The sequence below is a fragment of the Mustelus asterias genome, chromosome 5 (genome assembly GCF_964213995.1).
Source record: "Mustelus asterias chromosome 5, sMusAst1.hap1.1, whole genome shotgun sequence".
Taxonomy (NCBI): Eukaryota; Metazoa; Chordata; class Chondrichthyes; order Carcharhiniformes; family Triakidae; genus Mustelus; species Mustelus asterias.
The window spans coordinates 18,182,549-18,254,637 of NC_135805.1; the positions used below are offsets into that span (position 1 = coordinate 18,182,549).

Here is a 72,089-nt window from a genome sequence, read left to right on the forward strand (position 1 = left end):
CAGGCTTACATTAAGACTGCAATGAAGTTACTGTGAAAATCCCCTAGTCGCCACACTCCGGCGCCTGTTCGGGTACACTGAGGGAGAATTTAGCACGGCCAATGCATCTAACCAGCACGTCTTTCAGACTGTGGGAAGAAACCGGAGCACCCGGAGGAAACCCACGCAGATACAGGGGGGGGAAAGGTGCAAACTCCACACAGACAGTGACCCAAGCCGGGAATCGAACCCTGGCACTGAGGGTGCTAATCACTGTGCCCGCGTGCCAACCCAGTGGGGGCCCTGGTGAGTGCAAGCTCGCTGTAAAAGAGTGGCAATGTCGCAAGATGAACGATCTTCTGCACACAGACAGTGACCCGAGGCTGGAATCGAACCCAGGTCCCTGGCGCTGTGAGGCAGCAGTGCTAACCATTGTGTCGCCCCCTTTAGGCTCTTGTCTGGCACTATGTTCAGTGATGAGTTTTGGTTTGGAAAATGTGCTGCTGCGTTATAGGACATAAAAAAACACAACATAGTCTGCCAGTGCATATTAATCCCACGTACTTCTCTTAATCCATCGCCTCAAACTGCTCCCCACCAGTGGCAGACATGTAATCACCAGTACTGAACCTTCACTTCATACAGTTCAACATACTTCTCCAGGCACAACATGCATTTGACTGATCAAAGTCTATTTCCACAGCTGTCGTCAATTGAATATGAAGACGTGACTGACAAATATGATGGTCTATACCATTTCAAACAATATTATGTCTCGTTCTTTGTTTCGGTTATTGCAAGGTCGGGCACTGGGTTTTTTTAAAAATAGCAGTCATGACCGTCCTCTTAAGTTTTCAGTCTCACTTTTAGTTTGAGAACAGTACAGGATAACAATTAATTTAAGCTGTGCTCTGCTAACCCCTTCCTTTTAAAGCATTCTGTGTTTATGGAGAGGGAGCTGGGGAAGGGGGTGGGGGTGTCTGCTGGTGGTGGGTGAGTGACGGAGAAAGTGAGGCAAGAACACAACTGCTAACTGGAGAGCTAAGTGCAAGTTGCAAAGGCCAACGAGTCTCTTTGTATGAATCACTTGTGGAGATTTGGTTTAATTAAGTACTTCAGACTCACAGTGCAGTTGGCTGCAGCAAGGAAACCACAAGCCAATTGTCTGTCTCTGTCAGGGGCTATTGTTGGCTTCTCAAAAGTTGCTGCCTGGGATATGAAAGGCTTCCTTTGGCTTAAAGGCCTTGAGGTCATTCCTCATCTTTACTTTGCTGCAATGAGATAGATTTTCATGAGTGCCTAAGGTTCAAAAAAATCTCATCCAAATGCTCAGAGTGAAAGGTCTTGAATGGAAGAAGGGCTGAAAGATTTGAATGCGATTTGTGTCAAAAGTAGTTAAATGTATCAGAGTTAAATATTGCCTCACCATCTCTTTTTAATTCGTGGGACCTGGGCATCACTGGCTGGCCAGCATTTATTGCCCATCCCTAGTCACCCTCAAACTGAGTGGCTTGCTGGGCCATTTCAGAGGGCAGTTGAGAGTCAACCACATTGCTGTGGCTCTGGAGTCACATGTAGGCCAGACCGGGTAAGGACAGCAGATTGTCTTCCCTGAAGGACATTAGTGAACCAGATGAGCTTTTCCAACAATCGGCAATGGTTTCATGGTCATCGGTAGATTTTTAATTCCAGATTTTTTTTATTGAATTCAAATTCCACCATCTGCCGTGGCGGGATTCGAACTCGGGTCCCCAGAACATTAGCTGAGTTTCTGGATTAACAGCAGATTGCGATAATATTACCTATCTACTGCTCCAATTTGCCCCTGTGAAAATGCTTTTCTCATAAGAAGCAATATATAAACAGGAAGAGAATATGAAAACAGAAAGATCATGACAGGACTGTTAAGTGGGTTGTCGATGTCGCTTGGTGGGACTAGGTGATAATTGTCTGAGCTGGATTTGTCTTGTGTTTGAGTTACCATGCCAACTTTTGGAAGATGGCACTATACTCGCCGCTGGTCAGTTGAATCTTTCCACCCAGCACCAAGCACACTGACCAGAAGCAGAAATGGCAAAACCAGCAGCTGTTCACAAACACTGCAAGGAGTGTGAGATCAGTATGCCATACCTGACCGCCCCCACCATAGAATCATAGAATGATTGTGGGGCAGAAGGAGGCCATTTGAGCTCTTGCCAACTCCCCACAAAAGACCAAAGACCATAAGACATAGGAGCAGAAGTATGCTCCTAGCTAGGGTAAACACGTTTCCCCCCGACACTAAGGGGTAATTTAGCATAGCCCATCAAACTTGCTCTCCAGCACGGTGGCACAGTGGTTAACACTGCTGCCTCACGGCCCCAGGGACATAGGTTCGATTCCCAGCTTGGATTACTGTATATGGAGTCTGCACATTCTCCCCGTCTCTGCATGGGTTTCCTCCGGGTGCTCTGGTTTCCTCCCACAGTCCAAAGATGTGCGGGGTTGATTAGAGTCATAGATTGGTATGCTAAATTGCCCCTTGAATGTCAAGGAGATTAACAGGGTAAATACACGGGGTTACGGGGATAGGTCCTGGGTGAGATTGCAGTCGGCGCAGGCTCGATGGGCCAAATGGGTTCCTTCTGCATTGTAGGGATTCGATGAGACGGAGAAATGTAAAATATTCTCCCCAGACAGGTGACATCAATTTGAAGATAGCATTAGAAAATGCTGCAATACATTCCGAATTAGAGTAGCACTTTTCTTCTAGTCTACACATTAGCTTGTCTTGGCTTAGACATCCCGTCTAAGTCAAAAGGCTGGAAAGTTCAATCCCCACTCAAGGGTTTGAACACATGATCGAAGATGATATTTTCACGAAGTGCTGTAGTGTTGCAAAGTAGATCTCATGACAATGTTCAAAGGTGTTTGTCCTGGTACCTTGCCCAATACTTATTGCTCAACCACCCTCACTAAAACAGATTAACTAATCTGTTGCAGTAATACCTCATTGGCTACAAAGCATTTTGGCACTCAGCTGAGGTTATGAATGCCATTAGATAAGTTTTGAGTTTTTCCACTTGTGGTGCATTATACTTTTTGAATAGAATATCTGCTTTTAAAATCATAGTGACAAGACACAGCGGTAAAAGCATTCAGGAAAAACTAAATAGTGCCTGACTCAAGAAGGGCGGTACGGTGGTTAGCATTGCTGCCTCACAGCGCCAGGGACCAGGGTTCAATTCTGGCCTCGGGTCACTGTCTGTGTGGAGTTTGCACTTTCTCCCCGTGTCTGCGTGGGTTTCCTCCGGGTGCTCCAGTTTCCTCCCACACTCCAAAGATGTGCGGGTTAGGTGGATTGGCTATGCTAAATTACCCTTTAGTGTCGGGGGAAATGTGTTTACCCTAGCTAGGGTAAACACGTGGGGTTACAGGGATAGGGTTTGGGTTGGATTGTTGTCGGTTCAGACTCAATGGGCCGAATTTTGCACGGCAGGAATTCGATGATTCTATGACTAAACCAAAGATCCAGTCATCATAGATAGCCGTCATTCCAGGTTCTCCCTCTTCCCCTTGAACCTGCACCAAATTGTAAAAATCTGGAGAAAGTCTGAGGTTCCCAGTGCAGAATGCTATCCGAGTAGGACCAGGCCTTCCAGCTTGACAAGTTGTATCTTACACTCCATCTACCCACCTTTGGTTCTGTGATCTGCTATATAGCCTGGCTTCACAAAAATCATTCTGGCTCAATCTCAAACCCGTCAATTAACCTCCTGGTGGGAAAGGGAAAGAGCTCTGAAGCTCCACAATTATTCACTTTGGTTGTAAGAAAAGTAGAACCTTTTTTTAAAAGAACAAAGAAAAGTATAGCACAGGAACAGGCCCTTCAGCCCGCAAAGACTGTTGATCATGATGCCCTAACTAAACTAAAAAAACCTTCTGTCCTTACCCAGTCTGTATCCCTCTATCCCCTCCCTATTCATGCACCCATTCAGATACCTAGAATTATAGAATCTCGGCCCATTGCGTCTGTACCAACCAAAATTCCACCCAGGCTCTATTCCCGTAACCCCACACATTTACCCTGCTAATTCCCCTGACACTACGGTCAATTTGGCATGGCTAATCAACCTAACCCGCACATCTTTGGACTGTGGGAGGAAACCGGAGCACCTGGAGGAAACCCATGCAGACACGGGGAGAAAGTGCAAACTCCATACAGTGACCCAAGACCGGAATTGAACCTGGGTCCCTGGCGCTGTGAGGCAGCAGTGTTAACCACTGTGCCACCATGCCACCCATTGGGGCTCACCAGATTACCACCCTGAGCACACTCTGGAATGTGCACCCACCAAGGTGCATGTGTCTGTGATGGTGGAGGGTTTAGGACCCATCTGGTGGAGGTCCCTCATCCCCCTTTCAGTTTCGGTCTCCAAAATTAAGGCCATAAAGTAGGTGGAAAAGGAAATGTTCACTAAATAGGCCCCCGGGCTGAGGGTATTGACTCATTATGGGCCACTGAGCAAATTGGGCCTACATTCACTGGAGTTTAGGAGGAGTGGTGGTCTCATTGAAACTAACAAGATTCTGAAAGAATAGACACAGAGGCTGTTTCCAATGGTCGGCATATTTGAATCATAGGAGGCACAGCCTCAGGATAAAGGGAAAAAATCATTTAGGACAGGTGAGGATAAATTACTTTGCTCAAAGGGTTGTGAATCTTTGGAATCCTCACCCCAGTGGGTTGGGAATGCTCCATTGTTGAATACCTTACCAGCTGAGTCGCAGAGATTTTGGCTCCTCAGGGAATTATGGAGAGTGGGCAGGAAAGTGGAATTGAAGCCCAACATCGGCCATGATCGTACTGAAATGTGGAGTACGCTTGCTGAGCCATATGGGCTACAGGCACTGCTATTTCTCATGTTCGTAAAACAGCAGGAATAGATCATAAGATCCTTCAAACAAGCTCTTCATTCAGTAAGATGTGTGATATCCTACCCTTCAATTCTACTTTCATAGAATTCCTACAGTGGCAGAAGGAGGCCATTCGGCCCATCGAGTCTGCACTGACAACAATCGCACCCAGGCGCTATCCCCATAACCCCATGCATTTACGCTGCTCGTCCCCCAACACTAAGGCCGGAATTTTACTGCCTCAGAGAACAGAAATCTCCGTTGGCCTCGGGCAGGATTTCATGACCTTGCCCGAGCAAGGCCTTAAAATCCTGCTCGTAGCGGCAATTTAGCATGGCCAATCCACCTAACCCACACATCTTTGCTACTGTGGGAGGAAACTCGAGCACATCCACATGGACACGGGGAGAACATGCAAACTCCACACAGTCACCCAAAGCCAGAATCGAACCCGGGTCCCTGGCATTGAGAGTCTGCAGTGCTGACCACTGGGCCACCGTGCCATCGCTATTCCTTTCCCACCCTATCCCCATATTCCTTGATCCTATCATGTAAAGAACTGCTTTCTGATATCACTCTATGATTGATCCAGCTCTGACGTTATGGATTGAAGAGACAGTAAGAGGTCAAAGAAGAATAAATTGTGTTGCAAAGTCTCGGCAAGTCAGACAACATCTGTGGAGAGCTATACAGTTAACATAGAACATAGACATAGAACATAGAACAGTACAGCACAGAACAGGCCCTTCGGCCCACGATGTTGTGCCGACCTTCATCTGAAACCAAGATCAAGCTATCCCACTCCCTACCATCCTGGTGTGCTCCATGTGCCTATCCAATAACCGCTTAAATGTTCCTAAAGTGTCTGACTCCACTATCACTGCAGGCAGTCCATTCCACACCCCAACCACTCTCTGTGTGAAGAACCTACCTCTGATATCCTTCCTATATCTCCCACCATGAACCCTATAGTTATGCCCCCTTGTAATAGCTCCATCCACCCGAGGAAATAGTCTTCAGAACCCTACCTTTGACCCTGTAATCCACATTTAAATTAGTCCGACCAAAATGAATCACCTCACATTTATCAGGGTTAAACTCCATTTGCCATTTTTCAGCCCAGCTTTGCATCCTATCTATGTCTCTTTGCAGCCTACAACAGCCCTCCACCTCATCCACTACTCCACCAATCTTGGTGTCATCAGCAAATTTACTGATCCACCCTTCAGCCCCCTCCTCTAAGTCATTAATAAAAATCACAAAGAGCAGAGGACCAAGCACCGATCCCTGTGGCACTCCGCTAGCAACCTGCCTCCAGTCCGAAAATTTTCCATCCACCACCACCCTCTGTCTTCGATCAGATAGCCAGTTACCTATCCAATCGGCCAACTTTCCCTCTATCCCACACCTCCTTACTTTCATCATAAGCCGACCATGGGGGACTTTATCAAACGCCTTACTAAAATCCATGTATATGACATCAACCGCCCTACCTTCATCAACACACCTAGTTACCTCCTCAAAAAATTCTATCAAATTTGTGAGGCACGATTTGCCCTTCACGAATCCGTGCTGAACCCTACCTTTGTGGGGGTAGGGCCTGGGTGGGATTGTGGTCGGTGCAGTCTCGATGGGCCGAATGGCCTCCTTCTGCACTGTAGGGTTTCTATGATTCTATGATTCTATGACTATCCCGGATTAATCCGCATCTTTCTAAATGGTCGTAAATCCCATCCCTAAGGACCTTTTCCATCAATTTACCAACCACCGAAGTCAGACTAACCGGTCTATAATTACCAGGGTCATTTCTATTCCCTTTCTTAAACAGAGGAACAACATTTGCCACTCTCCAGTCCTCTGGCACCATCCCCGTGGACAGCGAGGACCCAAAGATCAAAGCCAAAGGCTCTGCAATCTCATCCCTCGCCTCCCAAAGAATCCTAGGATACATTTCATCAGGCCCAGGGGACTTATCGACCTTCAGTTTATTCAAAACTGCCAAGACATCCTCCCTCCGAACATCTATTTCCTCCAGCCTATTAGCCTGTAACACCTTCTCTTCCTGAAAAACATGGCCCCTCTCCTTGGTGAACACTGAAGAATAGTATTCATTCATCACCTCGCCTATCTCTACTGATTCCATACACAAGTTCCCACCACTGTCCTTGACCGGCCCTAACCTCACCCTGGTCATTCTTTTATTCCTCACATAAGAGTAAAAAGCCTTGGGGTTTTCCTTGATCCGACCCGCCAAGGACTTCTCATGTCCCCTCCTAGCTCTCCTCAGCCCCTTTTTCAGCTCATTCCTTGCTAACTTGTAACCCTCAATCGAGCCATCTGAACCTTGTTTCCTCATCCCTACATAAGCTTCCCTCTTCCTTTTCACAAGACATTCCACCTCTTTTGTGAACCACGGTTCCCTCACTCGGCCATTTCCTCCCTGCCTGACAGGGACATACCTATCAAGGACACCCAGTATTTGTTCCTTGAAAAAGTTCCACTTTTCATCAGTGCCTTTCCCTGACAGTTTCTGTTCCCATCTTATGCCCCCTAATTCTTGCCTAATCGCATCATAATTACCTCTCCCCCAATTGTAAGCCTTGCCCTGCCGTCCGGCCCTATCCCTCTCCATTGCAATAACAAAAGACACAGAATTGTGGTCACTATCTCCAAAGTTCTCTCCCACAACCAAATCTAACACTTGGCCCGGTTCATTTCCCAGTACCAAATCCAATGTGGCCTCACCCCTTGTTGGCCTATCCACATATTGTGTCAGGAAACCCTCCTGCACACACTGCACAAAAAGTGCCCCATCCAAACTATTTGACCTACAAAGGTTCCAATTAATATTTGGAAAGTTAAAGTCCCCCATGACAACTACCCTGTGACCCCCACACGTATCCACATCTTCAGGTCAATGGCCTTTCTTCAGAATGCATTTCTTTTTTGTTTTTATTTCAGGTGTCCAGCATCTGCAGTATTTTGCTTTTGTGTTAGGTAAATGAAGTAGTAGGGGCGGTATGGTGGCACAGTGGTTAGCACTGCTGCCTCAACGTCAGGGACCTGGGTTCAATCCCAGCCTCAGGTGACTGTGTGGAGTTTGCATGTTCTCCTCCGGTTGCTCCGGTTTCCTCCCACACTCCGAAGTGCAGGTTAAGTTGATTGGCCATACTAAATTGCCCCATTGTGTCAGGGGGACTAGCAAGGTAAATGCGTAGGGTTATGGGGATAGTGCCTGGATTGTTGTCAGTGCAGGCTCGATGGGCCGAATGACCTCTTTCTGCACTGCAGTGATACTATGAAATGATCTTGTAGAAACTGAAGCGGGTAAAACATGACAGTGTTGCTGAAAAAGAGACGTTTTGTCAAAACTTTTCATCTTGCACTCATCTGGACAATTGAAAGAATACCAATGTAAAGGTGCATGCTCCATGGCCATGCCTCTACCAGAGTCCACTTATCAACCAATCAGCACTCTCTTCTCGCACAGTACAAATCTGTTATTTCCCCTGACAATGATGTTCTTACGATTGTCCTGATGAGTGAGAGATGAAAAACTTCTACAAAATGCCTCGTTATTTCAGCAATACTCATTTCTGTACTATGAAACAATTATTTACATTCCACAATATTAAAGACCTGGGAGAGCTTTAGAGGTTTCTTTGTTTTAAACAAGGCCGCTAAGACATTTGGTATTGTACATATAAAAAAATTTATTTACATTCCGAAATGAACATAGAAATAAATTAGGTCCACAATTTACAGAGAAGCATAAAGGACGGCACTTAATACAAGACATTTCCAGGAATAAATACAACAATCAGGCTTCTGGAGTTCAACAGTTTTTCAATACATGGAGTGACACAGTGAAAGGAACAGCTTTTATCTCTTCCTTTACCTATAAAAAGTTTTAACCTTTGACACTAACCCGCCTTGAGGAAGTGTGTACAATGCAAATTTACCTTCTTGAGCATATCAGCGGGGAAAAGAGAGATAAACCCAATGCTAACTCTTCAATCTCGACAGTTCATAGACTAATACCAATTAGGCAATCCTGCCTCTCGCTGCTCCCATTATTTTGTTTTTCTCCCAAATTCTGCTTCAAATAAAAGTAAGAAGTCTCACTGCACCAGGTTAAAGTCCAACAGGTGCTACCAAATACACCTGTTGGATTTTAACCTGGTGCTGTGAGACTTCTTACTGTGCCCACCCTAATCCAACACCGGCATCTCCACATCAAATAAAAGGGAGGGGCATTTCCAAGCTCATTACCAGGCGATCAATGCTTGGCAGTGAACTTATAGCAATAACATGCCGGCTGCATGGAGTTTCTGCTCTCAATAGTTTACGGCAACCATTGAGCTTTATCGTGAGGTGACACAGCCCCTACTCTGTAATGGACTTCCAGCATTCGACATGGGGTCAGGTTCTGGCTGCCTTTAAGCAGGGAGGTCTAAACATTCTACATGTTTCTAGCAGACGCGAGGGCGGGGAATGTCTTCTTGAAGGAAAGGAGAGGTTTGGCCAGGGTTAGCCGAGCTGTTCGTTGCCTTTGTTTCTCTGTAAGGAATTTCCATAACAAGCGCATCCCCACCTAACCCACCAGATAAAATGGGGCCAGTGCGCCTTACGTGCGAACATGGTTGTTAAACCATACTGTGCAAGAGAGAGAGACACACAAATGAGATATCCTTCAGTGGAGTCATCTGTAACTTAAATTAATAGAACAACCAAGTGGGGTGTGTGTTCTATGGAATATCCAAAATGATCTCCACTTGTTAAAAATTGAGACTGATGAAGACAACAAATAAAAACTTTTTAAAACTTCTATAATCTTCAATATCATCCAGCTCCTTCAAGTCATAATGAAGCTTTAAAAATACATCAATGCCTGACCATATCATTCCCTGGACAATAGTGCAGTATTTCCTCAAAGGAAATAGCAGCCTATTAAGAATGGGAACCTTCAATGGTTATCGACCTTCGGTAAAACAAGGTAAATCTGGAGAGGTGACCTTGACTCCTCGAGCACAACCCCCACCTCAGTCAGGGCAAGGTTCCTCACCGGGAACCTTGCCTTGCAGATTTTATGGTCTTAGTACCTTCAAGCCACTGTGCCACTTATGAGAAATATTCCCACCAATCCAAAAACAGAAGAGAGTAGCCTGCGATCAGTGGGACACAGATGTCACAATCGTCTTTTTCTCCCCTCAGGCTATCTTAGCCCACAAGAGGAAAAGCACAACTAAACTCAAGCTCCAGCAGTTAGTTCCATTCCTTTAACCGATATATTCTTTGGAGTAGAAAAAAAACAACCCCAGTAACAAATGAGTATCAGCGATAATGTGCCTGTAGTGATCATGTCTTTGCGACACGCTTGGGGCCGAAGTAAATGTACCATAGCCAGGTGCTTAGCCTGAATTCATTGCCCATTTTTCGACTCACAGCTACCCACCTGTCACTGAATTGCGTACCAGGTTGGTAATACATGTAAACAATTAAGTGCCAAAAAAATAAATTGCAGTTTCCACTGGTAAAGTTTGTCGCATCTGATCAAATGACCCTGCAACAGGATGGAGAACAAGAAAGGTGCAATGGCTCATTCGCACCACTATTTATAAGTTAAAATATGTGGAGGGGATAGAAGAGGGGGTTGGGATGGGGGGGTTACAAAAGAGAAAGAAGGATCTCGATCTCGCGACTTCATCGTAAGCTACTTCCTGTGCTTATCACCAGGTTTTGTCTGCAATCTCATCACTTCAGATCGAAAAGCGTATGGAAAACACTGCTTGGCTTAGCCGGCCGTTTCCAGCTGCTTTTCTTTTGGATTCCGTATCGGATAACCAAGCCTGATAAACTTTTGTCTCTGGAGTATTTAACGTTTTAAAGTTAAAGTTTTTTGAAAAGTCACAAAGGCAGAAATATATACAAAAATATATACAAGAGTCACTCATAAGGTGCAGGTCATAATCAAGGATCGGTGGCTGCATTGTGGTGACCAGGACAGGGATTTGGCATCATGCAGCAGCCTGGAAATTTGTGCACTAACTGCACAATACATGATTTTGCATGAATAAGTCCCAGAGGCAATGTAAGTGGCATTTTCTCAGCAATAAATCACATCGCTGAAACAAGTCACTTGTACTTGCCGTAAGCCACAAGTTCCCCCACCCCCACTCTCTCAAGCAGCAAAAAAAAAGAGAAATCGAGCTCTCTGAATTTTCCATTTGTACATCGTTGAATCTGGGTCAGAAGGAAAGCTTCTGTGCCAGTGCGGCCTTGAAAAGACTTGGAACTAAAAGCGACTGTCTTGTTTAACGTCTACAGTTCCTGGCTCAAAAATAAAAGCTTAAAAAGGGGTTTTTTTTTCAAGAAGGAAAGCTTCAAAAAGAAGCAAAAAAAGTCACAGTATATAAATGAGCTCTTTCAATCTCTGGAAATGTTTTCGTTTTTGTCACAGTTTCCATCCCAGTCAACATTTGTGCTGGAAATGTTGCTCTCCAGCTCTCCTATTTAGAAGAGGAATGCTTCTTTTCCAGCTAAGGCCTCTTGTCTTTGTTTTGAAGTGGGAAAAAATAAAGGATTGTGCTTGTGTCTTGGAGGTGTTTTGACTGTACAGCCAAGTGTCATTAGCAGCTCCTCCAAACCAACAGGGGAGTGTCTGTTCACCTGTCCACTTTTTGCTCAGGTCCTAGCGCCGAATGAACAAAGCGGGACCAGGAAGTTTGGAGAGGAGAGTCCCGGGCGCCTTTGGTTATATCACCACTTCAACATTGTGTACCTTGTTGTTGTGCACTTTATTGTATCCGTTCATCAGCTGCTCATAGTCAGGTGGACTTCCCAGCATGCACGTCTGGAAGCCTGGATGGACGGCGTCCGGTGTCAGCACCAGGACGTCGGACTCTTCCTCGTCCACCATGTTCTCATCCAGCGACAGCTCCATCTTCTCATCGTCGCTGAGCAGGTTTTGCTCGTCTATGAATCGGATGTTGACGTTCTCAAAGAACAGCGGTGGGCGGGCGCGCGTATCCCACACCGAACAATCTTCTCGGGCGGTTTTGTCCAGTTGGTTCTCTTGCATAGTGCAGTCTGCCGGAGAGTTCAGATCTTTTCCTTCATTCAGCGGTACGGTAATCTCGGTGTCTTCAATGGCAGGTAGATTGGGTGGCTCGTAACAGAACCTTCTCAAGCCTATTCTTCTCAGCTGAACGGCCCCAGGTTTACCGTTCCCCTCCTCCTTCGGTGTGGGCTTGGCAGGGACCTGAACACCCAATAGTTTGCTGCTGTTGTTCTTCAAAGTCTTTGAGCCAATCTGCTTGATGAGATCATTGTAGCTCTCTTGCTTCTTCGAAAGGAAGCGAAAGATGTTTACCTCGGTGGAGTCTGACATTTTGGAGTCCGACATTTTAGAGTCGAGAGGCTTGGCGTTCGACACATTTACCACAGATTCCTTCATTCGCTTCCGCCGTTTCTTGATGGCTTTGTGCGCCTGGACAAACATGCTAACCTTCCAGTTGAAGAAAAGGGAAAGCCATGCCAGACCCAAGTAGATCCACAGCTCCACAAAGTATCGGTAAAGGATATGGTAGTTTGCGTTTGGGTCCACACCTATGGAAAAAGTGTACAATTAAAAATTGTTGTAGCTACGCAACTGAAAATCAAAGAAAGGTCATGTCAAATGGACATAAAGTGAAGAAGATTCACCCAAATCTATGGTATCAATTGTGACGAATTCATTTCATTTGTACACAGATTGGGGGAGGTGATGGCCTAGTGGTATTATCACTGGACTATTAATCCAAAAACTTAGCTAATGTTCTGGCAGCCAGGTTTGAATCCCGCCACGGCAGATGGTGGAATTTGAATTCAATACAAAAAAAAAATCTGGAATTAAGAATCTACTGATGACCATGAAACCATTGTCGATTGTCGGAAAAACCCACCTGGTTCACCAATGTCCTTTAGGGAAATAAATTTGCTGTCATTACCTGGTCTGGCCTACATGTGACTCCAGAGACACAGCAATGTGGGTGACTCTCAACTGCCCTCCAAGGGCAACTAGAGAAATAAACGCTGGCTAGTCAGCAAGGCCCATGTCCCATGAATGACTAAAAATGTTAAATGATTTTATTCTTGCTGTTTTTGTTTGATTTCTTGGTCTGGTTAGGCCACATGCCCCTTGGCATTAAGTCAGTTGGAACATCCTGACTCAAACGCTCTACAACTGCTGACTGGTGGGGTAGATAAGAGCAGTCCAGTAATGGTTCTTCCCTTTAATTCTCCCCTCTGGAGAGAAACCTCAGAAAGAAGGAAGTGAAAGGGGAATGAGGAAGAGGAGTGAAATTTTACAAAAGTCTAACCACTATTTCGTGCATATCAGAAAGATCATAGGCTGAGGTCCAACTTTTTTTAAAATTCAATATAAGCTGGTTGCCCTTGGAGGGCAGTTGAGAGTCAACCACATTGCTTTGGCTTTGGAGTCACATGTAGGCCAGACCATCTTCAGCCCCAGCAATTCTGCTTCCCCGTTTTACCAAAACCAAAGGAACGTGTGATATTTAAAGAGCTAAGTGCGACAGGATCTTTACCTTGCCATGGCCAGAGTCTTGGTGGCACAGTGGTTAGCACTGCTGCCTCACAGCGCCAGGGACCGGGGTTCAATTCCAACCACAGGTCACTGTCTGTGTGGAGTTTGCACATTCTCCCTGTGTCTGTGTGGGTTTCCTCCGGGTGCTCCAGTTTCCTCCCACAGTCTGAAGATGTGTGGGTTAGGTGGATTGGCCACGCTAAATTCTCCCATAGTGTCAGGGGGATTAGTAGGGTAAATACATCGGGTTACAGGGATAGGGCCTGGTGGGATTGTTGTTGGACGGACCGAATGGCCTTTATCCTGCACTGTCGGAATTCTATGATGACACTGCTCGTAGCAAATGATCCATTCATTCTTGCCTTGGCCCATTTGTAGGGTTCTTTTCTCAGTGTGCTAAAAGCAGGAAATATTTGCAGGCACTTGTTCTGTTTCACATGGAACAAAAGTGACTACCACTCTGGAGCATGCCCACTGGAAGAGTTCCAGCTTAAGCAATCGATGTTGCAGATTAATATAAGCTTGTGTACTACATTGGTTGTGTTACAACAGCGGGTAGTGGGGAGCCGAGTCCTACTGGGTTCTTGCTCCATGATTTGTGACAGAAGACACTGTTGTAAAGAGCCATGCAGAGCAGACATTTTCAAACAAAAGTGTCTTCGTGCTCAAGTCTCACCATCATTTCAAACTTCAAATTTATTTGATCTGAAAGCTAGTTCTATGCCCGTAACCCAATAAGAGGCAACTTAATCAGAAAACGACTCTTACCTGCCACAAAATCCCCAAATCCGATGGTGGAGATTGTGATGAAAGAGTAATACAAGCCTTCAATGTACGACCATCCTTCAGTCACCATGAAGACAAAGGGTGGTATTACCAGGTGCACCAGCACACCCCAAACAATGAAAATAACCGTGCAGGTTATCTGGGCCTTCCGCTGTTCAATGAAAGGATGAAACAGAGCGTTAGGACAAGGACAGAATGGTGCGACTTCCCACAACAGCAATACTTCAACAAGGTCACATTGCTTATAAGTGGGCCGGAATTCCCCGGCCGTTCACACCCCGCCGCGGCTGCAAGAGAAGGCGGAGAATTTGGCGCTCAGCCAAATCTCCGTTCACTACAGTGAGACTCCTGCGACCTAAACAGCCAGGGAATCCCGCTCCAGGTTTTCCATCATTTAAACTCCAATTTTGATTCATGGCTTTGTGCCAAGAAAGTCAATTTTACCCTATCCTCTCTTTTTACAAATGCGGTTTAACTATGATAGATGGGTTTGCTATTTGGATCAGTTGATAACACACTTGACTTTGAGTCAGGCTGCTGTAAATTCAAGGCCAACTCCGGTGGCACAGTGGTTAGCACTGCTGCCTCACAGCACCAGGGACCCAGGTTTCATTCTGGCCTCGGGTGACTGTGTGGAGTTCGCACATTCTCCCCATGTCCGCGTGGGTTTCCTCCGGGTGCTCCGGTTTCCTCCCATAGGTCCAAAGGTGTGCGGGTTAGATGGATTGGCCATGCTATATTGTCCCTTAGTGTCAGGGGAACTAGCTAGGGTAAATGTGCAGGGTTATGGGGATAGGGCTTGGGTGGGATTGTGGTCGGTGCAGACTCGATGAGTCGAATGGCCTCCTTCTGCACTGTAGGATTCTATGATTCTCACGGCGCCAGAGACCTGGGTTCAATTCCCGGGCTTGGGCCACTGTCTTTGCAGAGTCTGCATGTCCTCTCTGTGTCTGTGTGGGTTTCCTCCAGTTTCCTCCCACAGCCCACGCTAAATTCTCCCTCAGTGTATCCAAATAGGCGCCGGAGTGTGGTGACCAGAGGATTTTCACAGTAGCTTCATTGCATACTTGTGACACGAATTTAAAAAAAATAAACTTATAAACTTAAAAGACTTGATCGTACAATCTGGCCACAGTATTTTGTGCAGTTCTGAAGGTGTACGACACTGTCAGAGGTGCCATCTTTCAGGTGAGGTCTCAAACCGAGACCCTGTCTGTGTTCTCAGGTAGGTGTAAAATACTGTATAGCATCCTTTGCAGAAGGGCAGGGAAGTTCCGCCCGGGATCTCGGCCAATATCTATCCGTCAACTATCACCAAAACTGATGATCTGGCCTTATCGCTGTTTGTGGGATCTGGCTCCACAAAATAATTGGTGGCTGTGTTCCCCACATAACAACGCACCATCCTCAAAAAATAATTAATTGACTGTAAAAGTGGTTTGTGGCGTCCTCGAGCCATTACAAGCATTAAATCAGTGCAAGTATTCCTTTCCAGTCAGATTCTGTCCAAACAAACAGACAGTTGACTAAGGTCAATAGATAAGGATCAGGAGGGAGAAACCCAGCAGATGTTTTTTGTGGCATGATCTTAATTTTGTGGGCTGTGGCTCAGGCACAATACTTTTCTTCCAGCAGTGTTCTTTCAGCAATAAATCGTTTACCAATCTTACACGGATTCTTCCCTCTACTCCTGTTGGAAGTTACTTGGAATTTCAAATGCCAGGAACGAAGAGGAAATAATAGCAGACGCTCCTTACCGGACTCACGCCTTTCCTGGTCAGGGCTTCACCCAGTTTCTTGGCCCGTCCTCCGAAAAACTTCCCCAGAGCACTGATCCAGGAGAGACAGAGCGGAGTGCCAAACAGCCCATAGAAGATGCAGAAGAGGCGTCCCTGCGAAGTCTTGGGAGCAATGTTTCCATACCCTGTCATCACCAGAGGTGAGGGGAGCAGAAGAGAGGGAGAGAGAGAGAGTGGGTGGGGGGGAAAAAACAGAGAGAACACGATAAATGATCCAATCCGATAGTGGGATCGCCTCGTGATATTCAGATCTGCTGCTGGTGAGAGGTGACTTACCGATTGTGGTGATAACCGTTGCAGCAAAGATAACCGCATTGGGCCAGTTCCAGTTGTTGAAGGTCTTATTACCGGTGATGGTCACGCCTTGTCCAGCAGCTTGTTCGACAGTCTGCAAACACAGAAAGCAGGGAAATTTATTAAGTCAGCTTCAAGTTAGAGCCCTCACAGACTCCTCCCTTCCACCCTCACCGTCACAATGCAACGAATTGTTGCAGCATGAAGATACACCCCTGGTTCTCCCCACCCCTGAAGTGTTTCATTCAACATGCCTGGGAATCATATGTTTTTGTACCATCATAAAAGTTCATTTAAAAACAGAACATTCTTGAGGGGGGGATAAATGTGCTACATAGTGTGTATCCGAGAATGTGAGGAGGCGCTGGGTTCAACCCATGGATTTGGCTTTTTTTTCTATTCATTCATGAGACATGGGCGTCGCTGGCTGACCAGCACTTATTGTGCATCTCTAATTGCCCGCAAGCAGTCAACCACATTGCTGTGGCTCTGGAGTTACAGGTAGGCCAGACCAGATAAGGATGGCAGATTTCCTTCCCTAAAGGACACTAGTGAACCAGATGGGTTTTTCCCGACAATGGTTTCATGGTCACGAGTAGATTTTTTTATTGAATTCAAATTCCACTAGCTGCTGTGGCGGGATTCGAACCCAGGTCCCCAGAACATTAGCTGAGTTTCTGGATTAATGGTCAAGCGATAATACCACTAGGCCATTGAGAAGGTCCGTTGACCTCAGGCAGGATTTTATGGTCTCGAGACGAGTGAGGCCATAAAATCCCGCCCTGTGTCTATAGTCAGTGGCTGAGTACTTATGGATGGCGAATGTTTCTCCTGTCCCAGTGGTGCTCAATAATCAAATGACATGCCGCTGCCATCACTTCACAACATGCCTTTACCATGTAGCACCATTCATCTCAAGATACTTCACAGCTAAAACGTTGCATCAAAAAATGCCACCACATACATAGAATCCCATCGAATCCCTACAGTACAGAAGGAGGCCATTAGGTCCATCGAGTCTGTACCTACCATAATCCCACCCAGGCCCTATTCCCATAACCCTCATTTACCCTGCTAATCCCCATGACACTAGGGTCAATTTATCATGGCCGATCAACCTAACCCGCACATCTTTGGACTGTGGGAGGAAACCAGAGCACCCGGCGCAAACCCACGCGGACACGGGGAGAATGTGCAAACTCCACACAGACAGTGACCCAAGGCTGGAATCGAACCCGGGTCCCCAGCGCTGAGAGACAGCAGTGCTAACCACTGTGCCACCGTGTCACCCTCAGTACAGTGAAAGAATGAGAGAGAGAGAATGACAAAGCAGGACAGAGAGGCAGAGGCACACACACAAAGCACACAACACAGGGAGAAGCTGCAGGGATCAACACAGAATCAGCAGGGACGCAAGGCATGTTTGTTTTCTTTTGAATTGGAACGGTGGCCAAGGGTTAATAATAGAAATCATTACCGTCAGAATTTGCGGCAATGCAGATGGCAACAGCAATTTCAAAAGAGCAAGAAGGGCCCGCAGACCTGGTGAGTCTGCAAGAGAGCGATTTAATTATAGGTGCACAGTTATAGCGCGCACAGTTCAGAAAACAGGAAGCTGCCTCTTCAGTCTGCTCAATGCTGCACTTTGGAAGAGAATGGGCAACATTAATTTGGCAGAGGGATTTGATACTAATTCAGCAGGTGATCATTACACACTCAGCACAACAAAGCAGTCACTTGGCACTTTGCGTGAATGTTTATGGTTGAAGACCAGCCTGGTGGCGCCGTCAGAGTTTTGACTGAACTCCTGTTATTGCAGTTTCCAAAAACCATCAATTTATTTTTGTGCTAAAGAACAACATATTCAAAAGTGGTGTTCCTCTACCCGCCACAACAATGGACACCCCCCACTCACCAATCTTCCCCCTCCCCCACCCCACAATTCCCTCCCCCCCCCCCCCCCCCCCCCCCCCCCCACCACCACCAACCAGTGAGAAAAGCTCACTCGACTCCTTTGTTTCCGAATGATTGCAGAAGCAGAGTGAACGTGAATGTTGGGTCGCTGGAGAGCATCGCCACCACATCAAACTCTGCCCACAAGGTTTGCAGGAAGTGGTTCTGCCTGCTGCCCTCCAATCCAACGGTTTTGAAAACATCACAAATATTCCTCCAGTCCCTGAGCTCGGTACACAGCAGTGGAGTGTTCTGTGCTGCAGCGTCATTCCAGGGACCAAGTGGAGAGTTGGCAATTTTATCCCTCCCCCCACACCCCCCTCCCCATCCACCTCCATATCCCCATCCCCTTCAACATTAGGTGAATCGGTCATGATAAATTCTCTCCCTCAGTGTACCCGAACAGGCGTCAGGGGGTGGCGGCTAGGGGCTTTTTACAGTAATTTCATTGCAATGTTAATGTAAGCCTACTTGTGACTTTAAAATAACCTCCACGCAGACACCTAACCAAGAGTCAAGCCAAAGGCCTTCTCAAAACAAGATGGTGTGCATCTTGCTGTGTTTTGCTACATCTCTACTGGAAACACAGATAACCCAGTTTGTGAACAAACAGATAGCAGCAGCTGGAGACCTACCCCAATAACACTTTACCATGTGCTCCGGCTTATCTTAACAGCCAGGCATCGTGCTGTAATCTCCTTTAAATTCAGCAAGGCACACATGAGCCTGCAAAATAAATACTACATTTCCACCCTGGCTTGTTTGGCAGAACATTTAGAAGTTTCTATAATGTGAGGCAACTTTGCAAAGACCTGTTCATTTTGTAGTGTGAAAAGTTATTGACCCATTGACTTTAGACAAAGAGTTTGAATGTGTGTTTGTCGACAATGGTTGGTACATGCCCCAGGCCTATGTCCAGCCGACCAGGGTTGTTTTACGAAAAATTTATTTTAATTAAACATTATAATGTTATTGAAATAAAAGCACAAAGAATTTGTGTTGGAATAAATCAAATCAAGAAGACAGAGATGGCAGTGCTGGCTATAAACAGGGACTAAAAAGGTAAGGAGGTCAGGAGCAGTTTTCCCATACAACTGTGACCTAAAGGAAGATTGGACATGTGGACTTATAGAAGCCCAAAAAAAGTACTGCACGGGCCTGATCTTGGACAAATGATGCATGGACATGCAAAAAAGACAGGTTGCACCAATAACTAAATTTAAACGGGAACATTGGTCCTTTAAGTTTTCTTATAGTTCACATTTTAAAGACTTTCGCTGGAACATTAGTCTTTTCAGAAGCTGGTGAAATATCTTATTTGAGAGGAATAGACAAAATTAGATTATACTGTTTCTCCATTTGAGACAGAATGAGACTTTGTGGAATCGCTACATGGAAAGACAAGTCATAACAAGGCAACTAAAAACGACCCAAGATACTTCACTGGAAAGCTAAAGAAAACACTCTTGCTTTCAGGTATATTTTCAGGTCACAAGATGTAGCTAAGCAAAGTGGTTGAGGCAACATTTTTAAATTCAACAGAAGAGCAAGTCAAAGGACTGAAGGCTGCCAAGAGCATGCGTTGAAAGTATTCTGTTAAACAGGGTGCAATGGGATTGCGATTAAGAGTGATTTACACAGGACAATTGGTTTCTGCCTGACTGCCGCGAGCAATGGGAGAATAGGTTGTCATTTTAGACGGACCAGCTCAAAATAGGCAAAAGGTCACTTCCAAACAAACCGACCTTGTGACTAGAGTTATGCAGTGCTCAGTGACAAAATTCCATCGTAACTGCAGTTTGAAAACATTTCTTCCAGTTCCCGTGATTTTGCGATGGACACACGTGACACTTGCATTGCTGTTAATTAAGTTAGTTTTAAAACATAAAAATGTCTAAAAAGGTCCCTCCTTTCCACTTTGACTGTGAACATGCTTATCTGCACCAAAAGCAGCTCCAGCAGTGATAAGGATGCACCATTTTGACAGGGGAACGACCATCACAAGAAATGACTGCAGTTGAGAGGAAATTTCATAAGAGTACACCGCTCACATCGAAACGGCAACTGCTCAAGGAAGGAAGCACATCTCATTTTGCAATTAAAGGACAAAGCTTTTCCAATTTATTTGGAGCATTTAGAAACACACTGTTTAAAAAAAAAGTCATGCGGATGTTAAAAAAAAAAACAGTATTGATAGGAATTAACTCCAACACGGTTCAACACATTTACAAAAAGAAGACAGTGACTGGGTGCCTCCACCAAGCCTTTTACAGTCAGAGAGGTTTACAGCATGGAAACAGTCCCTTCCACCCAACTTGTCCATGCCGCCCTTTTGTTTTAACCACTAAGCTAGTCCCAATTGCCCACGTTTGGCCCATATCCCTCTATACCCATGTAACTGTCTGAGTGCTTTTTAAAAGGCAAAATTGTACCCGCCTCTACTACTACCTCCGGCAGCTTATTCCAGACACTCACCACCCTCTGTGTGAAACAATTGCCCCTCTGGGCACTTTTGTATCTCTCCCCTCTCACCTTAAACCTATGCCCTCTAGTTTTAATCTCCTCTACCTTTGGGAAAAGATGTTGACTATATAGTTGATCTATGCCCCTCATTATATTATTGATCTCTATAAGATCACCCCTGAGCCCCCTACACTCCAGGGAAAAAAGTCCCAGCCTATCCAGCCTCTCCTTATAACTCAAACCATCAAGTCCCGGTAGCATCCTAGTAAATCTTTTCTGCACTCTTTCTAGTTTAATATCCTTTCTATAATAGGGTGACCAGAACTGTACACAGTATTCCAAGTGTAGGCTTACTAATGTCTTGTACAATTTCAACAAGAATTACTTTGAAGTGCAATAGTCACTAGTGGAATGTAGAGAGCTCCCTAAAACAACAATGTGAGAATGACCCCATTAACTTGTGATGTTAACCGAGGGATACTTTTGGTCAAGACACCAAAATGTATAACCTCGGAGAATGCCTCTACTCTTCGTGCCATGGGCATCTTTTACATTCCCTTGAGAGTGTGGACAGGGCCACAGTTTAAACATATCATCTGAAAGTGCAGCACTCTCAGTACAGTGATGGATCATCGGCCTTGAGTTTTGCACTCAGGACTTGAACCCAGAACTCTGTCACTCAGTGGTTAGAGTGTTACCAACTGAGCCACACCTGACACTCAAAGGCAGGTGTGCAGAAGAGTCAGCTTAACTCAGCACCGGGACTGAACGGGAGGAAGAGTTTCCCAGTGTCACTGGGCATAAGCGTTCTTCCCACTCAATCCCCAATAACTTGGGAAAATTAAACCGCCAGTGCGATAGTGAATAGAAGGAAGCTTGCCAATGTTCTGCACCAATAATCAGTCTAGCACTTATCTCGTTAAAACTCAAGCTGTTCCCCTGCACACACCTGGAGGTCCCGAAACCTTGGCTTTTGGTTAACGTTTAGCCAAAGTCTCGGGACCTGAACTGTGTCCCTGCAAAGAAGAGAGAGGACAAGGGCAAGGACTCTTTGGCAAGACAGAAAACCAAGGCCCTGTCTCAGGCAAACATGAAAGATCCCATGGCAATATTGGGGGGTGGGGGGGGAAGAGAGTGTAGTTCACCTTGCTGCCCCGACCAGTTTATTCTTTCACTAAATAATAGTGCAGGTGACTACATTTCAAAAACGCCTCATTGGCTTTGAACTGCTTCAGAATACAGGTTTTGAAAGGCACTATTTCATCCAGGAAGAATGAAAGAAAACTAATACACTTACATGCTCAAGACATTAAATCCATGGCCTTTTAAACCACCTTTTTTATTCATTCATGGGACATGGACTTCGCTGGCTTGCATTTATTTCCCATCCCTCGTTGCCCTTGAACTGAGTGGCTTGCTGGGCCAGTTCAGAGGGCAGTTGAGAGTCAACCACATTGCTGTGGACCTGGAGTCACATGTAGGCCAGACTGGGTAAGGACGGCAGATTTCCATCCCTAAAGGACCATCCCTTTGTGAACCAGATGAGTGTTTCCGACAATCGACAACGGTTTCATGGTCATCAGTAGATTCCAGATATTTTTATATTGAATTCAAATTCCACCATCTGCCATGACAGGATTCGAACCCAGGTAAAATCATAGAATCCTACAGTGCAGAAGGAGGCCATTCGGCCCATCGAGTCTGCAGCGACCACAATCCCACCCAGGCCTTATCCCCATAACTCAACATATTTAACCCACTAATCCCTCTAACTTACGCATCCCAGGACACTAAAGGACAATTTAGCATGGCCAATCCACCTAACCCACACATCTTTGGATTGTGGGAGGAAACCGGAGCACTCGGAGGAAACCCACACAGTCACGGGGAGAATGTGCAAACTCCACACAGACAGAGACCCAAGCAAGGAATCGAACCTGGGTCCCTGGCGCTGTGAGGCAACAGTGCTAACCACTGTGCCACAGTGCCACCCAAATCCCCAGAGCATTAGCTGAGTTTCTGGATAAATAGTCCAGCGATAATACTACTCAGTCACTGCCTGCTCTTTTGAGCCCAAGTTGACACAAACAGAAGAAAGTATATCTAAGTGAGGCAAAAGATCAGCCAAGATAGTACTGAATGGCGGAGCAGGCTCAGAAGGCTGAATGGCCTGCTCCTGCTCCTTATGTTCTGATTCTTGGGATTTCAGAAAAAAGTGTAAATGGTAGCACTGTGACATTTCCATAGTCCCTCTGAACATACTCAGGAGCACAGTTACAGGTTCAACTAACAGGTCGTGCAAACTGCACTGCTCTGACTTGTATATCGTCAGGCTGGCAGATGTGATGGTGATAGTGAATGTCACAGATCACAGCACAGTTAAAGTCTATCTGCTTTAAAGAAACTTATCCCGAAACATAACGATACGGAGGTCCTAAATAACAACGCTGTTTACCAAGGGCTGCGTTCAAGGTGGGTAAGAGTAATACAAATCTGCTAACTGCCATGGGATCACAATCAAAAGGTTACAGGGGGGGAGCTTTCTTTTAAAACAATCGCAAGCAACAAGTACAATTTTTAAAATCTATCTCAGCCTCTAAAGGGGATTGTGAAGGCAGTGGAACTTTCCATGAAAGTCACAGGCTCCCTCCCAGTCTGGATAGACAGCTAACAAAAACACACACACTAAAGCAAATGTATCTGGCAACACAGAAACTCGATAATCACTTACAAAAAATGGCTGCAAGACTGGGGTCGCAGAGAACACACAGTCTTTGTATGGATAAAGAAGCAAAACTGAATTTCTGCCCCATGACTCAGCAATCACAATCACTTATCAGCATCTGCAGCAAATAAAATGCCTTTTTAATGCAGTAAGACACCAGTGTTAATAAACACAGACATCCAAATTGCTCAACCGTTGGAGAAGTCCTACATTGTTAATTGTACTTGTAAAAAATCAATACACAATCATGCACGTACACAAATATACGGACAGGTACACATACATAGAGGCACGCATGCGCACGCGCACGCGCACACACACACACACACACACACACAGAGGTACACATGGGCACACAGGCACGCATGTACACACACACACAGGCACGCATGTACACACACACAGGCACGCATGTACACACACACACAGGCACGCATGTACACACACACACAGGCACGCATGTACACACACACACAGGCACGCATGTACACACACACACAGGCACGCACGTACACACACACACAGGCACGCACGTACACACACACACAGGCACGCACGTACACACACACAGGCACGCACGTACACACACACACAGGCACGCACGTACACACACACACAGGCACGCACGTACACACACACACAGGCACGCACGTACACACACACACAGGCACGCATGTACACACACACACAGGCACGCATGTACACACACACACAGGCACGCATGTACACACACACACAGGCACACATGTACACACACACACAGGCACGCATGTACACACACACACAGGCACGCATGTACACACACACACAGGCACGCATGTACACACACACACAGGCACGCATGTACACACACACACAGGCACGCACGTACACACACACACAGGCACGCATGTACACACACACACATTTTTCATATTGCCTTACTAGCCTCAAATGTTTTTTTCTTTTATTGGGAAGCAGGATTCCCCTGACAGATGTGCTCTCTGTACGGCTCACACATGCTTTCCTCGGTCTCTCCAATGCAACCTTCAGGTATCCCAACTCCCACAGGGTGACCTGGCCAAGATCAGACTGCAAGATTCTCAGCCTGGCAGATTCCACCCTCTGACCAGTAGAGAAACATTTCTGGAATTTTGCTTTGGGATTTTTTATGAATTCCTAATTAGTACTTACGTGATAAAAACTTATGTTTACCATACCCCATTCGAGACACCAAAAATCCTGCCTGTATGCCTTGGAACCCTGAGGTAGTCATAAATTAGTCAGCAAAGGATAGATTTGGAAAGTTCTGGTAAATCAATTAGAGTCGCTTGCGTTCTTCAACTAAATAACAACATAGGCCTTTGATGGGCAACCTGCAGCCCGGGGCCACATGTGGCCCATCTGGGTTCTGAGTGTGGCCCACGAGACAGTCTGCTGATTGTTGTCAATGTGCAGTGTTGCTTCATTCTACTGATTTATGCCCGCATAGTTTTTTTTTGTACTGATACGACTGAAGTGATACGCTCATAAAGCAAAGGCAAGTGAAGTGAGGGACATACTGATTGCTCACAACATTGACCGTGAGAGATGTGCCCTCCCTCTGCCTCTAAAATGTCAATGTTTCTTTTGTTTTTACCATTTGAAGTCGATGACGTTTCCAAGTAAGGCTTACATTAACACTGCAATGAAGTTACTGTGAAAATCCCCCAGTGATCACACTCCGGCGCCTGTTCGGGTACACCGAGGGCGAATTTAACATGGCCAATGCGCCTGACCAGCACGTCTTTCGGACTGTGGGAGGAAACCGGAGCACCCGGAGGAAACCCACACAGACACGGGGAGAGCGTGCAGACTCCGCACAGACAGTGAACCAAGCGGGAATCGAACCCTGGCAGTGCGAGGCAGCTCTGGCTTTATTCTCCCTCCACAGATGCCGTCAGACCTGCTGAGATTCTTCCAGCATTTTCTGTTCTTGGACCATTCCTTCTCCTACCATGCAGGGCCTGGAAACAACACTGAAGTCAGGATGACATCTGACCACACCGAGACATTGAGGGAGGGGTGGGCATGCCATTCCGCAGTAGTTTAAACTGTACCTTGCTGCACAGTGTTATTACCAATAGAATTATGTGCTTCACAGCCTGAGTTAATGCACAACAATATGCAGAAATATATAAGCAACACCAGGCCCATGGGTCAGGCATTCCCAACACCGCTCTGTACCCCTCCCATCCTCCACCTTAAATTCTCAGTTGCGCTTCCTAAATCAACATTAAGAAGTCTCACAGCACCAGGTTAAAGTCGAACAGGTTTATTTGGAATCATGGGCTTTCGGAGCACTGCTCCTTCATCAAGTGAGTGGCTCACTCACTCACCTGATGAAGGAGTAGCGCTCCAAAAGCCCGTGATTCCAAATAAACCTGGTGTTGAGAGACTCCTTACTGTGCCCACCCCAGTCCAACGCCGGCATCTCCACATCATAACTCAACATTAAAAAAGAGGAAGCAAAGAAAACATTCTGAAAGCAGCAGAGGGCAGGAAAGGTGGGATGAGGGGGGGGGGGGGCTTTAAAATAAAGAGAGGATGAGGGGCGGCAGTGAATCATCATCATTAGTTAACAGATAAATGGAACTCCACTTTTACAGTGTTTTGGAGATTTGCATTTAACGATTCCACCATTTTCTGTGAAAAAATTACAAATCTGTGGCCTTGGTTATAATTTAACTTTAGATTATGAAGGAAAAAGGTTACTGTGTCTGTACCCTTGAAAACAATGTAATTGTTTCCTTACTTCCTCCTCCCCCCACCCCACCAATCCCGGGTGCTGTCTGGCATCAGTACACGATAGAAAAACAAATAAATTGTGGTCCCTAAAATATGCCCATCACAGCTGAGGAACCGACTGGAGATAGCTCTGGATGAGGAAAAAAAGCTCAGGTGGTTCCCATCTTAAATCATTCCCACCATTACAATATACAATCATTCCTTAATTCCTGACTTTTCGCTGACACCCCAAATCAAAATGCTTTTGATGAGTCATCCTCTCTTTTGATAAAAATATCACTGGTTTTTCTATTAATATTTGAACTTGTGTCCATTTGTCCTACTCTCGTCACTTTCTAATTTTGACACCACCTCTCTTCCGCCTTCTTCCGTCAGGAAAAAGATTTTAAAATTTGGGATCACGCACTCAAGAACAGTTTCTTCCTTGCTACCATCGGACTTTTGAATGGACCTACCTCGCACTAAGCTGATCTTTCTCAACACCCTAGCTATGACTGTAACACTGCATTCTGCACTCTCTCCTTTCCTTCTCCCCATGTACTCAACGAAGAGTACATTTTGTCTGTATAACGCGCAAGAAACAATATTTTTCATTGTATCCCAGCACACATGACAATAACGCATCAAACCAAATCAAAAAAGCTCTTTATACTTTGGCTGATCCGTACCTCAAAGTCAATTTACCTTCCTAAATTCCATATCTCTTAATAGCCTTCCTCCTCCTCCTTCAGGGATCATACTCTATGAGGAACCATGAATGGCCACTGGATTTGTCCAGTATTATATTTGGCAAAGTACTGCAGTGATTTAACCAGGAACCTCTCCCGCTCTTACTGCCTGCAGTCAGGTGTATTGGAAGGATTTATGAGTTCATCTTCAGTGGCCATCAAGTCATGAAGCTGAACTTGAACCTGGAGCTTCTGGCTCAGAGGTATAGAGGAACTAGTACCACCACACTATTAAACTTCCTTGATACCAGTAACCAACAAAAATCAACCAACCTCAGTCTTGTAAACTCCAACTGTGCCCTAGAACCCACAGCCTCTTGGTCTGTGTGCAGATTGAGTATTGAGAGGTTTGAGGGGTGATGGAGAAAGAGAATTCCAGATTCCAGCACCCTTTCTGAGAAACTGCCTTTTAAGTTCATTCCTGAATGGCTTAGCTTTCATTTTAAGGTTAAGACGCATGTTTTTCTGGAATCATAGAATTCATACAGTGCAGAAGGAGGCCATTTGGCCCATCAAGTCTGCACCGACTCTCTGGCAGAGCATCTTACCCAGGCCCTATCCCTGTAACCCATGTATTTGCCCCACTAATCGCCCTAACCTACATACCTTGAGACACTAATGGGCAATTTACCATGGCTAATCCCCCTAACCTACACACCTTGGGACACTAATGGGCAATTTAGCATGGCCAATCTACCTAACCTGACTGTGGGAGGAAACTGGAACACCCAGAGGAACTTCACAGGGAGAACATGCAAACTCCACACAGAGTCACCCAAGGCTAGAATCGAATCTGGTTCCCTGGTGCTGTGAGGCAAAACGCTAACTGTGCCATAGTGCCACCCGACTTTTTGATTCCCCCAGCAGAAGTAGTAATTTGTTCGCATCTACCTTAAATCGAATCATTTTAAAAATGTTAAACACCTTGCTTAGATACCCTCCATTTTCAAAATGGAAGAGAATACAAGCTAAGCTTATGCGAACTGCAAAGCCCCAGGATCATTCTGATACTGTGCTGAGACCACCTGCCCCAAGACACAAAGGCCTAAATTCCCCCAACCCTTTAACGAAACTCAGGCCTTGCAACCAAGAATCAATCTGGTGGCTCTTCTCCAATCTGCTTCCAGCAACTGTACGTCTGCCAGGTTTTGGTGCTTAGAGCTGGAAGCAGTGTAGGAGTTAGAGTCGGAATCAAAATGCCTCTGCAGTAACTCAGTTGGGGAAATAAAAGCAATGCAAAACCATGCTGCAGCTTTGACACTGAACTCACACTCAGCTCAAGAGTCTAATTAGAGAGTAAACGTCTCTCCAGGCTACTTCCGGAAGTACACACCCAGTCTTTTTGCTGCAATTAGTGGGTTTCTTATTTTCTTTGCATTTCTTCCTCTCTGCCAGTTTACTCCCTCTATAAGATAGGAACTGTATAACATATGGCTCCATCACAGCCATGTACTTCATGCCAGCTGGCCGCTCTTCATTTGTGAGCCTAGGTAGGGGAGCATTAGATACAAGTATGACTCTATCTTCACCCTAACCGCACACCCACACAGATACATTCCTGTGCAGTATGCATGGAGGGCCGTTAGAGGTGCCATATTTTGGATAATAGTCTAGTGTTAATACCACTAGGTCATCACCTCCCTGAATATACTTCAGGCCATCCTCTTTTTGTAACATACACTATATGAATGCAAGGCTTTTTATTGTCTTTGCAAGGAAAGAGGATAAATATTTGAAAAAATACAAACTTAAAACAAACAGCACTTAAGGAAATATTGGAAAAAGTGAGCAAACGCTTGGTCAAACACATAGCTTTCCTAGGAGGAAAGGAGTTACACTGAGAAGAAAGAAAATTACAGCACAGGAACCGGCCCTTTGGCCCTCCAAGCCTGCACCGACCATGCTGCCCGACTTAACTAAAAAGAAAATTACAGAGCGATGTAAAGAAATATTAATATTTCTTAATTCCAGATTTTTTTTTATTGAATTCAAATTCCACCATCTGCCTTGGCGGGATTCGAACCTGGGTCCCCAGAACATTAGCTGAATTTCTGAATTCATCGCCTAGCAATAATACCACGAGGCCATTCTAATACCACTGGGCCATTGAGAAGCGGAGAATTCCAGGATCTGGAGGTGGGGCCTCCACCAGTTCTGTTGAAAAGTCTACATTTTCTTGAAAGGTATATGTTCCAAAATGCCCCGTCTTGCAAATCACATTTATTTTCTTTGTTCCTAGTAACAGTGCAGAAGGAGGCCATTCAGCCCATCGAATTTGCACCAACCACAATCCCACCCGGGCCTTAACCCCCTGACACCAGGGTCACTTTAGCATGGTCAATCAATCTAACCTGTACATCTTTGAACTGTGGGAAGAAACCGGAGCACCCGGAGGAAACCCACGCAGACACAGGGGGGGGGGGGGGGGGATGTGTGAACTCCACGCAAACAGTGACCCGAGGTCGGAGTTGAACCCGGGTCCCTGGTGCTGTGAGGCAACAGTGCTAACCACTGTGCCACCATGCTGCCCTATTAAGTTTCGTAAAATAATTGTAGTTTCTGCAAAAAGCAAAAAACAGGAATGGCAAACAGTGCCATGAGTGTGGTTGGGACGGGAGTCCAGATAGCAGAGTTGCATGCAGTGAACAAATGAGCCATCTGTCTCAGGCCTCATGACAGTACCTCCACCAAAGGTTAAACACAAGGAGGCATCATGTAACAAGCACTCACTGTTTGAAACAAACAACTAATTCAGAAGAACTGACTTGAATAGAACATCATCGATCGTGACTAGTAATCTCATTTCTTTTTCTTGGAAATGCGACTGGCTAAAATTCACGCGGAACATAAATGGGCTTTTTTTTTGTTCGAATTCAGCTTGCGTAGAGGTTTCACAAGATAATCACAGGGGGGTGGGGAGGGGGCTACTTGGCTCATCAAAGGTTGCAAATCGTAAACACCCTCAAGTTCCCCATCGCGGCATCCACTTAGTTTCAAAAAACAAGTTTCCACTGATGTCACCAGAATTCAATTTTGAGTATTCACCATGAGTTACTGAGCTGCTTTTGGAATCAATATCATGTAGAAAGTTCCACAGCTAAAACTACACTACGAACACCATTACTTACATAGCATTTCTTTCATGTCACCCATCACTAATTGCCCCCAAGTAGCTTGCTGGGTCATTTCAGAGGGCATTTAAGAGTCAACCACATTGCTGTGGGTCTGGAATCATGTGTAGGCCAGACCAGGTGAGGATGGCAGATTTCCTTCCCAAAAGAACATTTGTAAACCAGCTGGGCTCTCACGACAACTGTTTTGTGATCATCAGGAGAATTTTAATTCCAGATTTTTATTGAATTCAAATTTCACCACCTGCCATGGTGGGATTTGAACCCTGGCTCAGAGTTCTGGGTCTTTGGATTACCAGTCCAGTGACAATACCACTATGCCACCACCTACCCACTGAAGGGAAAGCACTGGAACATTTTTCTCACAAATATAGCCCACCACAACACTTTGAGGATTACTCTGCTCACTGCCACAATATTGTCGGACAGAATGCATGTTCTCTATCTGACTGTGAGCAGGACAAAAGTTTTTGTTTCCCCAAAAGGAAGACACGAAAAGGCCAAGTGTGATTGAGCGGTCCAACTGAAGTGAACTCATGGGATGAAAATTGTCCACAATTGACCCCATTGTAGATTTCACTCCATCACTAGATCAGGAAACATGGTCGCAGAACTGTATACATAGTAACCAGAACACAGAGATCTACTTGTTTTTTTTCTCTCTATCCAATAGAACCTTCCATGTGTTGTTTTATATATTAAACAACTGCCTGCCTCCCCATCCAACATAATGGAAGTAGACAAAAACATTGATCTCCCAAAAGGTAGGGGAGTCTAAAACTGGAGAGCATAGGTTTAAGGCGAGAGGGGAAAGATACAAAAAGGTTCAGAGGGGCAATTTTTTCACGCAAGGGGTGGTGGGTGTCAGAGGCGAGCTGCCAGAGGTGGTGGTGGAGGCGGGTCTTTTGAAAAGCATTTGGACAGTTACATGGGTAGGATGGGTATGGAGGGATATGGGCCAAATATGGGCAATTGGGACTAGCTTAAAAACTGGGGGGCATGGACAAGTTGGGCCGAAGGGCCTGTTTCCATGCTGCAAACCTCTACGACCCTATAGCATCAACTTCAATTAAGTGAACAGCCCATGGGTGACTGGACAGTAATATGTACAATCTTACCTATGGGGCCTACTTCTTGGTGATTATAATGCTTAATTCCGGCCACACTTTGATGTCAGATTTTTAGCATAACCTCTTGCTGATCAGGAGCACTGTCACGCAAGATCTGTTAGTAAGTAATTAATAGCAGAAATGTGCCTGAAAGCTCTTTCGGGATTTCAACACAGATGGAGGTTACAAAGTAGACCAAGGGAGTCAGCACTTGGTCACGACGCACATGTGACCAAGGGTCACTGTAAAAGCCTTTAAGAAAACTGGCTCCTCACCAAGGATCAAGTTAATATTTATTACACGCAGCTGCAGTTCAACAACTGCAACTAAACTGGTCGAATCAGCAATGATTACATCAGCCATTAAGACTGGATAACTATTGAATGCTGCCGACACATAAAGAACGACTCATTTACAAAAAGCCGACACATTTTGGATACCTACTCTTGTAGCCTTGTTTGAGCTGCCAGTCTAAAGGCAGAGGCTTTTCCTCATGGGCTTTTCCTCTGAACAGACACGGGCTAGGCGTCACCACATACCAGGTTACACAATTTCACCTCTCCCTACCACCTCTCTCAACCTGTAGGGTTTCATCCCAATCGTATACAGACTACAGCCAAAAATACATCTATCCAACCCATGCTCCCCCCCGCCCCCCACTGGTGTGGTGTTCCAGGGTTGCTGGCGACCGTCCGTCCCGAACTCCGGAGCCCCAGGCATTCATTAACTTCTGCACACCACCTTGTTCCAGACGTGTTCTGGACCAGCGTGTTTTCCCATTGGTCCTGCAAAGAATCGGGTGTGGGTACAAGATTCTGTTTGGGCCTTCATCTGCAGCCCGTAAGGGCAGGGGGCGCCCAAAGTCACCCTACTCTGCTCATCATTGAACCCACTGGCAGGGCCATGGGAAAATTCCGCCCCTATTCTACGTGAGGGGAGCTCTTAAAAGATAGGTTCCCAAGGGTGTCCTCATCCCCCCCCCGCGTCAAAGGCTCCCCCCCCTCCCCCAGTGGCCCCCAATGTCAAGCTACAGCACTCCACCCAACCCCATGTTTCAACAAAAGTCATGGATGTCTTGGCTCTTGAAAAAACATACTAATGAGGAAAATAATGAATGAATGACTTTTTTTTTTAAGTTTTTGTTTTACATATCTCACTGTCACTATAGGGTTCATTGGTTCCATAATGTATAGTAGTTACTCAACTGCAATGAAGAAAGAATAGTTGATGATGAAGTAGCACTGGGACGCTGGTTATCTATGTGTATTAATTAATTCAGTCCCACGTAATTGTCGCATTAAGTAAACAAAATACAATCACATTACTACAGAAAATGGTGTGCTTGCGCTAGGAGAGTTCATATCAGTTCATGGAGAGACTGCCACTGTGGTTTGCGCATGTAACTCATCCCAATTGTGTATAATGGTTGAAGGACCTCAGGAGAACAAGGAAACTGAACACAAAAAGACAGCAACTTGCTCCCAGGGACTAAAGAAAAAAAAAGTAGAAGAGGTGAATATCAACAGCGACCAGGTCAGTCGTCTTCTACTTCCTGCACCAGTCAGGATGGTGACCTCAGAATTTACTATTCAACCAAATCAGAAATACACCCCTCTTCCAACCCTAACTTTCTGCCAACTGGGTGGGTGATAGCACACCACTGATACATGCCTGGTGCTGCCTTTACCCACTGACCTGAGTGAACGAGGGCACGGTGCCACAAATATGCAGCTCCATTGTGGAACAGATTTTATGGTGCTCTTCCTTCCCAGCACCATGTGAATAACAGCCACCAGAATAGATCCCAGGGTGGTCCATCTCCCAGTACATGTCAGAAGAGTGAAAGCAAAAATGCAAAAGGTGTATATATATATTTTTTCCATTCATGGGACATGGGCATCGCTGGCTGGCCAGCATTTATTGCCCATCCTTAGGTGCCCCAGGGCAGTTAAGAGTCAACCACATTGCTGTGGCTCTGGAGTCACACATAGGCCAGGCCAGGGCAAGGACAGCAGATTTCCTTCCCTACAGAACATTAGTGAACCAGATGGGTATTTTTGACAATGGTTTCATGGTCGTCAGTAGATTCTTAATTCCAGATTTTTTTTATTGAATTCAAATTCCGCCATCTGCCTTGGTGAATCCCCAGAACATTAGCTGAGTTTCTGAATTAATAGTCCAGTGATAATACCACCAGGCCATTGCCTTCCCTATTTACATTAATAAGTAATTTTTAAATTTAAGAAGTATTCAAAGGCAACAGCACACCGTTCGTTCAGTGAGCTTTCTTCCTTGGATTTTAAACATTTAAAAAATACTTATAGGTCATTTCAAAGTTAAGTCTGTGCACAAGCCCAGCCAAAACATCGAAGAGGATTCCAAGGTCTTAACCGTCCTCAAAGGCATCATATCCACAGCAAAAACAAAAAAAAAAATCCCTGTACTATTTCTGGTGCATTTGACACAGTCACAAATAGAGTGTTTTGTTTGAGGAGTTTTACAGTAACATCTGAAAACACATTCAAACGCAACATTGGAGGCGGTTACGCATGGCGACTCCCGATTATTTCCAGAGCTGCCGCAGCCACATCAGAGCTAGGAATCTGAGCTCAGCTCCCAAGCACATTGAAAGTCCACTTCCGATGGTTATTTCACTATCATAGAGTCATAGAGATATACAGCACGGAAACAGGCCCTTCGGCCCAACTCATCCGTGCCGACCAGACCTCTGAAACTGAGCTACTCCCATTTCTCACCATGTTATTGCACCTTTGCCACCTCGGAATTAAAATGTACAATAGTCATTCACAATAACCTCATGGGTGACCATCAGAACTTGATGGGGCCGGATGGTCTCCGTGTCCCATAATGACTCTCCCAAGTTTATAGGATCCATCGTCAGTGCTGACTCTCTGCTGCAGCAATCTGAATCTAATCTCACCGCCACCACTGTCCCTCCCCTGCCCTCCCCTGCCCCATCCTCTGCTCTAATCCAACCTTTCCCCTCAAAAGATGCCATGGTCTCCGTCCCAAACACTCCTAGCAGCAAAGCGTTTTACACTAACAATTATTTAGCGGAATCAAATTGCAGCTTTCCTCCTTGATACATCTGGTGCACTTATTTTTTTTTATTCACGGATGTCGTTGGCTGGCCAGCCAGCATTTATTATCCACCCCTAGTTGCCCGAGGGCAGTTGAGAATCAACCACATTGCTGTGGCTCTGGAGTCACATGTAGGCCAGACTAGGTAAGGAAGGCAGATTTCCTTCCCTAAAGGACATTAGTGAAACAGATGGATTTTTCCGACAATCAACAATGGTTTCATGATCATCAGTAGTCTCTTAATTCCAGTTTTTTTTTTATTGAATTCAAATTCCACCATCTGACGTGGCAGGATTCGAACCCGGGTCCCAGAACATTGGCTGAGTTTCTGGATTAATAGTCTAGTGATAATACCACTAAGCTATCACCTACCCATTACATCACAGTTTATTGTGTAGTAATCTTTACAACATTAAAACAGCCCATTAAAAGTCTAATATCTTAAAACAGAATTGGACAACTCATCGCAATTAAATAATAAGTGCCAGAATTTATTACTAAATTATTATTGGCTTTGGGGTTCTCGAGCTGAGATGGTGCAGCCTAGATGTATCTGTAATATTAAGACTGAAAATTGCAAAGCAATTGTAATCTTCAATTATTAATTGAATTTCATCGAACCTACCCTTGGACGTGTGCACCAGAAATTTCCGTGGGTGTTCTAGAAACTCCTTCTCTAAACAGCTAGTAAGTGCTTGGGGATGTTTCATAGAATCCTACAGTGCAGAAGGAGGCCATTCGGCCCATCGAGTTCGCACCGACCACAATCCCACCCAGACCCTATCCCCACAACCCCCTGCATTTACCCCAGCTAGTCCCCCTGACACTAAGGGGCAATTTCAGCATGGCCAATCCACCTAACCCGCACATCTTTGGACTAGGTTTCACTAGGTTAAAGGCTCTATTTAAATACAATTTGTTGTTGGTGATGCCATTTCTCTGGAGTTTTCACCAATTACCCAAGGTTATGACAGGAACTACCCTACAAAAATCTCAGCAGTTTTGTTTTTACTGCACCCCCATCTTGGGCGTTTGGTTCAACGCTGCCATTCTGGTAATTTATACGCAAGGAAAACAATAGGGAACTGATACATTTAAGACTCTCCATGTGCAATGAGACCTTCATAATGTGAGAACAGCATGTAATGCCAAAGTCTGATAACATAAAATAGATCGTCATGGCTGCTTATAACTGATTGAAATAAGCCAGTGATTTGAATACGTCCATGACACCTTTTAAATAGAAGTTGCATTTTTGGTGTTTGCATGAAACCTCCATTCTATCCCCTTATATCACTGAACATCATCACATTGCAATAAAAACCTTTCCTTTTGAAAGGAATTGTTATTTGTTGATCATCGGTAATTACACATTATGGTTAAAATTGAAGAGAGAGAGAAAGAGAACATGACCCCCAAGACAGCATGTCCGCCCGTAACTGGCTCTCACTTAGAGATGAGTGGCGGAGCCGAGGATTAAACATTAGCCTGCATTCAGTCAAGAGATCAAGCAACGTGCCAAGAAAATCACCGGTGTAATGACATTTTTCCTTCACTCGCAAGCAGCCTTGACATTTTATAACGAAGGAACGCAGGTTTCTGCCAACAAACTCCAGACAGGATGAGACAGGAAAAATCTGAACTACAGAGTTGGAAGATGAAAGTCCTCCCTATATAAGGCCAAAGACCTTAGTTCCTCCAGCACAGCAGTTCAGGATTGAATCTTATTCATACCCTGTGAGGTTGGGTGCACGCAACAGTGAAGCTGGGGCGTTTGTGGTGGGGTGGGTCGGAGCAGAGGGCTTAATCCTTAGATTTCTGCACACAAGGCAGGAGGTAAAACTGGACGGGATGTTTGAATCACAGTTTTCTGATGCTGAAATACAGGACTTGATGGGGTCCAAGCACAAAGGAACAGGATGATTCAGACCAACTCCAAGCAGATTTTAGCTCCTTCTTCCAACATCTTTTCTTACTGCTAGAAAAGTTAAGAAAAGGGAGAAAGAAAGCAGGGGGGGGGGGGGAGAGAGAGAGAGAGAGAGAGGGAGAGGAAAGAGAGGATCCCGACTGTTGAAATAATTCAATAAACTGAGACCTTCCAGAGAGGGAAGGGTGATTGCTGTTTAAGTGATGAGAATGGAAGTTTCCACAGTACCCTTATTCCGAGATGCAGGCATCTCATGCTGGAGGAGGAGAAGGTCAGAAAGTTTCTTGGTTGATAAGACCTGGAATTAATCAGTAATACTCACTGACCTTGGCAAAGAAGAGCTGAAGCAATGCAACATTTGTGATAAGTAACTGAAATAGGTTTTCTTTTTCAACAGCAATGGGTGAAAGGACAAACTTGTTTTGTACACGGGATTATCAAAAGTGTGTGGAATAGCTCAGCAGCCATAAGACAACTGCCTGAACAATAAACAATACTTTCTACACAATTTTTCCTTTATCTTGGGATGGCAAAGTTCAAGTGTGGAAAAAGATCCTCGCTGGGCCTCCACAAGGTAAATGGACATGGCGCAGATCTGGGAATTTGTTGCAGATCGGGGTGGGATGGGGGATGAATGGGTGAGAACGTTCAAACGAGGAAGGGTTTCCAGGAGTCAGCAGAGTAGGAGATAGAAAGGTAAAAATGTCTTGAAGGAAAGGTTCCAGAGGACATGGTCATAGGGCCAAATTATTGGCCAGCAAACAGTGTCAAGAAGGGAATCATTTCCTCCTTCACTATCTTCCACAGATGAGACAAAGGAGGGTTGGAGTGTGGCAGGGTACACCGCAGTTCAGTCAAACATGATAGGCAAAATGGTCTTCTGCGCCTTAACAATCCTGTGTTTCTGTGATCCTTCAGTCCATTTGTTCCCGGTGTCACTCAGAGAATCCGTGTGTATTATGATCCACATTTCTTAGCAGCCAGAACAGGTTTGGATGCCAAATGGGCACAGGGAACAATTCCAGAGGCCAAGGCCAGAAGCTTGTGGGTTATGTGCTCCTTGGTCTGCTTCACAATTGTAGGGGCACACTTGCAGGCACCAAGCAATGTACCAATTGGCTTTTCCCAATTGTGATCCTAAATTTGGCCGGTTTGGATGAGGACCCAGCCACAGAAAAATTCAGTTGGGAAGTAGCCCACAGTTTACCCATGAAGCGAAGGGAAATTCCTGCTCCTTCTGACTCCGCATCAGTGTAAGGTTAAGACTAAACACTTCTGGGTCATGGCCTCAGTGGTCCTTTTAAGGCCTGATGGTTAGGCCACAGACAGTCAAACAGGAAGTTAAAGACTAGGGAAACACGTTTACCACATGCTCTGCATAATGTATTATTAACCTTACTGGAGAGACTTTCAACAGGACCCTACTTTGCATGGTCCAATGCTACTTTCAGGCAGCTACTTGGGAAAAGCAGGGGGACCAGCAAGATAAGTGAGAACCAAAATGGCAGTGGCCATGCCAGACCCTGCAAGTTCAGTTTCGCATACTATTTTGACTGTCCATCAAAATCCTTTTGAAATTCTAAATTTCTAACTTTGGCTCCCTATCATCCACCATGGTGGCCACAAAATGGCTTTGCGGGTCTAGACTGCTCCAAAATGGCCAAGGACTGCTGCCCACATCTGCCAAGGTTAATGCCCTTACTGCAGTCAGAGTTGCTGCTGCCTAGGAGATTGGCCTTGGACACTCAGACAAACGAGTACAGCAGCGCTCTCTCTCTCATCTACCCTATACTGAAGGCTGGTGCTGCCTTCAAACTTTATTCTGAATTATGGAAACATCTAAAATGGATTAAAGATCAGATCTTCCTTGGCACTGATTGGGCCAAGTCAAAGGGGGGCAGGTTTGGAAAGACTGGAGCATTATAACATGCAAAGAACAATTTGAACCAACTGACAATGTAGAATCCTACCCATTTTGTTGTGTGCTTTTAAAGCCACCCTGCTCTGAATCTACACAAATTAAGCCCAAATTGGAGGGCAACCGATTAGGCTGGACAGTTTTGCAGTTAATTGCAAATAGTAGACTCTTATCCATCCATAGAAAGCAGCCAGGGAACCACTGGCTGTGTCTTTGTTTGGAAACAATACCTTGTGTATATAAAATTACATCAGTTAACCGCATGTGTGATGCCTCAAGTATGACAAATGCATCTCAATCTTTTTTTTTAAATTTACACACATTATATAATTAAGGAAGAGTCTTAATCCCATCTCTTCAATTCAAATTAGGCAATGGGAGGGAAAAATAACACCATAGATCAAGACAAGGCAATTCAGCCCACAAAGGCTATGTAGGCTTTGAGGTCCTGCCTTGAGATCACTGAGTGTTTGCAAATACCCTCTTCCTTGGCCACATGGCATGTCACATTTCAAGCCTAGCTTTGCACGGCTAACTAAATCTTGGGGAAAATCTGTCACTTGCCCGATGGTACTCCAGTATAATTTCTCCCACGTTCTTCTGTGCTCCCAGCATCACCAGGGTCAAAATCGAGAGACATCAGTGCTCGTTGCAGTTGCCTCCGGCTGCACCCTGTTATGCCACTTAACGTACAAAAGAGAAAAGAATAAGTGTTAGGGATTAAGAACAGTGGCCAGCGGCCCCCAGGTCCGGGGTGCTACTGGTTTCTTACAGGCTACATCAAGCAGAAAATGCCCTTCTGCAGCAGAAAATGTTCTTCTGTAGCCTGGTGGTCAGAACAGACTGTGGGAGAGGGAAAGGTGCAGAAAAATAAAAGGCTCGGCCCACCTAGCCTTTCCTGGGATGATTTATTTTTATTTCCTCTTGAAGCGAGGGGACGTCGGCTCTGCTAAACAGAGCAGCTTCTCATTTTAGCCGAAATTCAACTTTGGCTTGATAAATACTGATGCCCCAGCTTTCATTCTATCGAATTGAACGGAAAGAACAGATGGGTGCTTGGGATGTGTAATGGGTGACCGATTCGCTACCGCCCATTTTGCACCCCTTTTCAGAAGTTGAATTTCAAGCCACCATTCCTCACATCCTCTACTCTAACCCAAGAAGCTTCAACCGCAAATTGGGGCAAATTAGCATCTTGATATCATCTTCCACTACTCCACCCCACCCCACCCCTCCCAACACACACCATCAATCCTGTGGCATTTCCAGGCAAGGTTACTAACTTAATGTCAATTGGTGTGTAGCATTGCTGTGGATCGATGTCCACCAGCGACCGGTGTGAGGCACCTCAGTTTCATTTTCCTTTACAGAGAACAGACAGAGAATTTTCCTCCTCCATCAATATGGATTGGGTTCAAACCCTAGCACCAGAGGTCAGTGTCTAATCGACCTGGAAGGAAGAAGGGTTATTTGAGTAGTGTTTAGTTGAGGAGAGAGTACCTTTGAGCTAAAAAAAAAAATGGGGTCGATGGAGGGGAAGCAAATACCACAAGAGCAAAATAAATCCTTCTCCACAGTGTAATAAACCACCTAAAGACCTGACGCTTGGATCACCTTCAGCGACTCCTCCTGGAACGTGTCAGTTTAGGACAGGACCAGGTTTGGCTGTGGCAGTTTCTGCAGTTGAATAGCCGGTCAACACTCACTGTCAAAGCTTGCACAAATCAGGCTGGCAATTTAGCCATGGTACAGGAGGGCTCCCAGCATCCCTTGCGGTACTCCAGCAAATAGTCAACAGCTACAGGTTGGCAGCAGGGAAGAGTTCCTCGTCAAATCCTCTCAGAATTTAAAAATAGTGCCAAGCGTTCATGTGGTTTGGAAGGAGACCTTGAGAAGTTCCATGCAAGCCTTGCAGTTCGCAATCAGATGATGGGGGCTATAAAATTAATCAAACGGTTTGCATGTGAATGTCAAAGGGCAACCAGTGAAGTACGTGTTGGAATGCGACAATCAGCAGAACAGGAGTCTATTAAACAATCATTATCACTGGCATTACCATATGGGTGAAAGGGGCCATCACTGCAGCCACGACTGAACCCAAACTGGTTCAGAATCAGAACGAAGGGGGTTCCTCTTTCCTCTGAGCTGAATGCGTGCTGGTTAACGAATGCGTTAAAATTCTGCCCCAAACCTCTGCCCCTTTACCCGCAGCCACTGAACCATGCAAGCAGAGGGAATTAAACCCCCCCAACAGTCAAGTCAAAAGAGAGAAAGGTAGAGTTCAGTCATTTCAGCTTACTGAAGGGGGAGGGGGGGTCACCACCACTGTGAACTGCTTGGCGGACCGTTCCACAGCAGCGCTCATGTACGCCGCGACGTTAGCCCATTCAGCCGTGATGCAATTATGTCGCCGACCATAGCTGCACGAGAAAATATATTTTAGAGTGCACTAAAAATTCAGTTAGAAATGTCCGACAGAAACCCACGGCAAAACAGTTCATGCAACAAACAGGCACCATCACACCCATGCACAACACAAAACGTCTTGCGTCAGCCAAGGTGGCCGCAATCGGAACTCTCTTCCCACTCCCACCCCAACCCACCCTCCACCCCATCACTGCGTCACCAACACCTCCTTAGGTTTCGCAAGCAAGGAGCAGCTTTCAAAAGCAGTTTCATCAGCAGAGGGAGGGAGAGAGAGCGTGAGAGCACGAGAGAGGATGGAAACCAGCTTGGCTGCAACTAGCAAGAGTGACCGACGCTCTCCCACTCCTCCCTCTGTGGATGAGGGTAGAGTTTCAGCGTCACTCACCTATACAAAGATTACCCGGCAACTGGGGGAAACTTGTGGAACTATAAAAGAAAAGACACATATTTGAATGTTTTTTTATTCCCCCCCCCCAAAATAAATGCACAAATATGTTGCATCCCCGCCGCCACCTCCTCAGTACTCTTCCCCCTTCCAATATCAGCTCCCATCCCCGTTTCTCTCAAAACCACTCCCCTTCCCAACTTTTCCTGGGGGCACTGATTCATACTGCCGTGCCCTTCCCACAAGCACCAGAAAAATATCTGATTTCTAGGACACCAAAAGAGAAAATGCTGGATAATCTCAGCAGGTCTGGCAGCATCTGTAAGGAGAGAAAAGAGCTGATGTTTCGAGTCCAGACGACTCTTTGTCAAAGCTTTCCCAGAGGGTCATCTGGACTCGAAACGTCAACTCTTTTCTCTCCTTACAGATGCTGCCAGACCTGCTGAGATTATCCAGCATTTTCTCTTTTGGTTTCAGATTCCAGCGTCTGCAGTCATTTGCTTTAATTCCTCCGAGAAGTGGCTTATTCCTTGCACGTGAGCATTGATACAATATTCAACCATGGAAGCTTCACAGCTGCACCTGAAAACATCCACCCTGGTCTCATCGTGTGCACTTTACAGCAGGAACGGGAATGCTGATGGATTGCGAACCCCCTTAGATATGATCAGCTAATGCAACACAGATCAACGAATCAACCATGGGACCCAAGTTTTACAATTAATTTGCTTCAACAATTCCTACGGGATTTGCATTAATATAGCACTTTTGATGACCTGAGGATGTCGCTGTGGACTTCATACCGAACAAGAAGTGTAAATACTGTTGTAACCTCAACAATAAGGCAGCCAATTTGCATATGGTGGGGGTGGGGCGGGGGGTGGGGGGAGGCTCCCAGAAACAACAAGATGGATTACCAGAGATATTTTCTGAGGGATAAGTATTTGCCAGGAAGTGTCAGAGGGCTGGAAGATGGCTAATGTGGTTCCACTTTTCAAGAAGGGTTTGTAGAGATTAACCAAAGAATTACCAGTCTCATGTCAGCATTAGGGTAACTATTGGAGAAGGAGAGGTTAGAAGCAGTAACAAGACAAGGGAATATTTAATGAATGGTAGGAAGCTCAGAGGAACAGATAGATCTTGGGGTGCTTATTCACAGGTCTCTGAAGGCGGTAAAACAGATGAATAGGGTAGTTGAGAGGTAATATGGGACACTTGCTTTTATCAGTTATGGAATAGAGTATAAGAGCAAGAATGCAATGTTGGAGTTGTACAGAGTGTTGGGTGAGGCCTCAGCTGGAGTACTGTGTGTAGTTCTGGTCACCTTGCTATAGGAAGGATGTGATTGCACAAGAGGGGTATTGAGGAGCTTCACCAGCATGTTGCCTGGGATGGAGCATTTGAGCTTTAAGGAGAGACTGGGTAGGCTTGGATTGTTTTCTTGAGAGCAGGGAAGGCTAAGGGAGACATGACTGAGGTGCATAAGATTACGAGGGGAATGGACATGATGAATAGGAAGCAGCTGTTCCCCTTGGTTGAGGGGGTCAGTCATGAGGGGGCATAGTTTTAGGGTGAGGGGCAGGAGATTCAGAGAGGATTTGAGAAAACAAAATCACTCAGAGGGGGTGGTGAGAATGCTGGGAAGGTAGTGGAGGCCAGAAACTTTACAAGCTTTAAAAAGTATTTGGATGAGCACTTGAAACACCATAACATTCAAGGATATGGGACAAGTACGACTTTAGTGGTATTTAGCGTCAGTGTAGATTTGATGGGCCAAAGGGCCTTTTCTGCGCTGTATGACTCTATGGCCGGAACTCTACCACCTCGCCCGCCATGGAATCAGCACGGGCGAGGGTCCGACAATGGAAATCTCTGTTGACCTCCGGTGGGAATTTCCCGTCTTGCCCGAACGATGCTGTAAAATCCCACCCTGGGACTCTAGGACACTGAGTCATACCTGCTTTAGTTTCTGTGGGAGAATTTGAATTTGTCTCTGCATGCAGAGTAGGCAAACTGCTTTTTTAAATTTGATTTCTTATCTGAGCTGCCTTCTCTTCTGGCCAGTTAGCACTCTTCTTCAAAGCAGGGCCATGGGATCTTTTACGCACGCCTGAGAGGGTAGGACGTGCCTCAGTTTAATGTCTCACCCAAGTGATAACACCTCTGACAGTGCAGCACTTGACATGTCAGCTTTGCGTCAGTACTCAAGTCTTTGGAGTGGGACTTTTTCCATGACCTTTTGACTAAGACAAAAGAATATCTAATTAAGCCACGGCTGGTAAAAACCTCTTCAAAATCAACAGCAGATTGTTCCACACGAGTGATCGAATAGCACCAGTGTTTTGTTACTCATACCAGGAGGATCAGAATAGCTCCATTCAAATGTTGGCAGTACCCACTGCTCTTCATACTTCACCACTGGACCAGTACTAGTCACAGGGCTAGTAATTCGGAAACCCAGGCTAATGCTTTGGGGATGTTCAAATCCTACTATGGCAGCAGGTAGAATTTGAATTCAGTTATAACAATTTGGAGGAAATAAAAATAAAGTGAGTCTCAATCATGGTAACTATGAAACAATTTTCAATTGTTGTGAAAACCTATCTGGTTCAGTAATGTCTTTTAGGGAAGGGAAGCTGCCGTCCTTACCTGGTCTGACCTATATGTGACTCTAGATTCATAGCAAAGTGGTTGACTCGTAACTGTCCTAAGAATCAGTTCAAGGGCAATTGGGGACAAGTGCTGGCCCTGACAGGGATGCCCACATTGCATGAAAGAAGAAAACAAACTAATGCCACCTCCTCTAACTGCAAGGACAGTGACACCAAATGTTGTGCTCAAACCAGAGGCTTGGACATCTCGAAAACCTACTTCACGGTGGGCCTTCCATGAAAGCAACAAAACTAACTTTTACAAGTTTTATAAGTAAAGGTTAATTTATCTCCTTGCTCCCAAGATAAAGTGCTATGTTAAAGGGAAAACTATTTACAATGTTGATCTTTGGCAAAGACTTAAAAGCAATTTACAGCATTATATGGCAGGTATGCTCAAGGATACCCGAATGTAGATAGCTTCTCTCAAAGGGCCATTGTCATCTCCTGAACACTGGCCAGTTGCAAATGGAGGGGTGGGCAGTAACCGACCACCAACATAACAACCCCTCAAAAGAAAATACTCTACAATTTAAAAACTAAAGAACAAAAACAGGCAGTGGAAGAACAACAAAATCTTAAAAAGAGGCTGTTCTGAATTAATTCACCTCTGTCCCACCTGTATGGCTCTGGGGATAAGGCAGGAAGTGAAGTTGAGGATTATCATTTCAGATCAGTCACGATCTCATTGAATGGTGGGGCAGACCCGATGGGCTGAATGGCCTACTTCTGCTCCGACATCTAATGGTCAGACAGTATAATTTCTGAGTAGGTTGTGCCGATTTTTAAAAACTTTGGCACCCTTGTGTCTTTGCTCACTTGTGTCTTGCAATGTGGAGACATTGCATCCAATCACAGACAACATACAGCACAAACATAGGGCGCCCAACTCAACTGATACTTGGGGGTTTTTAATGCTCTTCTACAGGAGAACATTCTATTCCTTTCTCCCTGATGTATTTATCGAGTAAAATGCCGCATTGCTATTCACCTGATACTATTCCTTAGAGAATTTCACAAACTCTGTGGGTAAATAAGTATCTTCTGAATGCATTCACTATCTGATATTTGTATATTGAGAATTATTTGGAGTGTCGGAATGAGTTTTTTTCTCTGGAAGCAAGGCTTTCAAAGTTGAAGCGATGGTCCCTCAGGACTTACAGTGCTGTTCACTGTATCCCAATACATGGGACAATAATCAATCAATTCAACATTCGTCCAACTCTTAACAACCTTTGCCCAACACGTCAGCGCCAAGACAGGTGACAAAAACTTGTCTCTAAATATCGAACGCTGCTCTTTCTCTCAACTTGTGCAATGGAAAAAACCCGTCTCCAGGCCCATCAAGAATCACAGTCCCTTTCTTACTCACCAAGTTTCACTTCTGTCCAGAGCCACCACTGGCGTCTCTGCAAAAACACAGAACACGTGCACTTCACTGTGAAAAACACCCAACCGCTTCCCCAGTATTCAGGAAGGGTTAACAGGCAAATGACTTCAAGTAAAGGGATGGGGGAGGGAAGCAAAGGAATGGAGGTCGGGGGGGAAACATGAGCAGAATAGTACTGTAGTCCAACTGTTTTAGCTTATTAATTTGTCACAAGTAGCCTGGGAACATTAACACTGCAATAAAGTCGCTGTGAAAATCCCCTTCATCGCCACACTCTGGCTCCTGTTCGGGTACACTGAGGGAGAATTTAGTGTGGCCAATGCACCTAACCAGCACGTCTTCCAGATTGTGGGAGGAAACCAGAGAACATGGAGGAAACCCACGCACACACGGGGAGTACGTGCAAACTCTACACAGACAGTGACCCAAGCCGAGGATCAAACCCGGGTCCCTGGCGCTGTGAGGCAGCAATGTTAACCACTGTGCCACCCATTGTTATGTTATTGCTTGTTATGCTGTATATAGACCACATAAAGTAGGACAAATCCAATCCAGCCAATTACACTCCCATCAGTCTACTCGCAGTCATCAGTAAAGTGGTGGAAGAGGTCATCAACAGTACTATCACGTACACTTATTCAACAATAATCTGCCCACTGCTGCTCAGTTTGGATGCTGCCAGGATCATTCAGCTCCTGACCTCACTACAGCCATTGTCCAAAAAAAACAAGAGCTAAACCCCAGAGGTGAAGTGAGAGTGACTGCCCTTGACAGCAAGGCAGCATGCTACCGATGCTCAGTGAACTCATAGAATCCTACAGCGCAGAAGGAGGCCATTTGGCCCATCGAGTCTGCACCAATCACAATCTCACCCAGGCCCTATTCCCGTAATCCCACTCTGCTAATCCCCCTGACACTAGGGTCAATTTAGCATGGCCAATCAACCTGACCCGCACATCTTTGGACTGTGGAAGGAAACCGGAGCACCCGGAGGAAACCCACGCAGACATGGGGAGAACATGCAAACTCCACACAGACTGTGACCCGAGGTCAGAACCGAACCTGGGCCCTTGGTCTTGAGGCAGCCCGTGCTAACCACTGTGCCACCGTGCTGCCCACATCTTAAAAAGACACCTTTATGCTTACAGTTAGGTGCATTGGCCATGCTAAATTCTCCCTCAGTGTACCCGAATAGGCACCGGAGTGTGGCGACTCGGCAATTTTCACCATAACTTCATTGCAGTGTTAATACAAGCCTACTTGTGACAATAATAAACTTAGAGTTATAATAACTTTTATAACAGTCAGAGCAGAGAAAGGGATCAGATACCTCCATAAAGGTAGCCAGGAATGAAATTATATTGCAACTGCCCCGTGTTTCTTTTCAGCCAAGGCATTTGCATCGTTAGGGTTTGAGAGAAAGAGTTACTGCAGCGTCGGATCGCCCCCACCCCCCTCCCCCTTCTCCCCTTCCCCATTCACTTTTATTCAAGCACAACTTTACAAAAGGGTGTCTTAGTACAACAGACTAGCTCGGTTGTATCTGCAGGTGGAGTTTAAACCGAGAGGGGTCAAAGCTTGAGCCCTGGGCATGTGGCTCGTAGTCAGAGAGAGAAAATATAAGTGCAATCCAATGCGAACTTTTAAAGTCTTGACATTTTATTCCCTCCTCAGTCACGGGCCTTCGGTGTAAGAATGCACTCATTCATTCACCAGTACGCAAATCCCCCTGCTGTATCGGCTTTTTCCCTCCTCCGTTAATCGTTTAAATCCTCTCTGCTCCCGCCTAACAGTTGCTGAGTTATTTATTGTGTGTAAACACAAGTGTGTTCTGCCCCGCGGTGTAAAGAGAGAGTTGTCTTTATCAATGAATAAGCAGCGTGCACTAATTCCTGCTCTAGTTCATGTTTATTTTGCCTCAGTATCAGACGGTGCGGTACTTAAAAGAAAACGTATTTTCATCTGAATGCCCAGAAAACGTATCTCTGGGAGGGGAGGAGAAAGAGAGTTTCTCGCTTAAGTTATGATAGTTTTTTTAAAACTTTTTTCCTCTTGGGTGTAGAGGGCATTGCAAATATTGATACTTCCACTGGGATCACCAAATCTCCCATGGCAGTGAGATCGCTGCGAAGCTGCAGAAACTCTCCACTGCCAAAAGGATATTGGATGACATTAACAAGTCAATGAATACAAAGTGATTTATAAGGAATTGACTCAGACCCGCAGAAGACAATCTGATAAACCTCACACACTTCCCAGCTTGCAGCCACATTGAAGTCTGAACATGTGATATGCTCTTATTTCGCATTTGCAGCATTAATTTTCTCTTTTTTTGGGGGGAAAAAAAAATGTCAAGTGGTGTCTGCCGAGCCGGGACCACCGTCACATTATTACACCAGGTTCTGCACTTAACTGGGAAGCAAGTTCTCCTCCTCCCCCCCACTCCCACAGAGGGTCAGTAAAGCATTGGCCACTCTCTCCCCTCACAGAGAGCCAGGTTTCATCACTTATTTATTGTGTGTGCTTTTTTTTCTCTCCCCTTCCATTGAGAGTAAGCCCATTGCCGACACATTTTTAAAAAAATATATACACAGCTTCTGTTGTGCCGAAGTTTGGGAATACTCCAAATGAAACAATCACGAGTTCTAAGTGCATAACTTGGGACTCTTGTCAGCCTGGGCTCAACATTTAAAACAAAACGTCGGATTGCCGCGAGGGGAGAGTTTAAAAAAAGTATACTTTCATTTCCATTACGACTGAAGAAACATCCCTTTACCCGAAACGTTCCGTTAAAGTGACTCGCTCAGTAATTTAGGAAGTCACACACGAAACTTAATTTTGGGATATTTAAAAGTTTATATATATGAAAGTTAACTTGGGGAATTTTGGCATATTTTAAAATCATATGAACTTTAAAATTATCGATAATTTGGGCTAATTTTAAAATCATCAAGGTAATTTGGGGGGGGAACTTCAACATCAAAAATGTAATTTGGGGGAAATTTATATTTTAAACTCGTCCCCAAATTACCTTGATGAATTTAAAGATAATTTTGGGGGTGACTTTAAAACCCTAAAGGTCTTTAAAATGATAAAGACAATTTGAGGGAAACTTTGGGGGGACGTGTGTGAAAGACGACTTTTTTTCTTAAAGGGATTCAGGAAAGCTGATCGAAACCCTGAGGTTTTGGGGAAGGGGTGGTGAATAGAGTGAGTACAGAAGTTGCACAATTCAAAGAAATATCTTTATGTAGAAGATTAGTAAATGCAATGGTATTTTTACATTGGGAGAGTGTGAGTGAAAAGGAATGAAAGGGAATTAGAGAGGGGGGGGGGTCCAATTCTTACCTCTAAGATCTTTTCCAGGGCTGCCTGGGTGAGGCAGGGATGTTCTTTAAGGATCTGGGACTTTTGTAATTTATAACGATCCGCCGCTTCGGTCCAATTCGGTTCTTCCAGGACTTGGAATATAGCTGCTCCAATTGACAGATAGAAGATGATGGCAGAAGTCAGCAAGGGGCCTCTGTCTACCATACTTTTTCCTTCTCTTCAAAAAAAAACCAGAAAAGCAAACCCCCGGGAGAGAGAAGTAAAAAGAAAATCAAGAAGCTTTTTATTTCTTGTTGAGGGACGAAATTTCTCGTTTGAATTTGTGGCGCTCTTGCCTGCGCCTGCGCCTTCCAACCAGCCACACACAAAAAAAACTTGCCTCAAGTATTTTTCCTCTCTTTTCCCCCCCTCAAAAACTAAACCTTTGTTTTGAGGAGGGAGCGGTGTCCAAAGCATAAATCCGAGTTGAAAAATAAATTCCCCCCCTCTCAATATACACTCAGAAAAAGTCACCATCCGATATGATGGGGGGGGGGGGGAGGAATTACTTCAAAAAAAATGGTAAACTTTCTGTGAACTTTTTAATGCTTTAAAAACTAATATATAAGTTGTCTGTGGTGGAATGACGGATGTTTTTTTTTTCCTCGCTGTCTCCAGGACACGTGTCGGTCGGTCAGGGCGACTTCTTTAAAGTGTTCAACCCCAACAGAAAAGTTCACATTTAAAGCTGCGTCTGTGAGGAATTAATTTATGGTTTTCCAGGAGGTGGAGTTCCTCCCGCCCTCTTGCTCAGCAAGGAGGGGTTTTAAAAACACAAATATCAACAACCCACATGAAGTAAGTTCATGCCAAATGATTCCCCTGTATTTACAAAAAGAAATAAACTCCCAATTCGAAGTTTAAAAGGAGAGATAAAGAGGCAGATAAGCGTGTGGAAATTACATTTTAAAATTTGAAAATATATCATTATAAACAACTCACATGAAGTAAGTTCATGCCAAATTATTTCTCTTTTTCTAAAAAAAAGAAAATCCCAATTCGAAGTATGGTTTAAAGTTTATTGGCGTCAGGAGTAGACTTACATTATTTGATTTGATGTATTATTGTCACCTATTATAATACAGTGAAAAGTATTGTTTCCTGCGCGCCATACAGACAAAGAATACCATTCATAGAGAAGGAAAGGAGAGAGTGTACAATGTTAGTGTTATAGTCATAGCTAGGGTGTAGAGAAAGATCAACTCAGTGCGAGGTAGGTCCATTCAAAGGTCTGATGGCAGCAGGGAAGAAGCTGTTCTTGAGTCAGTTGGTACGTGACCTCAGACTTTTGTATCTTTTTCCTGACAGAAGAAGGTGGAAGAGAGAATGTCCGGAGTGCGCGGGGTCCTTAATTATGCTGGCTGTTTTTCCGAGGCAGCGGCAAGTGTAGACAGAGTCAATGGATGGGAGGCTGGTTTGCGTGATGTACTACAATGAAGTTACTGTGAAAATCCCCTAGTCGCCACACTCCAGCATCTGTTCGGGTACACTGAGAGAGAGTTTAGCATGGCCAATCACCTAACCAGCACATCTTTCGGACTGTGGGAGCAAACCAGAGCACCTGGAGGAAACCCAAGCAGATACGAGGAGAATGTGCAGACACCACACAGTGACCCAAGCCAGGAATCGAACCTGAGTGCCTGGCGCTGTGAGGCAGCACTACTAACCACTGTGCCACCATGCTGCCAATAGAAAGATAGGAGGCTGATGAGTGTGTTGAAATTTACAGAGTCATAGAGGTTTACAGCATGGAAACAGTCCCTTCGGCCCAACTTGTCCATGCTGCCCAGTTTTTACCACTAAGCTCGTACCAATTGCCCGCGTTTGGCCCATATCCCTTTATACCCATCTTACCCATGTAACTGTATAAATGTTTTTTAAAATACAAAATTGTACCCGCCTCTGCTACTACCTCCGGCAGCTTGTTCCAGACACCACCCTCTGTGTGAAAAAATTGCCCCTCTGGACCCTTTTGTATCTCTCCTCTCTCACCTTAAACCTATGCCCTCTAGTTTTAGACTCCCCTACCTTTGGAAAAAGATGTTCACTGTCTACTTTATCTATGCCCCTCATTATTTTATAGACCTCCATAAGATCACCCCAAACCTCCTACGCTCCAGGGAAAAAAAAATCCATTAAAAAAATTGAAAAAATATTAGTACAACTAACATGAAATAAGTTCATGCCAAATGATTTCTTTTTTAAAAAAGAAAATCCCAATTCGAAGTATAATTTAATGTTTATTAGTGTCACATGTAGGCTCATATTAACACTGCAATGAAGTTACTGTGAAAATCGCCCCATCGCCACACTCTAGCACCTGTTCAGGTACACTGAGGGAGAATTTAGCATGGCCAATGCACCTAACCAGCATGTCTTTGGACTGTGGGAGGAAACTGGAGCACCCGGATGAAACCCACGCAGACACGGGGAGGATGTGCAGACTCTGCACAGACAGTAACCCAAGCCGTGAATGGAACCCAGGTCCCTGGTGCTGTTAGGCAACGATGATAACCACTGTGTCACCGTGACACCATTTAGGCTTTTATGTTTTTTAAAAGAGTGAGAGATAAGGAGGGAGATAGGTGTGTGGAAAGGGAGATGAGTGTTTGGAAATTTCATTAAAAACATTTTTCTGAGGGGAAAAAAGTGTTCATTTTGCTTCCAAAAAATTAAATAGATTATATTGCTTTGTTGCAAATAAGATTAAATGTGCTTTTAGTCTGGTGAAGCACCCCAGAGCATTGGGCGATTTGGGAATATTTCTGAGAGATTGGGTATGCACAGATTTGAAGAGTAAAATGTTTTGTTCATGCAGTCTCTCTCTCTCTCTCTTCTCCCCCTCCCCCCCCCTTCTCCTTTCTCTTTCTCTCTCCCTCTCTTTTTCTTTCTCCCTCTCTTTCTCTCTCCCTCTCTCTCCCTCTCGTTCTCTCTCCCTCTCTCTCCCTCTCTCTCTCCCTCTCTCCTTTCTGTCTCCTTTCTCTTTCTCTCTCTCCTTTCCCTTTCTCTCTCTCCTTTCCCTTTCTCTCTCTCCTTTCCCTTTCTCTCCTTTCTCTTTCTCTCCTTTCTCTTTCTCTCTCTCCTTTCTCTTTCTCTCTCTCCTTTCTCTTTCTCTCCTTTCTCTTTCTCTCTCTCCTTTCTCTTTCTCTCTCTCCTTTCTCTTTCTCTCTCTCCTTTCTCTTTCTCTCTCTCCTTTCTCTCTTTCTCTCCAGTGTTCACTTTTTCTCTCCATCTCTTTCTCTCTTTATCTTTCTTTCTCTCTCTCTCTCACTCTCCTTTCTCTTTCTGCCTCTCTTTCTCTCTGTGCCTTAATTGGGTCATTGTCCTGTACCCGCCAGTGCAATCAGATTCGGCAACACTTGTCCCCTCACGGACACAGCCCCTGGTCATTCAGTTGTTGCGCCTGAACAGTGGTCACTATAGCATACTTTGGGAACTCGATTATTCACCACAAATAAAGCCTCTCCACAAGCCCTGGCGTGCCAATTTCATTGTGTCTTTTGATCTAGAGAGTGGCAACTTCTTGAATGAGTTTTCACATTCCAGACTTCGGCCATGAGGAAAAAAACAATGCAATTTAACTTTTTTTCACTTTTTTTATTTCTTCCTTAAAGCTACAAAGCCAATTGTCAGAATGGACCGGGCAAACCCAAATCCATTCCTTGCTTGCTCCAAAAGCCAAATTCAAATTGAATCTGATTCATGGTCCCCACAAGAGAGACAAACAAGATCCAAGTTGACAAGATTCTACCCATCTTGGGCTTGACCTGATGCTTGATCTTAGCCACAAGGCCGAGAAGCGATGAATTTAACTTTTCTTGGACTGAGAGATTGATCTATGCCATAATGAGAAATGTTCCTATGTACATATATATATATGTATATGGGCCATCCTGGTGCAACTGGTTAGCCCCAGAAAGAGGAGCTTGGTGCTGGCAAACTATACAACCAGGTAACTTGGTATGCACAGGTTCACCCTGCAAAACAATATACAATGGTTACCTGGAGTGTGGACAATGGAGGTTATGTTCCAGTTTTCTAACTGTTTCTAAGTAGATAATAGGAACAAGATAGACTAGAAAGTGCAGTCAAATTGGAAAAGTGCCATCATTTTTGTTTTCATGTGACTAAAAAAGAATGAGCATGTTCTGTCGCTTCCCAATGGACATTAATTTATTTACTTTATCAGAAGTTATCAGGTTGACTCTGTTCTTGGATCAATCGGTGGTATAAAGTCAAGTCCACAGATGCCAAATGGATGGAGTGGTGGTTGGGCCAAGATGCAGCCATAACTTTTTAACTCAACATTGCACTTCACAACTAGGGCAACTAGGGATGGGCAATAAATTCTGGTCAGCCAGCGACGCCCATGTCCCACGAATGAATAAAAAAAACATTGACAAGGCACCCAACCTTTTCCACTTATGGCCATTTACCATCTCTCCCCTACAAAGGAAATGGCTCTCGGGTGGGGACAGCATTGGACTCAGCTGTGATACCCTCTCCCTTGGTCGAACAGACAGTGAACACTCAATGCTTAGGCTCGCCTGGGAAGTATGACCACTTGGGTAAGAGACCAGAAGGCATTCACCAATAACATCATGCATTTATATATCAATCTCAAAGTAGTAAAACACCCCAAGGTGCTTCACAGGAGCTTAATCAACATGAGACAGGTGATCAAAAGTTTGCTCAGAGATTTTAAGCAGTATTTTGAAGGAGTACAGAGAGATTTAGGGGCAACAGCAAAGGAGGCAATGCCCGAGGCTGGAACCTCGACATTTTAAAGACAGAACCCATAATGGTAGAATGAAGCAAGTAGAAGATGGACAAGAAGCCTGAATTGGAGATCTCACAAGGTAGCGAGACTGGAGGTGGTTAGAAGGGGGCGAGGGGTAAGATCTTTCCATCCACGGTTGAATAGACAATGGATGCGCAATGTCTGGATGCACCTGAGAAGTATGGTCACTGGTCAAGAAACCAGTCAGCATTCAAGACTTGTGCCAGCAAGTGAGTTGGGTATACACATAATACAAAGACAAAAGTCATTGTAGCACTTGGAGCACAGATGACAGACGATTCCTCTGATTGCTTGTCTTCCTCCAAAGCAAAGATTGCCACCTTAAATGTCTGGAGCATGATTGTCAGGCTGTGTTTTTTTTAATGGCAGGTCTGTCATATGATGAGACACTAAGTCAGTTATATTCACTGGAGTTCAGAAGAATAAGAAGGGATCTCATAGAAACATATAACATTCTAACAGGGTTAGACAGAAAGATTCAGAAAGAATGTTCCCGATGGTGGGGAGTCCAGAACTAGGGGTCATAGTTTGAGGATAAGGGGTAAACCTTTTGCAACTGAGGTGAGGAGAAATTTCTTCACCCAGAGGGCGGTGAATGTGTGGAATTCACTACCAAAAGTAGTTAAGGCCAACATGTCTGATTTCAAGAAGAAATTAGATATCGCTCTTGGGGCTAAAGGTATCAAGGGATATGGGAGGGAAGGCAGGGGTCAGGATATTGAATTCGATGATCAGTCATGATCAAGATGAATGGCAGAGCAGGCTCGCAGGGCCGAATGGCCTACTCTTGCTTCTTGTTTCTATTTTTCTGGATTGAAAATGACCTGCTTCCACACCAGATTGACTGAGATGGCTGATAGGTACAAGGTGCAATCGGTGGAGCACTGGGGGGGGAGGGGTTCCAATCCATCATGCAAACCAGCCTCCCATCCATTGACACTGTCTACACTTCCTGCTGCCTTGGAAAAGCAGCCAGCATAACCAAGGACCCCATGCACCCCGGACATTCTCTCTTCCATCTTCTTCCATCGGGAAAAAGACACAAAAGTCTGAGATCTCAAGAAAAGCTTCATCCCTGTTGTCATCAGACTTTTAAATGGTCCTATCATATATTAAGTTGATCTTTATCTACACCCTAGCTATGACTGTAACACTACATTCTGCACCCGCTCCTTCCCCCCATATACTCTATGAATGCTATGTTTTGTCTGTATAGCGTGCAAGAAACAATACATTTTACTGTATCCCAATACATGTGGCAATGATAAATCAAATAAATAGACCCAGAGCAATGCTCTGTGGCAGATGGTGAGAGACACATCCTTCAGCCTTCTACAGATTTCAGGACATTTGCTCTGGCATGACCAGGGGAAAGAAAAATCATCAGGGCAGGTAGGCGGCACAATGGTTAGCGTTCACAATGCCAGGGACCCGGATTCGATTCCCAGTTTGGGTCGCTGTGTGGAGTTTGCACGTTCTCCTCATGTCGATGTGAGTTTCCTCCGGGTGCTCTGGTTTCCTCCCACAGTCCAAAGATGTGTGTTAGATTAATTTTTAAAAATTTCATTCGTGGGACATGGGTGTCGCTGGCTGGCTGGCCAGCAGTTATTGCCCATTCCTAGTTGCCCTTGAGAAGGTGGTGGTGAGCTGTCTTCTTGAATTGCTACAGTCCACGTTCTGTTGATTGACCCACAATGCCATTAGGGAGGAAATTCCAGGATTTTGACCCAGCGACTGCGAAGGAACATTTCCAAGTCAGGATGGTGAGTGGCTTGGAGGGGAATTTGCAGATGGTGGTGTTCCCATTTCTCTGCTGCCCTTGTCCATCTAGATGGAAGTGGTCATGGGTTTGGAAGGTGCTGTCTAAGGATCTTTGGTGAATTGCTGCAGTGCATCTTGTAGATAGTACACACTGCTGCTACTGAGCTTCAGTGGTGGGGGGATTGAATGTTTGTAGATGTGGTGCCAATCAAGAGGGATGCTTTGTCCTGTATGGTGTCAAGCTTCTTGAGTGTTGTTGGAGCTGCACCCATCCAGGCAAGTGGGGAGGATTCCATCACACTCCTGACTTGTGCCTTGTAGATGGTGAATAGGCTCTGGGGAGTCAGGAGGTAAGTTACTCGCCACAGTATTCCTAGCCTAGCGGTGTACCACCTGCTCTTTTAGCCACAGATGAGCCCAGTTGAGTTTCTGAACAATGATAACCCCAAGGATGTTGACAGTGGGGATTCAGTGATGGTTACACCATTGAATGTTAAGGGGTGGTGGTTAGAGTGTCTCTTATTGGTGATGACCATTGCCTAGCATTTGTGTGGCGCGAATGTTATTTGCCACTTGTCAGCCCAAGTCTGGATATTGTCCAGATCTTGTTGCATTTGAACATGGACTGCTTCAGTATCTGAGAAATCACGAATGGTGCTGAACCCTATTGTGCAATCATCGGCGAACATCCCCACTTCTGACCTTATGACGGAGGGAAGGTCATTGATGAAGCAGCTGAAGATTGTTGGGCCGAAGACACTACCCTGAGGGACTCCTGCAGAGACGTCCTGGAGCTGAGATGACTGACCCTCCACAACCACAACCATCTACGTTGCCCCTTAGTGTCCGTGGGGCGAGCAGGGTAAATATGTGGGGATAGGGGTTGGGTGGGATTGTGGTAGGTGCAGACACGATGAGCCAAATGGCCTCCTTCTGCACTGTAGGCATTCTATGATGAGGTGGTGCTGGTGATGGATTTAAGCAATTCTCCACAAACTGAGGAAAGTACTTACAGATAATCACTCCAAGTTGCTATTTAGTGAAACGGGGATATGGGAATCCATTGGCAGCTGCGAGTAACTGTGTACTGTTTACTAAAAGGATTATAATTCTGTTGAAATTGCAACGGGTGATAGGCACTCAAAGGGAATGTGACTCTCTGTGGTTTTAAGTTGCCTACAGAAAGAATAGAGTGTTTAGTTAATAGTGTTTTTTTTAGTCTTTTTTTAACAGGAAAGGTTTTAGCACTTGAAATCGTGTCCAGCCATTTTTCCAACTGATGACTGGAAGTTCGAATTCCTTTTTAAAAATCTCTGCACAGTTTGTAATGCAACCGACTGTAAAAGGACATGGATAGGCCAGCAAACTCGCCACAAGTGGCTTTAGCGCGAAGTGTGAAGTGATGCATTTTGGCAGATGGTTAGGGAGAGCTTGTCTATGCCTAATGGCCTAGTCAAAAGAATGTGCAGGGACAGGGGAACTTCGGTGTCATGTGCATAGATACTTGAAGATGGCAAGGTATATTGAGAAGTATTGGATACAAAAGCAGGGAAGTTGCACGGAACCTTTATGAAGCCCCAGTTAGGCCACACCTCATGAACTACATCCAGTTCTGGTCACCACACTTTCAGAAGGATTGACTCTGTCTACACTTCCCGCTGCCTTGGAATAGCAGCCAGCATAATCAAGGACCCCACGCACCTTCTTCCATTGGGAAAAGGATACAAAAGTCTGAGGTCACGTATCAACCGACTCCAGAGCAGCTTCTTCCCTGCTGCTGTCAGACTTCTGAATGGACCTACCTTGCATTAAGTTGATCTTTCTCTCCATCCTTGCTATGACTGTCACACTACATTCGACACTCTTTCCTTTCCTTCTCTATGAACGGTATGCTTTGTATAGCTCGCAAGAAACAATACTTTTCATTATATACTAATACATGTGACAACGATAAATCAAATCAAATCAAATATCCTTTAGCGGGGGCTGCAGAGGAGATTTATCAAAATGGTTCCAGGGTTGAGAGAAATTAACAACAAAGTTAGGTTGGAGAATCTGGAATTGTTCTCCTTGGTGCAAAGGAAGTTAAAGGCTGATCGGATAGAAGTGGATGAGACTTCCCCGGCTGGTCAGTTTAACATGGCTAGTGGGTAGGTTTTGGAAAGAACAATCAGGGATATAATTAGATTGAGGAGACTGGGCCTGTATTCTCTCGTCTTGAGTTTAGAGAAACGAAAAGTCATCTCGTTGAAGCGTGCAAAATTTTTACAGGGCTTGCCATGGTAGAGGCAGGAAGTACATCTCCCTTAGTTTCTGTGCCTTTGTTTAAGAAGGGCTGCAGGGAAAAGCCTGGGAACTACAGGCCAGTGAGCCTCACATCGGTGGTGGGTAAATTGTTGGAAGGTATTTTGAGAGACAGGATCTGCAGGCATTTAGAGACGCAAGGACTGATTAGGGACAGTCAACATGGTTTTGTGAGTGGAAATCATGTCTCACAAATTTGATTGAGTTTTTTGAAGGGGTAATAAAGAAGGTAGATGAGGGCAGTGCAGTTGACGTTGTCTACATGGACTTTAGCAAGGCCTTTGACAAGGTACCACATGGTAGGTTGTTGCATAAGGTTAAATCTCACGGGATCCAAGGTGAGGTATCTAAATGGATACAAAATTGGCTTCTTGATAGAAGCCAGAGGGTGGTTGTAGAGGGTTGTCTTTCAAACTGGAGGCCTGTGACCTGAGGTGTGCCTCAGGGATCAGTGCTGGGTCCACTGTTGTTTGTCATTTATATTAATGATTTGGATGAGAATCTCAGGATTGCTGCCTGTGCCATGGGAAAGTGAGAGCAGGAATGGAGTGAGGTGGAGGTTGAATGCGTGGCTGAGGGACTGGAGCAGGGGGCAGGGATTCAGGTTCCTGGATCATTGGGACCTCTTTAGGGGCAGGTGTGACCTGTACAAAAATGACGGGTGGCACTTGAATCCCAGGGGGACCAATATCCTGGCAGGAAGGTTGGCTAAGGCTTCTGGGGAGACTTTAAACGAGAAACGTTGGGGGGAGGGAATCGTGATGAGGTGACTGAGAGCGAGGAGGTTAGCCCGCAAATAGAGAAGGATTGTACACAATGTAAGAGGGAGAATAGACGGGTGATGGAGAAGGGGAGAGCTCAGACCAATGGTTTGAGATGTGTCTATTTTAACGCCAGGAGTGTAGTGAATAAAGTGGATGAGCTTAGAGTGTGGATCGATGCTTGGAAGTGTAATGTGGTGGCCATTACGGAGACTTGGGGACAGGGACAGGACTGGATACTTCAGGTGCCGGGTTTCAGATGTTTCAGAAAGGACAGAGAGGGAGGCAAAAGAGGGGGGGAGTGGCACTGCTGATCAGGGATAGTGTCACAGCTATAGAGAAGGTGGAAGCCGTGGAAGTCTACGGAGTCTCTGTGGGTGGAAGTTCGGAGCGGGAAGGGGTCGATAACTTTGCTGGTTGTTTTCTACAGGCCGCCCAATAGTAACAGGGATGTTGAGGAGCAGATAGGGAAACAGATCCTGGAGAGATGTAGTAATACAGTAAGAGTTTTAACAACACCAAGGTAAAGTCCAACAGGTTTACAAGTTTAGCAAATACCATTAGCTTTCGGAGCGCTGCTCCTTCGTTAGATGGAGTGGAAATGTGGAAGAAGAAATAGCAGAGCTGCTTAATGAATATTTTACCTCGGTATTCACGGTGGAAAAAGCCCTGGGTAGTTGTACTACAGGATTGAGGTCGACTGAAAAGATTGAGTATGTGGACATTAAGGAAGAGGATGTGTTGGAAATTTTGAATAGCATCAAGATAGATAAGTCACCGGGACCGGATGGGATGTACCCCAGGTTACTGTGGGAGATTTTGTGGAGCACATTTCCACTCCATCTGATGAAGGAGCAGCGCTCCGAAAGCTAATGGTATTTGCTACCAAATAAACCTGTTGGACTTTAACCTGGTGTTGTTAAAACTCTTACTGTGTTCACCCCAGTCCAACGCCGGCATCTCCACATCGAGATGTAGTAATAACAGGATTGTCGTGATGGGAGACTTTAATTTCCCAAACATCGATTGGAATATCTCTAGGGTAAGGGGTTTGGATGGGGAGGAGTTTGTTAGGTGTGTTCAGGAGGGTTTCCTGACACAACATGTGGATAAACCGACAAGAGGAGAGGCTGTACTCGATCTGGTACTGGCTAATAAGCCTGGACAGGTGCCGGATCTCTCAGTGGGGGAGCATCTTGGGGATAGTGATCATAACTCTATCTCCTTTATGCTAGCATTGGAAAGAGATAGGATGAGGCAAGCTAGGAAAGTGTTTATCTGGAGTAAAGGGAAATATGAAGCCATCAGGCAGGAGATTAGAGGCGTAAGTTGGAAGGAGGTTTTCTCGAGGAAAAGTACCGAAGTAAGGTGGCAGATTTTCAAGGAATGTTTGTCTGGAGTTCTGCATGACAACGTTCCGATGAGACAGGGAGGTTTTGGTAGGTTACGGGAACCGTGGTGCACGAAAGCTGTGCTGAACCTAGTCAAAAAGAAAAGGAAAGCGTACAAAAGGTTCAGAGAGCTAGGAGATGATAGGGATCTAGATGAGTATACGGCTTGTAGGAAGGGACTTAAGAAAGAAATTAGGAGAGCCAGAAGGGGTCACGAGAAGGCCTTGACAGGTAAGATTAAGGAGAACCCTAAGGCGTTCTATAAATATGTGAAGAGTGAAAGGATGAGATGTGAAGGAATAGATGTGAAGGTGAGAAAGTCTGTACAGAACCGGAAGAAATAGCAGAGGTGCTTAATGAATATTTTACCCCGGTATTCATGGTGGAAAAAGACCTGGGTGGCTGTACTACAGGATTGAGGTTGACTAAAAAGATTGAGTATGTGGACATTAAGGAAGAGGATGTGTTGGAAATTTTGAATAGCATCAAGATAGATAAGTCGCCGGGACCAGATGGGATGTACCCCAGGTTACTGTGGGAGGCGAGGGAAGAGATTGCAGAGCCTCTGGCGATGGACTTTGCGTCGTCGATGGAGACGGGAGAGGTTCCGGAGGATTGGAGGATTGCAGATGTGGTTCCTATATTCAAGAAAGGGAATAGGGATAGCCCAGGAAATTACCAACCGGTGAGTCTAACCTCAGTGGTTGGTAAGTTGATGGAGAAGATTCTGAGGGACAGGATTTATGAACATTTAGAGAAGTTTAGTATGCTCAAAAGTAGACAGCACGGCTTTGTCAAAGGCAAATCGTGCCTTACGAGCCTGGTGGAGTTCTTTGAAGATGTGACTGAACACATTGACGAAGGAATAGCGGTAGATGTGGTTTACATGGATTTCAGCAAGGCGTTCGAGAAGGTCCCCCATGCAAGACTTTGCGAGAAAGTGAGAGGGCATGGGATCCAAGGGGCTGTTGCCTTGTGGATCCAGAACTGGCTTGCCTGCAGAAGGCAGAGAGTGGTTGTAGACGGGTCTTTTTCTAAATTGAGGTCAGTCACCAGTGGAGTGCCCCAAGGATCTGTTCTGGGACCCTTGCTGTTTGTCATTTTCATAAATGACCTGGATGAGGAAATGGAGGGATGGGTTGGTAAGTTTGCCGACGACACGAAGATTGGTGGTGTTGTGGATAGTTTGGAGGGATGTCAGAAGCTGCAGTGTGACATAGATAGGATGCAAGACTGGGCGGAGAAGTGGCAGATGGACTTCAACCTGGATAAATGTGTAGTGGTCCATTTTGGCAGGTCAAATGGGATGAAGGAGTATAATATCAAGGGTAAGACTGTTCGCAGTGTAGAGGATCAGAAGGACCTTGGGGTCCGGGTCCATAGGACTCTTAAATCAGCCTCGCAGGTAGAGGAGGTGGTTAAGAAGGCGTATGGTGTGCTGGCCTTCATCAATCGAGGGATTGAGTTTAGGAGTCGTGAAATAATGATGCAGCTTTATAAGACCCTCGTCAGACCCCACTTAGAGTACTGTGTTCAGTTCTGGTTGCCTCATTACAGGAGGGATGTGGAAATGATTGAAAGGGTGCAGAGAAGATTTACAAGGATGTTGCCTGGACTGGTTGGCATGCCTTATGAGGATAGGTTGAGGGAGCTCGGTCTTTTCTCCTTGGAGAGACGAAGGATGAGAGGTGACCTGATAGAGGTGTACAAGATGTTGAGAGGTATAGATCCGGTGGATTCTCGGAGGCTTTTTCCCAGGGCTGAAATGGCTGCTACGAGAGGACACAGGTTTAAGGTGCTAGGGAGTAGGTACAGAGGAGATGTCAGGGGTAAGTTTTTCACTCAGAGGGTGGTGGGTGAGTGGAATCGGCTGCCGTCAGTGGTGGTGGAGGCAAACCGATAGGATCTTTTAAGAGACTTCTGGATGAGTACATGGAACTTAATAGGATTGAGGGTTATAGGTAAGCCTATATATAAGCCTAGGTAGGTAGGGACATGACCGGCACAACTTGTGGGCTGAAGGGCCTGTTTGTGCTGTATTTTTTCCAAGTTCTATATGGTTACTAAGTTTGCAGATGACACCAAGATTGGTGGCACAGTGGACAGTGTAGAATGTTATCTCCGATTGCAACAGGATTTTGATCAATTGGGCCAGTGGACTGACGAATGGCAGATGGAGTTTAATTTAGATAAATGCGAGGTGATACATTTTGGTAGATTGAACCAGGGCAGGACTTAGTTAATGGTAGGGCGTTGGGGAGAGTTACAGAACAAAGAGATTTAGGAGTACATGTTCATAGCTCCTTGAAAGTGGAGTCACAGGTGGACAGAGTGGTGAAGAAGGCATTCAGCATGCTTGGTTTCATCGGCCAGAACATTGAATACAGGAGTTGGGATGTCTTGTTTAAGTTGTACAAGACATTGGTAAGGCCACACTTGGAATACTGTGTACAGTTCTGGTCACCCTATTATAGAAAGGATATTATTAAACTAGAAAGAGTGCAGAAGAGATTTACTTGGATGCTACCGGGACTTGATGGTTTGAGTTATAAGGAGAGGCTGGATAGACTGGGACTTTTTTCTCTGGAGCGTAGAAGGCCGAGGGGTGATCTTATAGAGGTCTATAAAATAATGATGGGCACAGATCAGCTGGATAGTCAATATCTTTTCCCAAAGGTAGGGGTGTCTAAAACTGGAGGGCTTCGGTTTAAGGTGAGAGGGGAGAGATACAAAAGGGTCCAGAGGGGCAAATGTTTCACACAGGGTGGTGAGTGTCTGGAACAAGCTGCCAGAGGTAGTAGTAGAGACGGGTACAATTTTGTCTTTTAAAAAGTATTTAGACAGTTACATGTGTAAGATGGGTATAGAGGGATATGGGCCAAATGCGGGCAATTGGGGTTAGCTTAGGGGTTTAATAAAGAAGGGCGACATGGACAATTTGGGCTGAAGGGCCTGTTTCCATGCTGTAAACCTCCATGACTCTAGTTGGGATCTAGAACCGGGGGGGACACAGTCTCAGAATTAGGGGTAGGTCATTTATGACTGAGAGAAGGAGGAATTTCCTGAGTCAAAAGGTGGTAAATCATTCAGAATTTTCCACCCCAGAGGGTGGTATTCAAAGCAGAGGTGGGTAGACTTCTAGATACCAACAACATTAGGGGACACAGGGAAAATGCAGGAAGATAATGTAGCGGTATAAGATCAGGCAGGGATTCAAAACAGAGTTAGATTCTCGGCTATTAAGACTGATGAGATATACAGTGGTGGACTGAAATGCCATAAGACAGGTCAAAGACCAAAAAATGATGAGTAAATATCGGAGTTTTCCTAATTGTTTTGAATTTCAGGAGCACAGAAGCCGGAATAGGTTATTCAGCCCCTCATAATCATTTTGCCATTCAGATCGATTAAGAGTAATCTGCACCTTACATCCATCTACCCATCTGGTTCTGTAACACTTGGCACTTTTGGCTGACAAAAATCTATCAAACACTGCTTTGGAAAATAGTCTAAACAGCTTTCTGGGGGAAGAACTTTCCAGAATGGTCAGCCTAGAGTTAATTCTGTTCATGCAACGCAATGGGCCCGATTTTACCATTAAGTTGCACCCAATTTTGGGTGTGAAAACTTGGTAAAGTTGGGCATGAGGCGAGTAGCACAATCTGCACCCACCTCCGCGTCGGTTCCCCTTTTACCAAGGGCCGAAAATGGCTGCCGTCGGGACCGTGCCCGAAATGGGCGCGACGTCAAGTTAAATGTATTTGCATGCATTTCAGTTGACTTAATGAGCTGCACGCCCAACCTTACTGGCACTTCCCCCTTTACCACCGCGTTCACCCGTCCAGATTCGGCGCGAAACAGACATGGTCTGCAAAGGTCCGATTTGGGCGCTCCAGCTTCTGAGGAGGTAAGTTCCGAGTTGGGTTAGATGGCTCTCTGACTCAGATCGGTGGTGGGAGGGAGGAGAGGGAGGTGGGTCAGGTGGCTCTGTGCGTCAGATCGGTGAGGGTGTGGGGGGGGGGGGGGGGGTGGGGAGGTCGGTGGGTCAGATGGCTCCGTGCGTCAGATCGGTGAGGGGGCGTGCGCTGCCGCTCTGTCTCTGCTCAGTGAGGGGGGAGGGTGTGTCCGCTGCCACTCTGCGTGTGATCGGTGGGGGAGAAGGGGGTCAGTAATGTTATGGGGGTGGGGCAATGTCTGTGGGGGCCAGGGGGAGGCACTATCGGCCCGGGAGCAATGTGGCAAGGGAGCATTTTTCTATCTTTTTTTACTGCGCAGGCGCAGTTGGAGGCATCAATCGGAGCTGCAGGATTTCGGGCAAGTTAAGCTTCTGCAGCACGATTCTGAATCGCTGCTATTTTTTTTCAGGCAGAGTACATATGTGGGCACCTGAGAACGGGTCTAAAAGTCAGATCTGAAACACTCCCAGTTTCAAGTCCACCCAGCACTTAGAATGAAAATGGTAAAATAGGGCCCAATATCCCCAAGTGTGTTGCAGGCTGAGTGGTAGATGCTGTGTGAGAGTACAGGAGGAGGTTAGGAGGGGTGACTACAGACACTGTCAAAGAGACCAGTTTCAAATAGATTTTTGGAGAGATGAACAAGGATTTGATTTATTATTGTCACCTGTACTGGGATACATTGAAAAGTATTGTTTCTTGTGCGCTATACAGCCAAAGCATAACATTCATAGAGTACATCAGGGAGAAGGCAAGGAGAGGGTGCAGGATGTACTGTTGCAGTCATAGAAAGATCAACTTAGTTTAAGGTAGGTCCATTCATAAAAGTCTGATGGCATCATGGAAGAAGCTGTTCTTGAGTTGATTGGTATATGATCTCAGACTTTTGTATCTTATTCCCAATGGAAGAAAATGGAACAGAGAATGTCCGGGTTGTGTGGGGACCTTGATTATGCTGGCAGTTTTCTCGAGGCAGCGGGAAGTGTAGATAGACTCAATAGATGGGAAGCTGGTTTGCATGGACTGGGCTACGTTCACAACTCTTTGTAGTTTCTTGCAGTCTTGGTCAGAGCGTTCTTTGAAGGATGCATTCTATGGTACATCTGTAAAAATTGGTGAGAGTCATAGCGGACATGCTGAATTTCATTAGCCTCCTGCAGTTTATGAAAGCATTCTGAAGTCCACTGGGCGCATAGGAGTGGAAGGAGGGTGTGGGGGCACACAGCAGAACAGAGGTGGAGGAACAGTGGGTGAGCGCTGGAATGAGAAGATAACGCAATGACAATGAAATAAAGTCAAGGAGGGAACTTCTAAGATAAGCATTTCTGTTTTGCAGCCGCAAACTAGGACATAACATTGGAGAACAAATCAAGGGTCATCCATAGCAGGGACAGAATTAGAATCCACTGGGTCCTCCATTTGCCAATACAGAATACAGTGAAGTGGATGGTGGCCCCCTCATCTTCCTTTAACATTGCTCCCTAAAACAGTGAAAGATTGATGGGATGCCCACAAAAGTGTAAGATCACACTGGCCCACAGTTCTCATTCCAGTGCTGTGCTGCCAGTGGACAATGCCACAGATGTGGGCATGGCAAAGCTAGCTTTGCAGCAGGTAAAAGTTTTAGTTTCCACACTGGCAAAACGGTACAGATGAACTGAAACATGTTTACCAGATGTCTCTGCCATCGGCTGAAAGAGGAAGAAAGAAAGGCCAAGCTGTGACAGTTTATGCAGGGGTGTTATCAGCTTGTGGTATCTGCAATAAGCAAGTTATCATCTGCTACCCCATGGGAAAGAGGAACAAGTGTTCTCATTTTCGTTTCCTGTTATATCTTTCTTCGCACTTAAGCGTTGAGGCTTCAATTTCAAAGAAACACACTCAGTCAACGCTATGCTCATGATTCTAGACTTTGAAAACAGGAAGAGGGGGTGGGGACAGAAGCAGGCCATTTAGAAAGAGATAGATTCAAACTTTTATCCTTACTCTCTGATTGATCAAGTTCTCCTTTCTGATAATGGAATTCAACCCCCGCCTCCTTCAAACACCCAAAGTACATTACCCTTCCTGGTGTTTTAGCCTGTGTTCTCGCCCAGCCCTGTAAGTTTTGTATCCTTTCATGCTGTTTTGCTTTCTCTGTACGCAAGGACTTACTTTGACCTTGGGACTCCTATTTTTGGTTTAGCCCCAATTACCATATCCCAATTACCTTTTTTTATTTAAAGTTTATGTATTAGTGTCACAGGTTGGCTTACATTAACAGTGCAATGAAGTTACCGTGAAAATCCCCGTGTCGACACACTCCGGCACCTGTTCGGGTACACTGAGGCAGAATTTAGCATGGCCAATCCACCTAACCAGCACGTCTTTCGGACTGGGGAAGGAAACCAGAGCACCCGGAGGAAACCTACGCAAATTCTGCACATACATTTACCCAAGCCTGGGATCAAACTCGGATCCCTGGTGCTGAGAGGCAGCAGTGCTAATCACTGTGCCACCGTGCCACCTATTCTGGCCTATTAGTGCCTGTGCCATCAGCTGCCAATGACAGAGAGATAAAGATTGCAAGCGTATAGGCCCTAAGCTCTGAAATTCCCACCCTAAACCTCCCCACCTCTCTATACCTTTAAAACACTCTTTGGCCAAGCTTTTGGTGAATTTCCTAACTTCTCATACATGGCTTGGTATCAAGTTTTGTTGGTTAATGCTGCTGCGAAGCATCACGAGATTTACTACATTAAGATTTGCTACATGAATGCAAGCTATTATAGCTGCAGGGGGGCAGAGGAGGGAATGCTTTATTTTTTAGCAAGTGTACCTGATTTGCAGATATATGTCTGCCTCAGATAGCAATCGTTAGGCTGCACACTTGCCAGTAAAGTACAAACATAAAGCTTAATGTGGTTCGAACCAAATGACTGAATGTATCTCTGTGGTTGATCACATCCTTTGTTAATCTGTACCTCTTACATTTGCACTGAGCATGTGGGTGGTGTAGGTGAACAAAGCAGTCAAAAAAGGCGCATTTACTGTCACAGAAGCATTGCATGCAGGTCCTGAGATACCTCTCTGCTACTTGTTTTTATAGGCCGTCAGACTTAGCAGCCACAACCTGTCTCAAATGCAATATAAGATTTCATGTCTCCAAGGAGCAGCGCTTTTCACCCCTTCCTCCAATTCAGGCCTCGACTCCTTTATTCTGCACCTCACTTTGACACCAGGACTAGCTGTTCGGACCAGAACTCTACCCGGGCATGACTTCTTGTGCAGCACCGAAGGTCAACAGCAAGGATGGTTATGCCCCTTGTGGGGACAGAAGGACTCAGGGTGATGGTGATCTCCAAGTTTGAGGGCCTGATGATGATGGAATAGGTGGCTTTTGAGACTCAGAAAGCCACCACTCTAATGAAGCTCAATCATAGAATCATACAGTGCAGAAGAGGACCTTCGGCCCATTGAGTCTGCACCAACACACAAGAAAAACCTGATTTCCCATCTAATCCCATTTACCAGCACTTGGCCCATTGTCTTGAATGTGGAATCATTGAGTGCTTTTTTGTCAAATTACTCCTTCCAAAGTGTATCGCCTCACACTTTTAAATTCCATCTGCCATTCATCTGCCCATTTGACCATTGCATCTCTATCTTCGTGTGGCCCAGGACACTAGGCCTCACTGTTAACCATCCGGCCAATCTTTGTGTCATCCAAAAACTTACTAATCCGACCCCCATATAGTCACCGATGTCATTTATATTGCTGGATATTTCAATGAAAATGGAACTTCCGTCATTCAGATATTGCTGCAGTGCTCAAAATAACCGAGGTGATAAGAACAGCAAAAGTGGTGTCGGAAACCACACAAGCAGTAGCAAAACATTTCTACTCTACTTGTGAGGCAATCACAATATTCCAATTCTAATGGAGGCAGAACTCACTCCAGGGTGGAAATTTCCCGTCCCGCCCGCTATGGGAATCATAGCGGGCGAAGGGTGACCCTTGGAAAAGTTCATTTACCTTGGGTGGGATTTTCCATTTTCGGGGCGAGGCTGGAAAATCCCACCCTTTGCATCTGAGGGTAAACTGACATAGACCAAGTTAACAGCAAATGACAATTGACAAACAAATTAAGTTATTGTTAGATATTGTTTGTACATATCAAGACTCAGGAGTGTTGGTCATTAGATATACACTTTGGAGGAAATAATAACAAATGGGATTACTATCTCAATGGAAACAAATTAAAACATGCTACCGTGCAAAGGGACCTGGGGGTCCTTGTGCATGAGACGCAAAAGCCCAGTCTGCAGGTACAACAGGTGATCAAGAAGGCAAATGGGATGTTGGCCTATATTGCGAGGGGGATAGAATATAAAAGCAGGGATGTCTTGATGCACCTGTGCAGGGCATTGGTGAGGCCGCAGCTGGAATACTGTGTGCAGTATTGGTCCCCTTATATGAGGAAGGATATATTGGCATTGGAGGGAGTGCAGAGAAGGTTCACCAGGTTGATACCGGAGATGAGGGGTTTGGATTATGAGGAGAGGCTGAGGAGATTGGGTTTGTACTCGTTGGAGTTTAGAAGGATGAGGGGGGATCTTATGAAGACTTATAAGATAATGCGGGGGCTGGATAGGGTGGAGGCGGAGAGATTCTTTCCACTTAGTAAGGAAGTTAAAACTAGAGGAAATCATAGAATCATAGAAACCCTCCAGTGCAGAAGGAGGCCATTCGGCCCATCGAGTCTGCACCGACCACAATCCCACCCAGGCCCTACCCCCCACATATTTACCCGCTAATCCCTCTAACCTACGCATCTCAGGGGCAATTTTAACCTGGCCAATCAACCTAACCCGCACATCTTTGGACTGTGGGAGGAAACCGGAGCACCCGGAGGAAACCCACGCAAACACGAGGAGAATGTGCAAACTCCACACAGACAGTGACCCGAGCCGGGAATCGAACCCGGGACCCTGGAGCTGTGAAGCAGCAGTGCTAACCACTGTGCTACCGTGCTACCGGACACAGCCTCAAAATAAAGGGGGGTCGGTTTAAGACAGAGTTGAGGAGGAACTTCTTCTCCCAGAGGGTGGTGAATCTCTGGAATTCTCTGCCCACTGAGGTGGTGGAGGCTACCTCGCTGAATATGTTTAAAGCGCGGATGGATGGATTCCTGATCGGTAAGGGAATTAAGGGTTATGGGGATCAGGCGGGTAAGTGGTACTGATCCACGTCAGATCAGCCATGATCTTGTTGAATGGCGGGGCAGGCTCGAGGGGCTAGATGGCCTACTCCTGCTCCTATTTCTTATGTTCTTATGTGCCTAACCAAAGCATAGTGCTGGAGTCATGAGGTAATTGGGCAAACCTGTTACAAGGCTAGGCCAAATCAGGGCACAAGAACTTTGCTGGCATAGACTCAATGGGCTGAATGGCCTTCCTGATGTGCCCTGATGAACCATAACTCCTGGGGTAGTTGGGAGTACCTAGCAAACAACTAACTCAAAGCAGAAGTCCGGGGGCAACACGGTGGCACATTGGTTAGCATTGCTGCCTCACGGTGGCAGGGACTCAGGTTCGATTCCCAGCTTGGGTCACTCTCTGTGTGGGGTTTGTATCTTCTCCCCATGTCTCCATGGGTTTCCTCCAGGTTCTCCGGTTTCCTTCCACAGTCCAAAAGACGTGCTGGTTAGGTGCATTGGCCATGCCAAATTCTCCCTCAGTGTACCCGAACAGGCGCTGGATTGTGGCGACTAGGGGATTTTCACAGTAATTTAATTGCAGTGTTAATGTAAACCAGCTTGTGACACTAATAAATAAACATTTAACTAAACTGTAGGAACGAGGAGACCTCAGAAGATTGTGGGACTGAAGTTGGAAAGATAGAAAAAAACAAGGTCATGGAAGGATTTGAAAACCAGGATGAGTATTTTAAAATCCAGGCATTGTCAAACTGGGAACCAATGTAGGTCAGTGCATTACAGCCTTGGTTCAAACGTGGACAAAAGAGCTGAATTCCAGAAGTGAGGTGAGAGTGACAGCCCTTGACATCAAGACCGCATTTGACCAAGTGTGGCATCAAGGAGCCCTAGCCAAACTGGATTCAATGGGTATCAGGGGGCAAGCTCTCCGCTGGTTGAAGTTATACCTGGTACATAGGAAAATGGTTGTGGTTGTGGAGCTCAGTCACCTCAGCACCAGGACGTCTCTGCAGGAGTCCCTCAGGGTTAGTGTCTTAGGCCCAACAATCTTCATCTGCTTCATCACTGACCTTCCCTGCGTCATAAGGTCAGAAGTAGAGATGTTCGCCGACGGTTGCACAATGTTCAGCACCATTCGAGACTTATCAGATGCTGAAGCAGTCCATGTTCAAATGCAACAAGATCTGGAGAATATCCAGGCTTGGGCTGACAAGTGGAAGTAACATTCACGCCACACAAATGCCAGACAATGGCCATCACCAATAAGAGACACGTTAACCACTGCCCTTTGACATTCAACGATGTTATCATCACTGAATCCCCCACTGTCAACATCCTTGGTGTGACCATTGACCAGAAACTCAACTGGACTCGCCACGTAAACACAGTGGCTGCAAGAGCAGGTCAGAGGCTAGGAAATACTGCGGCGAGTAACTCACCCTCTGACTCCCCAAAATCTGTCCACCATCTACAAGGCACAAGTTGGAGAGTATGGAATAATCTCCGCTTGCCTGACTGAGTGCAGCTCCAACAGCATTCAAGAAGCTTGACACCATCCAGAACAAAGCAACCCGCCTGATTGGCACCACATCTACAAACGTCCACTCCCTCCACCACCGACGCTCAGTAGCAGCAGTGTGTACTATCTACAAGATGCACTGCAGCAATTCACCAAAGATCCTTAGACAGCACCTTCCAAATATACGACCACTTCCATCTAGAAGGACAAGGCCAGTAGATACATGGGAACACCACCACCTGTAAGTTCCGCTCCAAGCCACTCACCATCCTGACTTGGAAATATATCGCCGTTCCTTCGCAGTCGCTGGGTCAAGATCCTGGAATTTCCTCCATAACAGCGTTGTGGGTCAACCCACAGCACCTGGACTGCAATGATTCAAGAAGGTGGCTCACCACCACCTTCTCAGGAGAAACTAGGGATGGGCAATAAATGCTGGCCAGCCAGCGGCGCCCATGAATAAAACAAACAGGAGGGATGAGCGATCAGGACATCTTGCATGTTCGGATGTACTGAAATTTATGAAGGTTGGAGGCTGGTTTGGAATGCATTGGAATAGTTTTTTGTTATTTATTCGTGGAATGTGAATACTGCTGGTGAAGTGAGCGTTTGTTCCCTAATTGCCCTTGAGAAGCTTTGAAACTAAAGGTAAGAAATGGATGGGTGGCCTGAGGCAGGGATAAAGGCGGGGCAGTGTTAAGGGGATGGGAATGGCCATTCTCGTGATGGAGGGCAAATGGGAGTTACAAACTCAGCCCAAGGTCGATTGGACATCGTGGTTGGGAAAGGTCTAGTTCAACCTCCCAACAGTAGCCAAGGAGCGGGATGGGTTCAATGATGTGGGAAAGAAGCTGGTGGCAGGGATTGTAGACAATGGCTACAGCCTACCCAGTGTTTAACGGAGGCAGTTTCTGCTCGTTGTTTAATTTCTTCCATCCATTCCAGTCTACATTTAGTGTCCATTTTCTCCTCAGTTTTCGCCTTGTTTCAAATCTGCAATGTCATGCCAATACAGAAATTTAAGTTCTTGGTTCTTATTGCTTTACAATGGTTGTTCCGAATGAATCATTCTTTCACACTGCCTTTATTACAAAATAATATTGAGGGAGCTTCCTGGAAAAAGAGGAGATATAGAGAATAGGGCGTGAGATTTTAACTCATTCAAAATTCATCCACTTGCACAGAGTTAAAATTGGGTCCAATATAATTTCTGTGTCAGGCTAGTTTATAATCACTTCCCTTTCCTGTAATTCACTTTTTTATCTTCAAATTGGTGTGGTAAAAAAGTGACTATTAATGACACCCCACCCACTCTCTGTCCCTCATTCAATATTTTTCTCACCCTTTACATAGTCCGACTGATAGAGAAATCAAGTGAATTAATCAGAGGTAGTGAAACTGAAGTGATGTCAGTATTTTAGTTTCCTTACCAATAATGCAAATAACTCACGCAAGACGATAGGTTTACAGACACATCCCCTAACAGCACTGCAGGTGTACCTACACCGCATGGGGCGGGTTTTACGGCCTCGCTAGGGCGAGACCGGAAATTCCTGCCCGAGGTCAGCGGAGATTTCCGCTGTCGGACCCTCAACCGCGCCAATTCCGTGGCGGGTGAGGTGGTAGAGTTCCGGCCATGGTCTCCCATGGTTCATCGCCACCTTCTCAAGGGCAATTCAGGATGGGTGATAAATGCTGGGGCCAATCTTATGACAATTTGGCAAAGTGTTGGATTTGGCAAGCAAAATGGAGTGAATCCCAGCATAATTATGAGGATTTGGCAAAGTGTTGGATTTGGCAAGCAAAATGGAGTGAATCCCGGCATAAATTCTTGAACAAGACTTGAACAGTGACAAATGGTTTTAGAGCCACGAGAATTACACCGCACTCACGGCGGCTTCCCTCTGCTTTGCCCGCCATGGCTCCACTTAATGGTGCCAATCACCGCGGAACTCCATATAAACAGCTCCCCAGCACTGGTTACACAACTATCGCGGGGGATGGCAGTCAGGA

The 72,089-nt window shown here is 45.5% G+C and overlaps 1 protein-coding gene across 5 annotated transcripts; it reads right to left on the bottom strand.

Annotated features, from left to right (window-relative positions):
• Nucleotides 1-8,574: 8,574 nt before the first annotated feature.
• kcnk5a (potassium channel, subfamily K, member 5a) lies at nt 8,575-49,077 on the bottom strand. 5 transcript variants are annotated; one of them, XM_078212230.1, is made up of 8 exons: nt 48,365-48,478; nt 40,976-41,016; nt 40,463-40,583; nt 38,728-38,846; nt 16,324-16,435; nt 16,006-16,172; nt 14,231-14,399; nt 8,575-12,483 (listed from the first exon to the last, which is right to left on the bottom strand). In XM_078212230.1, exons 4-8 carry the CDS (start codon nt 38,776-38,778, stop codon nt 11,630-11,632), a joined length of 1,353 nt encoding a protein of 450 aa, XP_078068356.1. In that variant the 5' UTR covers nt 38,779-38,846; nt 40,463-40,583; nt 40,976-41,016; nt 48,365-48,478; the 3' UTR covers nt 8,575-11,629. The 5 variants fall into 5 exon arrangements, with proteins under 5 accessions (XP_078068356.1, XP_078068354.1, XP_078068353.1 ...); XM_078212228.1 differs by lacking the exon at nt 40,976-41,016 and adding an exon at nt 44,999-45,035 and having other exon boundaries at nt 48,365-48,467; XM_078212227.1 differs by lacking the exon at nt 40,976-41,016 and having other exon boundaries at nt 48,365-49,077.
• Between the last annotated feature and the right edge of the window lie 23,012 nt (nt 49,078-72,089).

Excerpts from the sequence above, each read along its gene's own strand:
- kcnk5a (XM_078212226.1), bottom strand. The coding sequence starts at position 48,550 with ATGGTAGACAGAGGCCCCTTGCTGACTTCTGCCATCATCTTCTATCTG. Across the intron at positions 16,436-48,364 it reads CCCTGGAAAAGATCTTAGAG|ACTGTCGAACAAGCTGCTGG; the intron begins GTAAGAATTGGA and ends CTGTGTTTGCAG. Across the intron at positions 16,173-16,323 it reads AACGGTTATCACCACAATCG|GGTATGGAAACATTGCTCCC; the intron begins GTAAGTCACCTC and ends TGGTGATGACAG.